The 60,948-nt window shown below is 37.0% G+C and overlaps 2 protein-coding genes across 2 annotated transcripts; one reads left to right on the forward strand and one right to left on the reverse strand.

Annotated features, from left to right (window-relative positions):
• The first annotated feature begins 2,328 nt into the window (after window positions 1-2,328).
• Window positions 2,329-12,981, forward strand: LOC129264643 (cytochrome P450 2U1-like). The gene is made up of 5 exons (XM_064102368.1): window positions 2,329-2,348; window positions 6,775-7,031; window positions 8,557-9,458; window positions 10,288-10,534; window positions 11,929-12,981. The coding sequence occupies exons 2-5, from the start codon at window positions 7,004-7,006 to the stop codon at window positions 12,111-12,113; spliced, it is 1,362 nt and encodes a 453-aa protein (XP_063958438.1). The 5' UTR covers window positions 2,329-2,348; window positions 6,775-7,003; the 3' UTR covers window positions 12,114-12,981.
• Window positions 12,982-18,880: 5,899 nt separating this feature from the next.
• On the reverse strand, window positions 18,881-54,699 carry LOC129265332 (uncharacterized). Its single transcript, XM_064102369.1, has 17 exons — window positions 54,050-54,699; window positions 49,797-49,957; window positions 48,111-48,287; window positions 44,214-44,431; window positions 43,335-43,417; window positions 42,251-42,438; window positions 41,522-41,740; window positions 39,615-39,725; window positions 38,112-38,270; window positions 37,071-37,320; window positions 30,204-30,387; window positions 28,862-29,037; window positions 23,132-23,340; window positions 22,461-22,603; window positions 21,726-21,909; window positions 20,780-20,941; window positions 18,881-20,096 (listed from the first exon to the last, which is right to left on the reverse strand). Exons 1-17 carry the CDS (start codon window positions 54,219-54,221, stop codon window positions 19,860-19,862), a joined length of 3,033 nt encoding a protein of 1,010 aa, XP_063958439.1. The 5' UTR covers window positions 54,222-54,699; the 3' UTR covers window positions 18,881-19,859.
• Window positions 54,700-60,948: the final 6,249 nt, after the last annotated feature.

The following is a 60,948-nucleotide window of genomic DNA, read 5'->3' on the forward strand; positions in this document are numbered from 1 at the left end:
TTAGGACATAATATCGGGGGATATAACAAGCCCTTTGGCTAAGGATTTTTCCCGGGATTGTTTGTCCTGATTGTGACCATTATTGCATAAAAGTTTAGCAAGCTTATAATAGACGCCATCCACCTTTCTTCCAGTTCTTTATATTTTTCAATCCTCGGCAACCCGGTCTTGTTATTAAGTTATTCTCTTTTTTCTCGTCCCTTTTCTCTATATTTTGATTTCTACCTTCATTTCCCGTTGCTTTCTGCCTCTTTCTTCCATTTTCCCACCATTCTTGCCCGTGCCATTGAGTCATATCATTTGATTTAATATCCCTCTCTTGCTAATCATGCTAATGTATTAGTATTTCAGGATATTTGTACTTCCTCACGTGTTCTTCTTTCTTTTCCCGCTTTCCTTCCATTTTCCCTATTTATGTTCTTTCTTTCTTTCCCTTTCTTTTCATTTTTTCCCTTTCTCTTTCCCCTTTCCTCTTTTTCTTTCTTTCCTTCCCTTTCCCTTCCTCTCTTTCCCCCTTTTCTCTTTTCCCGGTTTTTTTATTTTCCCGGTGAAATCCGCCAGGGGGCAGCTTGCCCCCCCCCCCCCCGCCTGTTACGCCACTGAAAGAATTGTTTCTAAAACAAAACTTAAATAACATAATTAACATAATTATATATATATATCAGAAATCGGGAAAAACTTAGCCCCCCAAATTTCTGTTTACTCATACGCCATCTCAGTCTTGAAAGTTCCCTTCACCCCCAAAATGAAGTCTTGAGAGACCTCTGTTTATCATCACTGAGTAATAATACCGCTGTTCAAGTGCAATTCTGAATTATGACCCTCTCGGGACGGAGGCATTCGAAAAACAATTCGTAGTCAATGACCATGAACAACGTCTGGAAGGCTGTATCAATGAAATATCCAGCGCATGTATGATATTTTATTTTCATGGGGGTTGCTATCGTTTATCTTGATTATGTCTCAAAGTTCTCGTCAGCATCATTTTAACCCTAAGCACATTCAGGGCGAAACGGCTTTCATGGGAATTTATCAACTTTTAGAAGACCTATTTTAATCAGAAAGTGCGCAACAATAATTTACCAGAGACTGCCAATTTTCACTTTCTCAGCAAGGGCTTTTTGAAAGGCCTTTTCGTGTTTTGTCGAAACACTCCGAACACTTTGGAAATCTTGTTTATAAGTTGTTTTCATGAGGCAATAATCATGGCGTTTCTATATTTAGTGTTTGTTGAAATCGTCAATCATCTATCCTCCATTTTTCTTTTTCTGGCCATGATCAGTTTTATGGCTTTTGGAAGTTTCGTCAAGAACAGGTAATTATCTGTACTGTTAACGGAGTTTGTAAAGATGCACGCTTTTGAAAATATATTCAAACGTAGTAATGAAATGCTTTTTATCAACCTATCTATGTTCAATATGCTATGTAAATGCTTCAAACTATAACCCATTTATATATTTCTTTATTTTTTTTTACATTGTACAATATTATAATCCATTCTAGGTTTAAAATGAAATTAAAAAAAACACAAAACAAACGCCTAAGTGGTTTCATCCCAAGTTTTGTGTAGACCAATAAAATTAATAATATTAATATGATGTCGTTATTCATCACGTTTTGATATTTAGACAGATTCATGGTGTCATTATAAAGTAACAATAAATACTGATTTTCCCGGCCGAAACTGATTAAAAAATAAACTTACCCCTATGAAAAGAGGGCTTATGGGGTTTGGGTATAGGGCGGCTGTTGTAATCATCTTTGAAGTCATCAATTCAAATTATGAATCGATATTAGTATTTTGAATAATACTGTAGGATGGTTATTTTGTCATTTTTCTATTCTGTTCATTTTCTTTAACTTGTGCTTTCTTCAGCTGTTTTACATTTCTGTTCCGTCTAGACTTTAGTTCATTTGCATTTCTTTTCAGCACTGCCCTTGCAGTCTGAACTTAGGTTATTTGAGTTTGATTTTATTCAGATTTCATTCATCCTTCTCCACATTGGATTCTTTTCCTCTGATTTTCTTTTGTCATCTTCATTCTTCTCTATGCAGGCGTTCCACTCATTCCATCCCTCACCTGACTCCTTAGTTTCTAATGCCATTATTACATAATCACCCCGACGTCTTTTATCGCCTTCATCTTATTCCTTATTGGTTTATATTATGAATTGGATTACTACATTTTAGTTGGGCTCTCCTATTTTCTTTAATTTCATTGGTTAGATTTAAGTAAATTTAAATAGTGTTATGTTTCTATAGCTACAAATTTGATGTGGGCCGGGAAGGCCTATTGTATAAGAATAGAAGTGATTTTTAAACACTCACACACAGAGAGACAACGAGACGTAACCAGATTTCTCTTCATTTCTCCTTTGGTTTGATGACTGATAGACAAGACCAATATGGGGAGAACTTGAGTTCAAGGAGCATTTTGGGGTAAAAGTTGGGAACCGGTCTATTTCACCTAATTTGAATGTGCTGAATCTAATAAGACCGGTTCCCAAGCCAATTTTTCATGTTTTGACCACCTAATTTGCATAAACAAAATGGCTGCCAAATTGACAATTTATAATCTTATTTCTACAATATTCTTTTATAATATTCGCTTTCATCGATATGGATACTGCAAAATCCTGCATACTTAACATACACCATTTGGGAAAATTTGTTATTTCTGTTTGCAGCTAATTAATTCTGCAAATTTATGCATATTTTGCAATATTATGCTATAATTTGATAATTCCACCTAAAATGTTTATTATTTTGGGTACAAATAGCATTTGTATCATTATGATAATTGTTTGGCCCTTAAATATAATACTCAAGTCAATTTCTATATGTATTTTATTGTTTTTTTATATTTCTTTTGTGTTCTTGTATTTTCTGCCATTTGCTTTGTAAATGTTTGATATGAGATCTTTAAAAACTAATATCAATGGCAGACAGATATTAAGCTTCGATGATTGAATCATTTGATAAACTTCTTTTGCCACAACTGTTAATTGTACTCAGGAACAAATACACACACATGCTCCCACACCCACACCTGTATATAGAAAGTAATATACTTGCAAGGTATAGTAGACATGCCCATTATAAAAACATTGATGCTGATCCTATAATCATAACGATTACCAAATTCAATGAACCCTAAAGAATAGAAGAGTTTAGAAGTTGGAAAACCTGTAATCATGCTGAACTTAAATTTCTTGAAATACATGTAGATATATTAAAATGTTTTATAACAGATCAAATAATCAATTTAACGTATGATTTACACAGTGTAGTTTATCAATCGGATATAAGTATCAGTACATTGTTCCTTGTAGCAAAATTATATCTTTGATTCAGCTCCATCAGAACTGCAATCATGCCAGTTAACCAAAGAACAATTTATTGTAATAAATGCAAAGGGTCTGTATTACTGGATCACTTACTAGTTTTTTTGGTCACTACCGATTTTTTTTATTTATTTGGCAACGATACATTTTCCCCAAGTCAACCATCAAAGTGATAACTGAAAACCACAGCTTTTATCCAATCCTTGCCTTGGAAGATTCTTTGACGAACGATACTGAATACAGAAGAGGAAATGATAAAAACATGGGGCTAAACACAGACTAGCTCCATGCTTAAAACATGGGCAAAACAAGGTTTCCAGCCCAGTCACTGCCCACTGCAGAACAAATTTTCACAGTGTGTCCCATGGTTAAAAAGTGCTAGAGATGCCTGTTGAAGGTAAACCAGCATGGAGATAGTTGCAGAAGTCCAGTCTAGAGGTTATCCGGTCATGGATATTTTCTACACCACATCATGTAAGTCTGATCTCAGCAATTCTGTGGAGCAGGTAATGTGTAGATTGGCAGACATGTGATGTGTGTTTCTTCATGCTCATTGTTATATCAAAGACTACGCCAAGAAATCTAGCCTTGCATACTGGAGATATATAGCTTCCTCACCTATTAAGACTGGAGTTGTAATCATAATAATTACGCATGACAGAACAAGATACTTCGCTTCTTATTGTTAAGCCTCAGGAAGTTGACCTTCATCCAACATCGAATCCTCAATGGCAACACCAACAACAGCAGCTGCACGAACCTCTGTATATTTACCTTTTTGATCAAAAGTGAGGTATACAGTTGGATGTCATCAGCATAGAAGTGTATACCAAGACCATGTTGCCACATTACAGAGCCAAGAGGAGTGATGTACAGTTTGAAGAACAAGGGACAAGGACAGACTCCCAAGGAACTCCATATCAAAGGGTAGTCACAGGAGACTGCATGCCAGTGATGAATACAGCTTCATACAGCTCTGTTGGCAAGGTAAGAGGAAACCTGCCATTGGAGTGCAGAATCATCAATTAAAAAACAGACTGTCAGTCTCCCGAGAAGTATGACATGTTCACTGGTATCAAAACCGGTTGACAAGTTAAACATAACTTAGGCAACAGCTTTCCTCATAGAAAGAGAAATCCTGGCTCTACAATCGAAGAAATTCTCGACCTAGACTTTGATGGTGATATCTCAGACTCGCATGCAGCCTATCAGAGCTGGGTAAGCTATTGGATGCTGTTGGGTTAAGTACCGACCAAAAGAAGTGGATTAATAATCACCTACAGGAACGCCAAACATGCCAGGAACCCACCATCCTCTGAAAGATATCTTCGTTATCAATTTGAAATAGTCTATCTTATGAAGATATGAAGATGTGTGAATATTAGAAGTTCGATAAATGGCCTAGAAGACATTACACAATTCCTGCGGTATTGTAAAGGTGCACTCCGAGCATTTGAACACCTGAAACAAGATCTGGTTAGACAGCATATTCTCTCTCAAGACAAAAGTTTAGGTTTTCTCTATGGATCTGTGACATGAGAATCGGACATATCTCAAGAACACAAACACGATGACTTTGATACGAACTGCCTCGCAAAATACTTGTACTAAATTGGTTTGATTTCAACAATTAGAGATGACTTTTATAATATGAGGCTGCCCTATCAATCAAGCCATCTACATGTAATGGAACACCTAATCGATGATAACTGACATTGATCATTTAACACCCCGAAGGTAAAGGTGTATATCAAGCTGGGGGAAGCTGGATGCATCTAAGTTGGATGAAGCGGCAATCCTTGATAGGACAGGTGCAGTACTGCATTGGAAAAGATATATTTTGGAGATGCACATGTAATCCGTTAATGAAGACCAATGATAAAAATTGTTATTAAAAGGATATGCAGTGACTTATTCGTTGTGGAACTTTAGAACATCACAATCTGGCTTTTAAAACACGGAAAACGGTCTAATTGATAGGCAAAATGAGAAATTAGATGGATTATATGTGGGTTCAGTTCTGAGAATTTTTGTTCAATATTGGGACAATTTGACGAGCGTAATGGGGAAAAACACAGGACATCTCATTTTCAGCAGACGGTTTTCACTTCATTTTGCTGTAGAAAAACACACTTAATATATATACATGTATGTGTGATCAGATTCTGTTGGTCGGAAACATAACTACTCCAAAGGATATTAAATGCAACTGATTGACTATAAGGAGTTGAGAATTACAGTACTGTTATGATTAAAATTTAATAATTCGTCATCTAACATTGTAAATATAAATGAATTGATTGATATCATAATTCAAGATACCATTTTATAATAAAAATATAAGCAATTAATAGTGACATTCGCTTGAATACAGATAGGTTCATGAAATTCGTTGGATCTCCACCAGTGTGCTTTTAAATGGGAAGGCCCTCCGTGCAGGAGTTTACCTTTGTATGCAGATGTGCGTGTGGGAGTGGGTGCACCTGTTTATGCCCATGGATATATGCGAATAAAAAAGTGATTACATTATTAAATCATTGAAGCTAATTATTTTCTGCCATTGATAATCAATAATTTAACAGATCCCATAACAAAACATGTACAAAACAAAAGGTACAAAATACAAAGAAATACATAAGAAAAAGAAAATACATTACTATTCACTGTGATATTATATTCTAAGGGCAGTACAATTATTTATAATGATGTAAATGCTATTTGTACCAAAAATATAAACATTTGAGCTGAAATTATCAAATTATAGCATAATGATCCAAAATATGCATAAATTTGCATAATTAATTAGCCGCAAACAAAAATAACAAGTTTTCCAGAAAGGTACACGTATGTATGCAGGATTTTGCAGTATTCATGTCTGTGAAAGCGAATATAATTAAAGAACATTGTCGAAATAATATTCTGAATTGTCAATTTGGCAGCCATTTTGTTTATGCAAATTAGGTGGTCAAAACATGAGAAATTAGCTTGGGAACCGATTTTATCAGATTCAGCATATTTGAATTGTGTGAAATAGTCCGGTTTCCAACTTTTACCCCAAAATGCTTCTCAAAGTTTATATAGGCCTCTTTTTCCAGAATGGGTCTAGTCTATGATGATTGAGTTTGCTGATTTAGAACTTATATTAGTTTCTACCCCTGAACTTATTTCTCAACCCTACAATACAAATGTTTCATCAATTTATCGGAAAGGGTTAAGCAACTCAGTCATGTATAACATACATCGTTGCTCTATTCAAAGTAGAAATGCATACAGAAGTTGCCGCGTAAAGATCAGTTTGCACACTCTAAAATTTTAAGATGTACTTTCGAACATTTATTAAAATTATGATAACTGCAGTGTGAAAACTATATTTTACGCCTCTCCCCTCCTGGTCCACCAACTGAAACATTTATATCGGTTCAAATTCCAGAGGGTCCAGGCGTTTCCCCGCGGGACCTCGCGGCGTGCCGATCTTAGGATACCTCCCATTCTTGGACTGCCGTCGACTCCATCGTAGCCTGTCGGTCTTTGGTCGTCGCCATGGCAACGTTTTCTCGCTGAAGATTGGCGCGCAGACGGTCGTGGTTCTGAATTGCGCCGATGTCATCAGGGAGTGCTTCGTTGGGAAAGCGGCGAGTTTTGATGGACGACCAGTGTGGATGTTGAACAAGGTTAATAAAGGAAGAGGTGAGGGATTGTCATTTCTTATCATCAGCATCATCAGGCCAACTCATTCGTTCCTTTATAATTCTCTATCCAAATTAAGGGCAGAGCCAGAGTAATGTTTCATTGAAGTTGTCAGAACTAGTTTGTGGTAAATTTGTCAGCTCTGACAAGTTACGAGAATCCTTGGTTTCACCCGGGTTTCACCGATTGTCTGAAGAGTACTGTGGTCAGTTTCATAAAACTAGTTGAAATAACAAATTTGTATTTACAATTTAAAGCAACTTAAATCCTTCAATTTGATTGGCTGAAAGCAAAATGTGCATTTGTTGTCATAAGTCTTTATGAAACGGAACCATGGTTTCTGTCTGTTACTAAAGCAAATGTCAAATAATAAGTTTTTCCGCGCTGACAAACTTTATGAAACGATGTCCTTTGTTAAGAGTACAAAATATGACTCCATTATGACTTCAAAATTGTGTTTTTCTTCTTTGCAACCAATTTACAAATTGATGGATCACCAGTGTTTTATTTTTCAAATAGAAATACTGTTCTTTATTGTCATGAAAGTGAATGGGTACGTGATTTCCTCGTTCCCTTTTCAATGAATATACATTAATTGTCGTTTCTACATCTCCCGTCGTGCGTGATTTGTTTCATATTCGTTTTACTAAATTTGTACAAAGTAAGAAGGCCATATTCTCACTTTCTCAATTATTTCACAGTTCTACATCTTTAGGGGGATCCAAATTTGGTTATGAAGCAATTAATGTCAAAGAAATAATTCTCGAAAATACTAACTATATATAAAAAAAATATGAAAGGAAGTAAAAGACGGCATTTCAGAAATTTTGTGTATTTTAACAAAAGGATGAACTTTCTACCTTCGACAACAATGAAATTAATCATTTTCATTTATTTGAGCCCTTATATAGATGACGCTTTTAGCTTTTTACAAGTTCAAATTTAATATCTGCTTCTCTGTTTTTCTTTTGAAATTATCGTTACATTTGGGTTGCAATCCCCTTTAAGGCATTTAGTTCATTATATGAAATAAACTAAATGTATACCTGTGTTCACTATTAACATTGTATGATGTTCGTAAAAAAAAATCAGAAGGGCTGATTTTTTGGTCTGTGAAATGAACAACATGAACTATATGCCTCTCGATGTTTCATATAATTTTTTCCCTACCACATCTCTCACAATCTTACCCTTTAATCATTCCTCAATTTATTCATACACATTTCTCTCGGTATAATCAGGCATCATTGGCCGAATTTTCCACAGAACTTGAATACTTCATTATTTTTTTTAGATATTTGATTTATAGGTTCATTACAAAAGGGAATGGTTGAATGAGAAAAATCAAAGTTTTAATCCCATCAATCTGAAATATCTGTATAGAATTGAATACTATCTGTTAACAAGGCTAATGTGATTAGCATGTTATTCAATTATACAAATTATCTTTTATCATGGTATTGGTTGCATATGAATTAAATAAAATATAGAAGGCAGTGATTTTAATTTCTATTCCATTATGCAGGTATAGCCAATGAGCAACCTTCCAAGAAATGGCAAGCCTATCGCAAGGCATGGTCAAAGGTCACTCGAGGCTTGACCTCACATGACCTCAACATGGAGGCAAAGATATCACGTGACATCAACTCCATCATAGCCACTTTAAAGTCCAGTCAAGGACGGCCAATAGATGTCTCCAAGGTGGTACACATGGCTCTTTGTAACATTATCTGCTCTCTGTGCTTCGGGAAGAGCTTCTCCTATGATGATCCCGACTTTCAGAAACTACTCAAGATGGCAGACCAGTTCTTCCGTTATCTTTCTAGTGCCAGTGCCGTTAATTTCTTCCCAATTCTCTGGTATTTGCCACTGAAGGCCAACAGGGCTGTGACTGAGGGTTATGAAGGGATCTTTGCCTTCGTGAAGAAACTCGTAGAGGAAAAACAGGATGGACAATGGAAGAGTGAAGCCCATGGGTTTATTGACGTGTGCTTGGATGAAGCAAAGTCTAAGAACTGCGGTGGTCTTAGAAAGAAATCAAACAAAATGTCCGCAGATATACAAGACAAAAATAATGATCGAAGAGGACTCAAAAGAACTGTAGTAAATGGAGAATGTGATTTCATATCTAACAAAGATTTCCAAGTACGTGACAACATGGCCCATGAAGAAATAGACAAGAAAGAGAAAGATGCCCTTGAAACACCTGATGAGTATAATCAACAAGCCATCTGTGAAGACGTAACATATGTAGCAACGGATATGTTCATAGGAGGGGCGGAAACAACGCATGCTGGTGTGATGTGGGGCCTTGTCTTCATGGTTCTCTACCCAGACATTCAGGCTAAGGTCCAGAAAGAACTTGATGATGTGGCGGGGGACAGTCTGCCAGTCTGGAGCGATAGACATCGTCTACCATACACACAGGTGAATTATCTACTGCAAAAATTTTAACCTGTTGGACCTGGCTGGTTCTGGTACAAATGCTATTGGGATTACAGGATGAAGTAATCTGCAAAATGCAATCAAAATCAACATAAGTTTCAGTTCAAGAAACACACCCTTAGATTATGTGAAACTGATCATGATCATTGCCAATTCTCTACATCTGTTTTTTTTTCTCTAAAGCACTTGAAAACATTGTTGCTCTTGAAGGTGTTCCACCAATCTTGAAACTTGATTTCAGAATTGATTTCAGTTAATGAAACCATCTTTTGTAAAAAGCATAAAAGTCTAGTTAAACCCCCATTCTACAGAGAGGATGACTAATTGAAAGGCCAGGAAAACTTGCTGGATCGTTAATTTTCAATGATTCTGAAGTTCTGAGGTTTTTCACAATTGCTGACTAACCTTTCACGGTTTTCATGGTCTCCAAATCTTTTGAAATGTTTTAGAACAGTCTTTCAGAAGTCTTTTAGAGGTCTCTCAATAAACTTTCTTGATAGTCTTTCCATAATCTCTCAGTTTTGGCGAATGTCACTGAAAAAGATAACTGAAAGATCATCATGAGACAATGATAAGGCATAACTGAAAGATCATCTGATTTACAAAAGATTACTGAAAAATGTTGAAAGACCATTAAAAGATCACTGCATTACTAGTGTAAGTTCAACTAGAAAATAAATAAAAATAAATATGACATCATTTATGTGGTAAATATTCATAACCCTTATAAGTTATTAATTAAGGAAATATATTCCATTATATTCACAAAAAACAATTGGTAATAACATCAGTCTTTCATTCCTCAATAAAGGCCTGTCTGCAGGAGATCCTACGCCTTGGCAATGTCATCCCCATCGCAATCCCTCATGTGACCACCAGTGATGTCACATTATCTAATGGATGTCATCTTCCTAGAGGAACAACTGTCTTGTCCAACCTCTACTCATGTCACATGGATCCTACAGCGTGGAAAACCCCAGAAGAATTTCAACCAGAGAGGTTCCTTGACTGCGAGGGAAAACTGAAACGATTTGACCACTTCATGCCATTTTCATTAGGTAATGTTGTAGTCGTAGAAGTAGTAGGAGTAGTAGTAGAATATATTCAGAGGCGTCGATCCTGGGGGGGCAGGGGGGGGCGATTGCCCCACCAATGAAAATATTGGGTGGGCAAACATACCGTTTTGCCCCCCCAATAATTCTGCTTGTGCAAAAATAAAATAAGATTGTATAATGTTACACAGAAATCAGCAAGCAAGATTGATCTACACAACTCGTTCTTTGTTTAAAATCGTGCTCAAATTGTCTACTTTTTCAGATTAAATTTAAAAATTTTAAGCTCGCGCTTTGCGCTTGCATCATTTCTGTAGCAAAAACCCATACTTTTCATGATTAAATAGGTGAATAGAATGTCCCGTTTTCAGTTCTAAACCTCAAAAGCACTCCCGCTTCGATTTGCAATAATCTATTGTTGGATATATATCTTGTTCTTTATTAAAAACGTCCATTAAACTGTCATTTTTTTCAGATCTAAATATCAAAATTTTCAGCTCTATTGTTTTTGATACCCATCTTAATTATTGGTACCAAAAATTCTTAGAATATCAGTCAGTATTTAAAGAAATTTCAGCTCGCTCTTAAGTTACTATACAAACAGTCCTAAACAGGTACCTTTTTCTGGTTTTTAGGTCCGTATACTATAAAATTTCGGCTCGCGCTTTGCGCTCGCATTGATTTGTTGATTAATTTGTTGGTCAGATGTATCTCTCTTTCTCATGAGTCATATATATATATATATATAGGCCTATGTATGTGTGGGTTTGTTTGTTTTGTGTGATCGTGCGCCTTTGGAACGTTGATTCATGATTTTTGCCCCCCCAATCTTAAAAATGGATCGACGCCCCTGAATATATATATATATATATATATACGTAATATAATCAGCCACAGGGACCATTTTGCACAAAAAAGTAATAGACAAGGGAGCTTCAGTATTTTACCACATTCTGAAAATGAAGAATACAAAAATTGATAGCACTGAAACAATAAGACACATGTTATAAAGATTTGTTAATTAAAAATAAAACACTTTCATTTAAGAAATAGATGTGTCATGGCCAAGTGGCCTTAAGAACCTATGCACAAGAATGTCTGGAATTCAGCAAATGGCTGATGAGCAATGCATTTCATCTACATTGTTTATTCACATCTTATGAATGGTGATGTCAAAAATTGGTCTGATGTAATTAGTATATATGATAAGCACAGGTCTGTAAACACAGAAAAAAACAGGGCAAGATTTTTTTTTAAGTTGAAGAATAAATTTTGTTTGCATCTGTGAATTTTAGGGTTTTGTGAAGAGCATACTAACTTTTGTTGTACACTGTTTCTATATCTCTGTGTGCATTCAATATTTTGGTTCAGCTTCACACGCCTTTTTTCATCATTCTCAGGTCGTCGCATGTGCCTTGGGGAACAGTTAGCTCACATGGAGCTTTACCTTGCATTCACACATATTCTTATCATGTTTGATGTCAGCCTTGCTCCGAACGAACGCCAACCAAGTCTTGACGGCCGCCCTGGGATAACACACAGTCCATACCATTTCAAAATATGTGCAGTGTCAAGAAAATCTTGAATTTGAAAAGATAATGACAGGAAGACTAGTAGACAATGAAATAAGATGGAAAAAGGAATATGTTCAATTTATTTTTAAAAATATATTGTATTTTTCTCCCAATACATACAATATTTTGTGATTACACACAAAAGGCCATGTACATGGTTCTAACATACATATAAGTAGGTTAAAATATGAATACAAATATGATATATGAATTGTAATGGCACTTTTTTATGAACTAATGGTAGCTAAAACTGTCATATGGTTTCTTTTTGTGTTTCAATCTGATTTCTCTCGAATAATATGAATGAATTTAAGAAAATGAGAGTATTTTTCTTCCGATACATATCTTTGTTTCTTATGGTTTTAACATACGCATAAGAAGGTTACACAATGAGTAAAAACTTCAAAATTGACATCAACATGTGTTTATTAATTATGGGTATTGCATATCTGTCTAAGCTGTTTTGTTCAGTTTCACTGGACTTCTTGGCCTGTGACATAAATCTCAGTAATCGATTTTACAGTTGATTTGTACGATTGATTGCACATAATGACCAATATTATCAAGCATAAAAAATCAGGCCTGCAATCAAAAGGTGGGCATGATGTAATGGGACCCTGGGCTCAATAACAAGAGAGTAATGATTGATAACAGAACATGCTGTGGCCAATCAAGATCTATGACTAGTAATCGATTAGAAATGTTTCATTTTGGCACATGATCACAGACCTTTTGTGAGACTTGGCCATGGTTTCACGCTGTAATGATCACCAAACCATAAAATGTTATCATTCCAAGAGTATAATGGGGGAGCCTATCATGAAATGACTTGATGGACCTTTTATCCAACATTTATCTTAGGAACTTTGCTCCTCAGCCAATATAAATATATATAAATGAATATAATATATATAAATAAATATAATATATAAATATATATATATATATATACATAAATATATATATATATATATATTTTTATATTTATATATATTTTTATATTTATATATATATATGTATTATTAATAAGTATAGAAAAAAAATTAATAATGATCAATTTCAATATGAGGTATGGTATTGCATTTCGGCCTTATAGACGGGTCAATATACAACCAAAAATAGCCTTACCCGTAACAAATTGCAACAAATGATTTTTCAACGGCATTTTGTATTATTTGACCTCAGGAATAACATACTAAAAATCTACCAAAATCTGCATCCGGGAAAGTGGTCATTTTCAAGATGGCGTCCAAGATGGCTTCCAAAAATGGAGTCGAAAATTGCTGTTGCTACTTAAAAAAAAACCGACATAGTTTGCTCAATGTCCCTATACCATGGTTAAATGGGTCAAATAATACATTGGGACAAGTTACAAGGAAAGTCAGTGGTCTGGTATGTGCAAAAATCCTCGATGGATTCTAAAAATTTATTCTGAAATGGCTGCTAATACTTAAAGCGGACAAAGCTCATTTCATTTTGGCCTGGGATATGTGATTTTGATGTCTAAACCACTGGTTTCAAGGGTCAAATAATATATTAGGATAAGTTACAAGGACAATCAATGGTCTGGTATCTCCAAAAATCGAAGATGGCGTCCAAAAATTGGTCTTAAAAATATGCTGCTGATACTTAAGGCGGACAAAGCTCCTTATCGGCCTGGAAATGTGATTTTGGTGTCTAAACCACTAGTTCCAAGGATCAATTGATAAATTAGGGCAAGTTACAAGGACAGTCAGTGACCTGGTCGGTCAAAAAATCTAAGTTGGCTTCCAAAAATTGATTCTAAATTTGACTGCTGCTACCGTAAAGCGGACATAGCTTATTTCATATCGGCATGGGAGATGCGATTTTGGTGTCTAAACCACTGGTTTAAGGGCCAAAATAATACATTAGGACATGTTTTAAGGCCAGTCAGTGGTCTGGTATGACCAAAAATACAATGTGGCTTCCAAAACTTGATTCTAAAATGGCTGTTATTACTTAAAAGTGGCATAGCTCATTTTAAATCCGCCTGTGAGATATGATTTCGGTGTCTAAACTATGGTTTCAAGGGTCAAATTATATATTAGGACAAGACAATGGCAGTCAGTGGTCTAGTATGTCCAAAATTACAAGATGGCTTCCAAAAATGGTGTAAAAATGTCTGATGTTACTTATAAAAGGACATAGTTTGTTTAATATCTGTCTGGGGAATATGAGTTTGGTGTTAAAAGCATGGTTTAAAAGGGTCAAGTAATACACTAGGGTAAGTTACAAGACCAGTCAGTTGTCTGTATGTTAAAAAATCCAAGATTACTTTTAAAAAATGGGGTGTAAATTGACTGTTGCTACTTAAAAGTATACATAGTTTATTATAAATACACCTTGGAGGTATGATTTTGCTGTCTATACTAGAGTTTACAGGGTCAAGCAATACATTGGGATAAGTTGAAAGGACAGTCAGGTGTCAGGTATGTCCAAAAATCAAAGATGACTTTAAAAATGGGGGTCTTAAATGACTGCTGTTACTTAAAAGTGGATGTAGAACATTATAAATACACCTTGGGGATATTATTTTGGTGTCCACACTAGGGTTTCAAGGGCCAAACAATCCTTTGGGACTGGTTACCATGATATGCAGCTATCCATTTTGCCTTAAAATCCAAGTTGGCTTAAAAAATGGGTTCTAAAGTGACTACTGTTACATAAAATATCTACCTGTTAGAAATAATCTTGGTGCCTACACTTAAATGCATGGGGACAAGTTATCATATTGTTTCATGAGTTGGTAACGGCACCCATTTTGATGAAATTTTAGAATCCATCATGGATTCTTTGACAAAATGGAGTACTAACCATCCTTGTTACTTGTCCGAATGTATTTTTTTGACCCTTCATACCACAATTTGGACACCAACATTATTTCTTGCAAATGAATATTGTAGAACTCTGACCACTATTGAATATGAGTTGTTTTAGATTCCTTTTTTGAATACCCTCTTGTGTTTTAGGCGAACTGGACAACTCCATATCAATGTAACCAGTCCAAACGTATTATTTTAACCATGAAACCACAGTGTGGACACCGAAATCATATCTCCTAGGTGCATTTTATATGAACTATGTCCATTTTTAAAGTAACAGCAGTCATTTTAGACTCCGATTTTTGGAAGCTTTCTTAGATTTTCGACATACTGGACCACTGACTGTCCTTGTAACTAATTTTCTGCCTTTTAGTAAACTTGTTAAGAGGTTGAACGCTGCATTTGTGAGTGCAAATGTCCCACTTGGCACAAATGTTCCTTGAGTCAAAAGAAAAAGATTCATCCAAAGAGACACGCTGTATCTATGCAAATAAGCAAGTAATTTGCATAAATTTGCATATTATGTCGATATAGTAAAAACGAGTATTTCAGAATATATATTTAACCAGAACTGCCCTAAAATTGGAAATAAAGACTTAGGGTCACAAAAGAAAGAAAATTGTCATAAAATAATTGGGATATCCTTGTTTATTATTACCTAATTTACATAAATTATGCAAATTATAATTTAAAACAGTATTTTTTCATGAATCCTGAACTGTTAAAAAAAACCAGCAACTAAACCACAATGTCAACATTCTACATGAAAGACAATATATTAGCGAAAACATTGATATGCTTCATGACAGTATTAGTGTCTTAATTTGCTTAGAAAGAGGGCAAATATGTCAAAATGTATGACGTGATATTGCGCTAAAACGAGACCAAAACAACCTCTATGTCACAGTCACACTCACGAATAGGACAATAAAGCGATCAATGGTATGTCATTCGAGATAACACAATCCCAACACAATAGCTCCCATCGGCTTCTCGTATCGCTTTTGTTGGTGTGTCTGCCACACCGTAATCTATGATACATATGGACAAAATGCATTTCGGTATCGGTGAAACACTATTAATTTTGTTTTATTTGTTTCTAATTTGTTTCTCTTGGAAAATTTACAGGAGACATTGCTTTGCAGGTTACTGCTTTAATGAAACTCTGGCACATGAATCATGACGAATGTATCCTACCTCAATCCATATTTTAACTTTATTAAAATATATATCTTTTGGAGACCCCGAAGTGGCAAAACTGCATCCCCCCGGCATTCCCGCCACTTTACAAAACCAGTTTGACTTGTATAATCGACTTGGAAAAGATGTATGAGACATCAGTCAACATGTTTCCTATAGAAAGTTTTTTTTTTATTTAAGCCTACGCCAACGGGAGCCCTCCGAATTTACCCCATCCTCTCTCCGTATTTCGACTTTAAATAAAAAAAATATCGTGTTTTAAAGCCATCGGCAAGGCAAATTGCGTTTTTTGGTATGATAAAGCAACTTTTATATCTATATTTTTATATTTACATTCATCATTATTGATATTATTATAATTATTAAAAGCCACACAGCCCTTTATTGATTCTACCCTACGTTAAATTTAAATATTTTTGGAGCCCAGTCGGAAGAAAGATGCATTTCTACTACACACAGTAAAGCCTCTTTGCGTTCTCCTATTGAAAAAAAAACATAGAAGTCATTGTTTTATATCTCATAGAATAAGTTCGTGTACGTGACGGTGGCCTGTCGAAGTTGCCCTACCGTTTATTTTGTTTTGACAATATTTATTTAGTATATCGTCTAAATGAAGCCCTCATCTGGAAAAGGGCACTTATTAAAGGCAGCATCTACATTATATAGAGGGGGCCCTGGCACTGGGAAGAGGGGGCTGAAGCTTGTTAAATTTCTTGGACCAAAATTTTACATTGAACCTTTTTCGCTTTTCAAATTTACATCAAGAAATTTAACAAGCAAATAAACAAAAAGGATTGCACTACAAAATGAAGTTTTTTTTGGTAACGTTTCTTTTTTTTTTCGTTTTGTCACATCTGCCGGAATTCCAGGGGGTGCTGCCTATGGAGAATAACACACGCAGCAGACCCCCCCCCCCCTTCCGGAAAATCTTGCGGGTGCTTCAACCCCCGCTTCCAAGTACCAGGGCCTCCTCTATATAATGTAGATGCTGCCTTTAATAAGTGCCCTTTTCCAGATGAGGGCTTCATTTAGACGATATTCTAAATATATATTGTCAAAACAAAATAAAGGGTTGGGCAACTTCGACAGGCCATCTTCATGTACGAACTTATTTTATGCGATATAAAACAATGCCTTCTATGGTTTTTTTTCAAGAGGAGAAAGTAAAGAGGCTTTACTGTGTGTAGTAGAAATGTATCTTTCTTCCGAATGGGCTCTAAAAATATTAAAATTTAACATAAGAGTGGAATCAATAAAGGGGTTTGAGTATTTGTGTATAGCTTACGTGTGGCTTTTCTTCAATGTACCACAGCTATTCTACATGTCAATTGTAGAGTATTTTCTCATCAATCTATTCCAAGATATCAATACAAACAAAAGTAATTTTTTAAGAGATCTAAAGACAAACTATTTTTGAATACATAAATCCAAAGGGGAAAGAGTATCCTAGGCATGCTCCTGTTGGATTATAGCCTTTACTGTGCTAGAGCATTATTACAAACTGCAGAACAATAATAATGATAATAATGATAACAATAATAATAATATTATTATTAATAATAATATTAATATAGATAAATATGAAATACAAATATAAAAGTTGCTTTATTATACAAAAAACGCAATTTGCCTTGCCGGTGGCTTTAAAACACGATATTTTTTTATTTAGTGTCGAAATACAGAGAGGGGATGGGGTAAATTCGGAGGGCTTCCGTGGACGTAGGTTTAAATAAAAAAAAAAAAAACTATCTTCAGGAAACATGTTAACTGATGTCTCATACATCTGTCTTTTCCAAGTCGATAATACAAGTCAAACTGGTTTTGTAAAGTAGCAGGAATGCCGCGGGGAATGCAGTTTTGCCACTTCGGGGTCTCCAAAAGATATATAATTTAACAAAGTTAAAATATGGATTGAGTTGGGGTACATTCGTCATGATTCATGTGCCAGAGTTTCATTAAAGCAGTAACCTGCAAAGCAATGTCTCCTGTAAATTTTCCAAGAGAAACAAATTAGAACCAAATAAAACAAAATTAATAGTGTTTTACCAATACCAAAATACATTTTGTCCGTATATACCATAGATTACCGTGTGGCAGACACACCAACAAAAGCGATACCAGAAGCCGATGGAAGCTATTGTGTTATCTCGAATGACATACCATTGATCGCTTTATTGTCCTATTCATGAGTGTGACTGTGACATATAGGTTGTTTTGGTCTCGTTTTAGCGCAATATCACGTCATACATTTTGACATATTTGTCCTCTTTCTAAGCAAATTAAGACACTAATACTGTCATGAAGCATATCGATGTTTTCGCTAATATATTCTCTTTCATGTAGAATGTTGACATTGTGTATTGATTGCTGTTATTTATGAAACAGTTCAGGATTCATGAAAAAATACTTTGTTATAAATTATAATTTGTATAATTCATGTAATTTAGGTAATAATAAACAAGGATATCCCAATCATTTTATGTCAATTTTCTTCCCTTTCTTACCCTAAGTCTTTATTTCAAATTTTAGGGCAGTTCTGGTTAAATATATATTCTTAAATACTTGTTTCCACTATATCGACCTAATATGCAAATTTATGCAAATTACTTGCTTATTTGCATATATACAGCGTGTCTCTTTGGATGAATCCTTTTCTTTTGACTCAAGGAACATTTGTGCCAAGTGGGACATTTGTACTAAAAAATGCAGCGTTCACCCCTTTTTTTGCAGTTAACAAGTCTACTATTTTGAAACCATGATATAGGCAACAAAATCATATGCCCTTGACGAATAAAACTGTGAACTATGTCCATTTTTAAATACCATCGCGGCTAATTGATACTATTTTTAAGCCACCGTGGACTTTTGGACATACTTGACCACCAATCGTCCTTGTAACTTATCCCAATTTATTATTTGACCAATTTAACCATGGTATAGGCACAAAAAAATCATATCCCCGGATATTGAACAAACTATGTTGTTTTTTTAAGTAGCAACCGCATTTTTTACTCCATTTTTGGAAGCCATCTTGGATTTTTTTAACATACCGGACTACTGACTGTCCTTGTAACTTGTCCCGACGTACTACTTCATCATTAAAACAATCGAACGGAAACCAAATTAAAGCCACTTGTGGATTTTTTAGATTACGGCAGCCATTTTGGGCGCCATCTTGGATTTTCCTGGTACCCTGGAGTGCTAATATTCACTCTAATTTGTATAAATAAATTCTTTTACCCATTGGACCATGGAATTTGAACCAAAATAGGATTCTAGGGTGGATAATGAGTGAGTTATGTCCATTTTTAGTAAATGGCGGGCGTCCAAAAATGGCGGCCATCTTGCACACCATCTTGAAAATAACCACTTTCCCGGATGCGGATTTTGGTAGATTTTTAGTATGTTATTCCTGAGGTCAAATAGTACAAAATACAGTTGAAAAATCATTTGTTGCAATTTGTTCCGGGTCAAACCATATATTGACCCGTCTATTATATAAAACATTTCATGATGTAAAAAAAAAATTGTCAAATTCCTTAATACCAATCAATTCTGAAATGTATATTTTGGTATATAAAACTTTACTAAAAAGATATTTCAGGTACAATTCACAATCATTATACACTAATAGTATAGTATATTGCTCTCCTACTTGAAAGATACATGATGTTATTCAAAAGAAGTATTTTAGATTTTTTTATTAATGGAAATTTATGGTATGGGAGGAATAGGGGTAGGTGGCATGTAATCGGCTATGGGAACAAAATCAACATCGTAATTGAATGCTCTGGGCCCGACAACATCCAGGACCTTTGGTGATCGTAGAGCAGGGGGGCTGGGGAGTGCGATGACGGCTACACGGAGACCATACTGTACCGCCTCTGTTGTGATTGGATGACCTTTATCAGCATCAGTGATGACGATGATGTCTGGTGTCATGGCAACAATCTGTACAGATAACATGAATTTAATTGGATTTCAGTAAGTCCGTTCACCAAGTGATTTACGTTTCTAGATGTCTTTTATCTGATAACCTAGTTACAAGGCATTCCTTTAACCCAATTTTAATTAAAACACCACTTTAATTAGAATCCAGTTTAGTGAATAAATTAGCTGCTGCTATGTCTGAAAAGCTTTATAAAACAATCACGTCCTAAATATCACACAAAACTGTGTCAGTAAACATATTGACTGTGAAACATATTTTAAAGAATACAATTGGTTAATTGATGAATGTTGAAGGTGATTCTTTGAAACTTTATAGTGCATAAAAATTGTTTTGCAAACTGTATATTACAATACTAAACCTTGGATTAGCTGATGAAATTGTGAATTATTTGCACATGGTAGTATGTCAATGTATCATTACCCATTGTTGAAGCATTGATGGATAAGATTAGTAAGTGCATGCTTTTCATATACAACATATGCAGTGCATAATTAAAACTTGTCTCAAGCATTTCACTTATCACTCCAATTTTGTTTGTCAATTTAATGTCGTGTGGAAAATTGCCGTCTTTTTAAACGAGCTATTTCCTCTTAAAACAAAGTGATACATAGATTTTTAGAACAAATGCTGAGCTCTCAAGCACCAAATTTCCAAGATTTCCTTCTAAGAAAGTAACACACACCTTCTCTTGGAGCACATTATCAACCGTTTTCCGTTCCTTGGCAACCAGATTTTCATTTTGGAAAGAGATGAGAAAGGAAACTCCTGAGTATTCCCCAGAACCTTCAACGAGTACGTCCCCTTTGTCGAATCCACCTGTTGTCTCACGATTCACATTGGTTATCTGTGTGCGTAGAGAGAAAATATGGTAGGCAGTTAATTACTGCTGGTGATGAGGTAATGGGGCAAACTGTAGTTTCACTGCGTCAGACACATCGCTTATGCTTAGCATAACAAAGAGGTGATAGTTTCTCACCACAATTGCAATAGATGACAAAGCTTGTGATGGCCAATCACATTTGCATTTTTTGCATACATTTGTCTGGCTCACATGCAGTTTACAAATAAATATATGCGCAATAAATTGAATAATACATACTGTGCACAGATGGATAAATGCATTGCAAAATATGTGGCTTCAACTTTATGACATCGCAATAGTTCTTATTAGTAAGTATTTTGATTAAATTTGGCTTGATAAAGTAAAATACTCGGATGTGCTATGAATATGGTACAATTTTAAGCATTTTGCTTAGCAAAGTAAAATTCTTAGTAAAATACTTAATTAATCAACACTGTCAAATTAATACCAACAGGGGAAGGGGGGTGTTTCAAAAAGATTTAAGTGCAGTATAAAAGACATCATCGCATGATCAGATCATGCCATGAGGGTGCGCACTTGTGCGTATTAATCAATAAGACTGCGCGTTGCACATTATGTACGTGTCGGCATTTAAGTGCAACCCTAAGTCATACTTAAATATTTGTGAAACACCCCCCGGGGCTCCAAACCCAATCAGCAATCATCTGCTGAAAATAAGTTTGGTGGACCCTTTGTAACTTATTTGTGAGGAATGGTACTTTCTCATGAGAACTATCAACAAAGTGACTGAGAAAACTTTCCTTACCTTGCCAGAGACAAGAAGCACTCCATTGCCCGCCTGCACGACGGCCTGGATAGGATCTGAACTAGAGATTTGGGATGTCATCACGACACGACCAAGATGCCAAGCACGACTGTAAGAATATGGTATAGTTGTGGCTGATATATCCTTCGCACTCAGTGGTGCTAAGACTACCCCTCCAGAACATCTGTATGAAATAATGAAAAAAAAAATATTTATGGCATAATATTTACTCACTACAGAAAATTTCCAGAAGCAGAAAAATCAATTGATGAACATCAAGGGTAAAAACCATATATTAAAACGTATTTTCTTGAAATAATTTTGTATTTCAGAGGCTTCTTACCAACAAGTCTATAAATTCTGGTGTGATTTGAAAAATGAGCTACACTAATTACAACTATTTGAGAAGAAACCCAGCAGACTGTTGACTAGACTAGGCCTAGAAGATCTGCAAAAAACCTTCTCCCTTTCAAAGGACTAGGGACAGTGTTTGATTCAATACCCAAGTTGGAAACATATCAGAGTCTTCATTTGTTTGTAATAGCTTTTTGTACATTGTCAGCCTGACCTATACGGAACTGTAATGTGTTAATTTTGGTTTGACTTACTAATTGTGCTTTCTCTTGCAATGAGAAACCTTGATATCTCATCATTGAATGCCTTTCTGCATTAAGTGAATATAAATTCTTTGAATGACTACAGCTAATAAAATATTGAATTTCAGTATGGTCTTACCCCATTTGCGTGCCGACAACGGTACGAAAGCAGTTTTCAACCTGAACTGAGTTTGCTGCCTCTGCTATCACTGACTGCTGACTACCGTCACTAACCAAGACAGCAGGATACAAGGGCTTCTTGTGAATCGTGGGAAGGAACATCTAACAAAACAAAGCAACAAACACAAGAAATAACACTATAACATGACAAAAGATGCTGCATGGATTTTAATCGGGAACTGCTAGTTGTATTAACAAAGTCACATTTGATGCTGAAGCTTGAATCAACAGCTTGATTTTGATTCTGTACACCAACACCCTTTGCACCCACACCTCGCTAGCCACACCGACACCACATCACCACGCACAACCACAGGTACATTAACACTCACATCAACACATACAACACCAACACCTATATTCAAAACCTACAACCACATTCACACCAATAATAACACTAACACCAGCACCAAAATTGAAATACTAGTCATACTTGTAATTCTGGGAAAGCTCTCCCAATGCCATCAGCCACAGCAACGCCACACACACACCAATACATACATTAACACCGACACGTACATGAAAACCAACACCTATATCAACACCCACAACCAATAATAACACTAACCTAACACCCAGTGCCTACACCAATACTGACATCCGTACCATACTTGAAATGCCTAATCATACCTGCAATTCTGGGAAAGCTCTCCCCATGCCATCACAGTCTAAGATAGGCACATCTAGGTCGGCACCAGTAATGAGAGGTTCAATCGAGTTCAAGCCACCGATCTCCGCAGCTAATATTGCACAAATCTTGTCAGATGTAGAGTTTGAAGAACACAGAGTGTAGTCCTTCACAAAGACAAGCCCATCGTTTAAACTGCTTTCAGCATTTTCTGTCATAACAATATTTGTAGATTGAAAATGAAGAAATATGTGATTAATTGTAGATTAAAGTGATCATTTCACTTTGTTCTGATTAAAAAAATTCTCCTTTTGGTTCCTGAAAATGGGCTAAACATGAGGCTTATAGTGTAAAAATACCAACCCAAAAGTTTCAAAGTATTATATTTACAGGATCAATTTTAAAACCTTGGAGATGTAAACCAAAGTTTGAAATAATTGGGAGTTGGTTTCAATGACTATGTGTATACAGGGAATCTGTGCACAACACATTAATTCTAGATGAACACAGCATGACCTACATACAGTGTGTACAAGGTATACACTGAATGTACAGTGCAGCTAATAGTGTGTGTATAGGAGATACACACAACAGAAGGCAGTCAAAATAGCCAACGGACTTTTTGAATTGGAGAAAACTGGTCATAAGCTGAACCCGTCTACTAGACGGTTCTCAAAATCAGGCTAATAAATTGCTACTTGTATCTAAATTAGAGTTTTTCATCCTATATTGTGGTCTGTTTCAGGGTTTTTGAGGACAAATACAGGCACTCATACGCACGTTTCAACTCAGTTTGAATTTTTTTTAAATCAGCTGCTCACAAAGTCAAACGATCCCTTTAAGCTGATCAACATGAATAGTTGGATTAAAAGAGGAATCTTGTTTCAATTATGATTATTTTCAAATACAGTTTACAAACCATGTTATATGAGGTAGATAACTGCTATGGATAGTAGTTATAGCTTGAATGAGACTCAAAATCTATTTTTTTAAGGTTGATATCATACCCCTGCATGAATGAAATAAATATGTTCAATGAAACTTCATTAAGTACTGATTACTCAATTGCATTCACTTGCTATGGCTTCTATGAGAAAAGGACTTTCGAAATTCCATTATTCCCTTTCTGATTTTCATCATAGTCTCTTAATCCCCCCAATAAATAATCAATAGTGACATTTCATCAGAATTATGGAATATCACCTTTCAATGTTATGAAAGCAATAATCTGTACATCATTTTCAGAAGATGGAAATTCCACCTTGGAGTCAAATTGATGTTCAAATAAGAACAAGAGCGTCGCTAAGGGGAGCACGTAATACGCCCGCCTGTAACGCGGAAAATGGAGTTATTTGACCAATAAACAAGAACAGTGGAAGGTGGCGACTTCACCTTTAACCTTCTGACCTCAAAATCAATAGAATTCCTGGGATCCATGGTGGTATCATACATACCAAATTATATGAGAGTAGGTTAAGTTAAACTAAAGTTATCATGAGTAGAAGAAATTAACCAGTTGTCTCACGATGTAGCAAACGTAGTGTGAAAGCGACGTTTCGTCTGCAAGCTGCTAGACTTCGTCAGGCAATGAGCAGCTGCTGCGCACGGGTTATATAGCGTCGGGAGCTATTGTCTGGCTCCACTCGGGCGTGAGCCGCGCTGTGATTGGCCGAAGCCGCTGGCCAATCAGGGTCCGCGCTGGTGCTTGGTGCCCGCTGGAGCGTGCACCGTGCGCTGTGATTGGCCGATGCGGCCGGCCAATCAGCATCTGCGCTGGTGTCAGGCACCTGCTGGTGCGGGCGCCGTGCGCTCTGAACGGTGGATGCAGTATGCCGTCGGATGGCCGGTAACCATGCATCAGGGATCTCAATGCCGCTGTCCCTATTGATATTGCTCGGGTGCAAACGGATCTGAATCGCTTCCTTAACGCGCCGCGTATACCAATGCTTATCATGAGCAACGCAGCTGACCTCATCCCAGTTAGGTGGATGATCGGAGTCCCAAGCATGTTCTGCAACAGCCGAGCTATCAGTGCGTCTAAGCCGAACATCACGGCGATGTTCCTTCATGCGTTCCCCCACAGGTCTACCAGTCTCACCGATGTAGACTTTGTCGCAAGTCGAGCATGGGATCTTATAAACAACCCCATCGCGTCTGTCGGGGATCGGGCGGTCTTTCGGACGGACCAGCTGGCTGTGGATGCTGTCGGACTTGAATATAACTCGGATGCCATGCTTCTCCAAGCGCCGGCGGAGAAGATGCGCGATACCATCAACAAATGGGATTACTATAGCGGATTTAAATTGCGCAGGCTGTTCGGACGGAGCGCTCTTCTTCTTAGCAACGCGGTTAACGAAGGAGCGCGGGTAACCGTTAGAAATAAGAGCCGAGGTGATGTGTTGCTTCTCTGTAGCTGTGCAATTGGGCTTAGTAACGATGCGTGAAGCTCTGTCATAAAGACACTTCACTACACCGCGCTTAACGGACTTCGGGTGATGCGAATCATAAGCACCTCACCTTCCTAACCCGTTGCATCAAGAACACCGTTATCCCGAAAGATCTTAGAGTTCGCCCGCCAGTACCCACCAAGTCAGCACGCATCATCGCCGAGAGGACCTCCCGCCTTTTCCTTCGTGAAAGAATCCGCCTCACCCGCATGACTCTTAACTCTATCCGCGCCGAGATTGAGTCCAGTACTACCCTTGTCCGTTCCGCGCTCGCCGAAGAGCACTACAACAGTGCTCTCGAGCTTTTCGACGATATCTACCGCTACGAATTTGAGAAGTGCAAGTCCCGACAACAGGATAAGTATCGCAAGATTAGTACAGAGGGTAAGGATAGTTCCGTATGTGCCGATACTAGCTCTCGGGTCGTCAATTTGTCTAAATGCAAATTGACTTCTGATGAGAGTGCGCTGCTCGCCAAGGGACTTAACTTTTCAGTAGCCCCGAAGCGTGTTCCCGCTACCGAGATTGTTGCGAAGGTGGAATCCTCCATTCGTTCACTTGATGCCGAGACCATCGGCTCCGTAAGAAGAGAGATAAATGCTATCCTCTCCTCCGCCGAACCGCCTAAACCTAACATTACTCCCGGCATGCGCAAAGCCTTGAAATCGCTCAAGGAAGACGAGTCTATTATGATTTTGCCAGCAGACAAAGGCCGTGCCAGTGTTATTCTGGACACCGATGTCTACCGCGCCAAGATGTCCGAGTTAATTGAATCCGGCCCCTATCGCGCTATCGGGAAGGACCCGACCGATCGCCTCTCCCGCAAGCTTACCACTATTCTTCGCGGCTTTCACAAGAATGGTGACATCGATGATTCTACCTACCGTAAGCTTAAACCGTCGCAGAAGCAACCGCCCAGGATCTATGGACTACCTAAAATCCATAAAGCTGACATTCCGCTCCGTCCGATTGTATCATGTGTGAGTTCGTTTGCTTACAACACGTCTAAGTATCTCGCTGATATTCTTGCTCCCTTAGTCGGGTCCAATGGACATGCTGTCCATAACTCTGCATCGTTTGTTGATTTCCTGCGCAGCGAAACCATACAGGAACACGAGGTCATGGTTTCATTTGATGTGGTGTCATTGTTTACCAATGTACCCATCGACGCCGCATGCAAGGTCGCACTTAGCAGACTCGAACGCGATGAGAGTCTACCCGAGCGCACACAGTTATCTCCGGCCCAGGTAACTGAGCTTTTGAGTTTTGTTTTACAATCTACGTATTTTATGTTTGCCGGCAATTTCTACGAACAGCAAGAAGGAGCAGCCATGGGCAGCCCTGTTTCCGCAGTAATCGCTAACTTGTTCATGGAAGCTTTTGAGGAACGCGCGCTGAGTATTTGCCCACCCGACTGCGCCCCTAGAGTTTGGAAGCGATACGTAGATGACACGTTTATTATCACGCATAGATCCGCCGCCGATGACCTTTTGAGCCACATGAATTCGCAGCAGCCATCCATCCGTTTCACCATGGAGATGGAGTGCAACGAGCGCATTGCCTTTCTAGACACTATGGTGCACCGTGACACCAGCGGCCGATTGTACACCACCATATACAGGAAGCCCACGCACACCGATCAGTACATTGCTTATGATTCGCATCACCCGAAGTCCGTTAAGCGTGGTGTAGTGAAGTGTCTTTATGACAGAGCTTCACGCATCGTTACTAAGCCCCATTGCACAGCTACAGAGAAGCAACACATCACCTCGGCTCTTATTTCTAACGGTTACCCGCGCTCCTTCGTTAACCGCGTTGCTAAGAAGAAGAGCGCTCCGTCCGAACAGCCTGCGCAATTTAAATCCGCTATAGTAATCCCATTTGTTGATGGTATCGCGCATCTTCTCCGCCGGCGCTTGGAGAAGCATGGCATCCGAGTTATATTCAAGTCCGACAGCATCCGCAGCCAGCTGGTCCGTCCGAAAGACCGCCCGATCCCCGACAGACGCGATGGGGTTGTTTATAAGATCCCATGCTCGACTTGCGACAAAGTCTACATCGGTGAGACTGGTAGACCTGTGGGGGAACGCATGAAGGAACATCGCCGTGATGTTCGGCTTAGACGCACTGATAGCTCGGCTGTTGCAGAACATGCTTGGGACTCCGATCATCCACCTAACTGGGATGAGGTCAGCTGCGTTGCTCATGATAAGCATTGGTATACGCGGCGCGTTAAGGAAGCGATTCAGATCCGTTTGCACCCGAGCAATATCAATAGGGACAGCGGCATTGAGATCCCTGATGCATGGTTACCGGCCATCCGACGGCATACTGCATCCACCGTTCAGAGCGCACGGCGCCCGCACCAGCAGGTGCCTGACACCAGCGCAGATGCTGATTGGCCGGCCGCATCGGCCAATCACAGCGCACGGTGCACGCTCCAGCGGGCACCAAGCACCAGCGCGGACCCTGATTGGCCAGCGGCTTCGGCCAATCACAGCGCGGCTCACGCCCGAGTGGAGCCAGACAATAGCTCCCGACGCTATATAACCCGTGCGCAGCAGCGTCTTTGCTCATTGCCTGACGAAGTCTAGCAGCTTGCAGACGAAACGTCGCTTTCACACTACGTTTGCTACATCGTGAGACAACTGGTTAATTTCTTCTACTCAATCCTTCACCACGATGAACCTCTTCCACATCATAAAGTTATCATGTTAACAAGGACTGCAGGAGGGTACGATGAAAACATGTCAGTGTGACCTTGACCTTTGACTTTTTGACCTCAAAATCACTAGGCTTCCTGGGATCCATGCTAGTATACACTCCAAATTATATGAGCCTAGGTTAAGTTAAACTGAAGTTATCGCATTTACAAGGAAAAGTGAACGGACGGACGGACGGACACCGAGTGTGATACCATAAAACGTCCCGACCCGTCGCTGGGCGGGCGTATAAAAATGAAATAAGTAGAACAAGTTAATGAGGGTGTGATGAAAATATTTTTTGTGTGAATTTCCATCAAAGCCATTAATTTATTAAACATTGAAATTACCTCATCAACATTTAGCCCCTTTTTAGTGCCTCGGCAATGTCTAAGCCTCCGAGACACGACACATTTTTCTTGGGGACAGAGAATGAGATCAAAACATTACCATCCAAGACCGTGATAAGATGCAAGTCACACAATCACCGTCTTGCCTTGGAAATAAAAAAAAGTACTCAAGACACCCAAAACTATATGATTTCACTAATGCGTTGAGGTGAACCTTCAAGGAAAGTAAATACCTAGAGGTGCTGCTTGATGGTGGACATCATCTGGGTTTGCAGACAATATATCCTGTAGGCAGGTGAGACCCCTAGGTATCTCTGTGCCAGAGACTAACTTCTCGATCAGTACAGCTGGAGCACCCATGAAAGCTACAGAAGGAACCTTTCCTTGCAGAGCTGGAGTTGTACCTAATCTGAAAGAACACAAAGTATTCTGCTATCATAAAAGGATCAGTGGGGGGGGGGGCTAAATAAAATTTTATGCAATAACTTCACAATATTTTTTATTTGGAGGCCCAAAACACATTTCCTTATATATCTCATGTATATTATGGGAACTTTTTCATAATTGGGTTAATGGGCTCATACATATTTAATCATGTTCGATGGTTCCAGATTTAAAGCAAAGTTTCATTGTGATAAATCACAGAAAATGTGGCTTCCAATGAAACTTTGTGTAAGGCATTCGGTTTTAGAGGGAATAATGTTGCCAAACATTTTTCCTATCTTCCTCATCAGATTACTTGACAAGTTTTGATAATATAGATTACTTCTGCAAATGGAGAATACACAAAATATACATATATACAAGAAAGTTTGCTATTGGCACAGAATCTGCATGATATGACATATATTCCTCTTCTTTTATTATCATTAAACACTTATAAATCAGCAGATATCTGACAGAAAATTCAAGTAATTTTTATGACAAGCTGGATGCCAACAAGTTTACTTGCAGCTAGGTGATAAATGCCCCCTTCCCCCCACGTTTCAGAGATGATCCAGCAAAAGTTGTCAAAAGACAACATACACATAAATTCCATAGAAATATCTTTTTTCTGGCTTCTTAACCAATCAAATTATATGCTCCAGATATCCCAGACTTAGGGTGAATAAAAAAATAGATGTACACGTAAAATCAAGTCATACCTTATGTTTGTACATTTAAAGTTTTTTCGGATCACAAAGTATCTATTTTTCTGCAATATGCTAGATGGATTTATTCATATCTTTATAGGAGGGCTGTGCTCATCAATACTACATGAAACATGAAATAAGGGTCAACGTAGTATAATGATGAATAATAAGCAGCCACATACAGCACCTAAGCATTGACCAGATATTTGACTTAATAAATTTTGAAAATGACTCTTGTAACATTCAAAATTTAGCATTTAATATGTGTTTACCCCTACTCATTCACGACTTGACCAAGCAATATCATTTTTACATGAAAAAAGTTAGGGTAGAAACATGTGTCATCATAATGATAAAAATGATCATAATCTTACATGTATTTGATATTTGAAAGAAATAACTTCTCGACAAATTAGGTGTAAATTGAGTGAGTTGTTCTTACCTCTCCGGGGCAATGATCCTGATTCTCTTGCCACTCCTCAGTTGTTTAAGAGCCCTCAGTTTGCCCATATAGGGGCTTCCACCTCCCCCAGATCCAAGTAACCCAGCTCCAATAGTGATGTACTCAATGTCTCGTTCACTGATGATCCATTCACCCGTCGATGGATCAATGTGGGGTTGATATTCTAGTGGAGAATGAGAATGAAAGTGAGTGAATGTTGTGAAAGTGAAAGAGAGAATGATCATGATAGGGAAAGAGAGATCGAGAATGAGAAGGAGGGTGAGGATAAAAGTGAGATTGAGGGCAAGAGTGGGCATTAGAATTATAATGAGTGTTGTGAAAGTGAAAGAGATTGCGAGAGGGAGAGATTGAGTGTGAGAATGAGGGTGAAGATGACAGTAATATTGAGGGTGAGAGTGGGAATTAGAATTATAATGAGTGAGAGTTGTGAAAGTGAGAGTGAGGGCAAGGGTGAGACTGAGATTGAAGGTGGGGTGATTGCAATTAAACCACAGTATACTCAACTCCATGTATTAATCACAGTGAAACTGCTACTCACAGCCCCGGCTATACCTTGTCCATTTTTGGAAAAAAAGTGATCGATCCCAAAACATCTCATGATAATGAATGTTGGTGGCACATGTATAATGAAATGCACATAGGGTGAGGGTAAGAGAGGTTAAGAATAAGAGTGGGATTTCGATTGAAGGTGAGGGGGAGATTGCAATTAAGGGTGAGGGTTTGACTGAGAATGAGGATGGTATGAGAGTGAAAGTGAGATGTAGAAGTAGTAGATACAGAAGTGGTAGATGTAGATGTAGTAGATGATGAAGAAGTACTGTATAAGCTGTTATTTTTCGCGTACAGAATTTTTCGCAAATCGAGGGGTCCCGACATTTTCGCAGGTTTTTGAATTCGTGATCGGAAGGTGTACCAAGCACTTTCACATCATTTCAGAAGCAAAAATAGTGCAAAACATTTGCAAAATTATGCTCCTCAAACCCCATGCTGACGTGTCCTTTGTACAAAAATATGTTCCTGTAAAAACAGTTACAAAGTGTGAAAAAAGTGGCTTGAATTTCACTTTTTTTTGTACCTTTAAATCTGAAAATTCATCATGTCACAGTTTGATCTGTAAGAGTAATCTTTGGAAGTTGTGTTTTGTTAGATTCATATTTAAAAAGTTGGTTTCAGTGCAAAAATGTTGAATTTTGTGAACAAAATCTCACACCTTCAAAAGCTCTGGTCATGTGACTTATGAATATTAATGAGTATGCATGCAAATAGCTGCCAATATAAGTGTGTATAGAGATGACAATAAAATCAAATTTTTTTATGGTAAATACTTTATAATATTGCAGTGAATAAATAAATATTGATAAACACATGTCAGGAAATAATTTAGACTCTGATTTTGTTGAGAAATAAAAAAGTGAAATTCTAGCTAACTTTTTGAATTACTAACCATACTTTTTCAACCTCATTTTTGTACATATATAGGTGCTTACTTATCTCCACAACTGAGCATTGTGGCGTGCGCCTGTAATCCAAGCTATGTGGGAAAGTTACAAATTGATGCAGTGGTTCGAGCCCTGGTCACGTCTTTCGGATGGTGACGTTAAAGGTCGGTCCCAGACCACGTATGTTCACGGCCTCAACTCAGTGGAGCGCGCCATTGAAAGGCCTTTTCGCCTAGCAATATTGTTAGCGACGTTTGTTAGCATTACTTTGCTCACTCTCCAAAATGTCTGCGACATTAAAATTCTAAACAAGTGGAATGCCTCTGGCCGTCTCACCTGCATCACGCGATTCAATATAGCAGCAGTGCTGATTTTGAAAACTACTATAACTCGCACAAGATGTTCAGTGATACTTGGTGAATCTTATTTCCACGTTTTATGAACTAGACCAATACACTTATAGAGATATGATGGCTGTAATTCAACAAATACCCCAATTTGGCCAAAGTTCATTGACCCTAAATGACCTTTGACCTTGATCATGTGACCTGAAACTTGCACAGGATGTTTAGTAATACTTGATTACTATTATGTCCAAGTTTCATGAATCAGATCCATAAACTTTCAAAGTTATGATGGTAATTCAACAGATACCCCCAATTCGGCCAAAGTTCATTGACCCTAAATGACCTTTGACCTTGGTCATGTGATGTGAAACTCATGCAGGATGTTCAGTGATACTTGATTAACCTTATGTATAATTTTCATGAACTAGGTCCATATATTTTCTAAGTTATGCTGTCATTTCAAAAACTTAACCTCAGGTTAAGATTTGGTGTTGACGCCACCGCCGCCGTCGCCGTCGGAAAAGCGGCGCCTATAGTCTCACTCTGCTATGCAGGTGAGACAAAAACAATGGATTTGTTGAATTTTAGTGAGGCTATGAATGTTTATCATTTACATTGACTATCAGTGTACCAACATATACCGAATTTACAAGCAAGTGTGGGTAAGACTTTGAATTATCAGTCATTTCGATGCAATCCCAAAATTGATGAAAATATAACAGAAATTTGATATAGCATTGCAAAATCCTTATTTTCATATCCCCTTAAATTTTAATTATTTGCAAAAGCATCTTAGTACGTTTCCTAGAATTTTTCACAACTGATAACGGTGGTGGCTTATTGATTCTAGTTTTTTTTAAGAAATGGCAGGCACTTGAAATCAGGTAAATTGTTGTTATATTTTTAAAAGAAAATCGTTAGATTCGAACAACTTACTAATAGTTCTCCAAAAGAAGGGTTATATTCTATTATCTGTGTGTAAATGATACATGACGACAAATTTTACGAGTATATCATTGCATGTTGGATAACCTTTTCCACGATGAGTTTCGTAATTGAGAGAAAAATCAAGTTCATTCCTAGCACGCGAGCCGCAGAATGATAAATTTTAGCGTGCGCACACGGGCTGATCGCCGTGTTTGCGGGGACGGATATCTAGTCCCATACTGGTGTAAGGTGGTATTTTCCACGTACCTTTTCCCCTTGTAATGACCACTTCGCACTTTAATACTTAATTTTGACACTTAATCTGTGAAATTAATGGTTTAACGATTTTGGAAAATGTTCGGAATATACCTAACACATAAATGATTTCATTTTCTAGAATTATTATTTCTTTCCTGAATTACCAAAAGGCAAATTTAGGTCAAGATTGCATATTCACATTGACTGTTTAGCATAGCGCATGCATATCTATTACAATTTCTATTATGTGTGTCTATATTATATAAATTGTCCTGATGTAAATATATGTTATAGAATCATATTGGATACAAAAATCATGACGGGTGTCATGGTCTGAGTTTTCTTTGTGTATAACAAACAAAATACTGCATGATTCCAATTTTATTTGAACATGTCATCGTATGCAACGGCAATTTCAATCAGTTTATAATTTTCTTTTGCTTAGTCAGCGTTTATTTTTCAATGTGCAGAATTGGTTCGCAAGCGGTTTTTACACCATAGAGCTTGCCAAAGAGCTCATTCCTGGCACTTCGACTAAAGATGGATATGATTATTTTGTTTCTCATGGTTATCCATTTTTAAAAACAATATTTATTTACTGCAGCCAACGAGTTCCTGACTAAAAACTACTTTTTCGCAAATGAATAATAGTTGTAGCTGTAAAATTACTTTGTCTTAATTCCTTTCCTCTTAATTTAATATTTTAGTATTTCATTTACATAACCTAAATGAAGGAGGATTCGGAACGATTATTGTCTGATGATTATGGGTGTGAAAGGACCCCTCCCCAAAAATAATAATGAGTAAGAATAAATAAATAAATGAATAAATAAATGAAATGAAATTAAATAAAAATAAAAGTCAGTAATCTTTAACAGGATAGTTCGAAAGCTTATTTTCAGTGGGGTCCTCAACACGTATAGAATTGTAATTATAAAAGGTAAAATCTGTTTACACTATAAATATGAATATGAATTACTATTAAAAATAAATAAGATCTTGAGATGGTATGTACAAGAAATATATAAAAAAGAGAACGAAGAAGAAAGTTGAAGGTATAATGTTGTCTCAAGCGGATCGGGAGAAGGGGGTGCTCCTTTCCCTCTCTTTTCCAATACACCGGGTGAGTTATGTATATCTCAATATTGATTTTATAACAAACTACTTAAAATCCCCATTTAATGACAGATTATAAAAAAATTCGGCTTACGATTTGTGCTTGCATTGATTGTTGAAAATATATTAAATCGTGCATCATAATTACAAAAGTGCTTTAAATTTCCATTTTTCAAGCCATAATATTAACAGATTTCGCTCTCTCATTAGGCTTATTAGACTAATAAATAAGATATTAATTTAGTAATCACTATGTCCTTGTTTTCAGAATGGAATATTGACAAGTTCTATTTCGTGCTTAGGAAGAGAAATAGGAAGACAGTCATCATTTTCATTTGATGACATAATGTTCTTAGGATGTCCCGGTCCTAGGTCAAAACTCAAAGGAATAATATTGAAACATATCGGCTTTTTTAAGACTGTGATCCAAATCCACCTCACAATTGTCCTACAAAGTGCTTGAAATACAGAGATTAAATTGTCCCTTTTTCAGATCGGAATATCAAATACTTTAAGCTCGCGCTTTTTGCGCTCGCTTTATTGATTTTCATGATGTAAAGGGTATTTAGAATGCCCAGATTCTAGGTCGCGCATGTTTATTCAGATACGCAGCTTGTTCACTATTTAAATCATCCAAATATCAAACATTTTCTGCTCGCGCTTTGTGCTCGCATTATAAGATTTCCAATTATCATTTTCATGATTTACACAAAATGATCAGAGTGTCCCATTTTCGGGTGTAAATCTCGATTTTTTTCCGCACGCGCTTCGCGCTCGCATCAATTGTTTAGTCATTTACTTATTATTATCACGATTACAAAAAGTGCTTAGAATTTCCATACTTCGTCTAGAAATGTCAAAATTTTCAGCCCACGCTTTTCGCTCGCATTATTTGATTGTTGAAAAATGTAAGGTCTTCATGGCTAACTGCAAGCAGCTGTTTTTGATCAGATCAAAACATATATTAAAATTTTCTGTTCCCGCTTCGCGCTCGCAGTAATTATTATGTAGTTGCGGTGGATACACATCTGTCTTATAGGATCACAAACATTGCCCAGAATATTTAGATTTTAGGACAAAATACTTTGCACTCGCACTAATCAAATAAGGCTTATGAGATTATTATATATTTATGTTGATTTATAAGAATAAAGCTTAGACTATTATAATAAAAGACTACCCCTTCAAAGATACAAACAAAAATCAACTTCGAGTGGCCGATCGGGAAAATGTGGCTAAAAAAATTTGGCTCCCCCCCCCATATTGGCAAAGGCTGGATCCGCCCCTGTCTACTGATAGCTCTTGAAGGGGGGGGGGGATGAGTTACCCCTGAATATTATTGTTGAATATTCAGCTCAATATATTGCTTTGACCCCCATCCCTTCACACATGTTTTGTATATCCCCGTCTACTAACAGCTCTGGGGGGACCATTTTTTTTTAACTCAACATAATTATTGCTCTCACACCCCCCCCCCCCCCCGATCAGATGAATTACGCCACTTGACGTGCGTGATTTCAATTGCAATATAGCCCCAAGATCCACTGACTATTTATTTAGCTTACACATTAAAAAAAAACTGGAGAGTTGTCAAACTCAACACAAATATACAATAAAATAACAACAAAATAACATACTATAGAAAGAAAGTATTAAAAAAATTGAGAACTTAGTACAATAAAGATAATAAAATGTTGAAATTTTTTACCCCCGTCTCCCACACTCGATCTATTACGTATTAGACAATGATATGAAATTATGCTGATCTGCCTTTATTTGCGCACGATATTCTTAACTAAAGTCATGATATGACCATTGATATAATGGATTATAAATTTTCATAGTTTGATCACACCATATCCACTTTAAATCCCTGGAAATTCCAGCAACAATACATGTTGTCATGGTACGACACACATTTTCTTTATTGAAAAGTATCACGACACCAACTGTGCAAAGGCCTTTAATGGCGAACTCCGCTGGGTTGATACATAGCCTATGGGTGATGAACATACGTGAGACGTAAATAATCATATCTGATTGATACACGTCTGACAAAACTCAAATACACACACACACACTCAATATTTTCACCACACAGGATGTTTGCAATAGCAAAACTTTGCTGTTGGGAAAATTGGTACCAATTTATAAATGTGTCAATATTTTTGCGCATTGTTAAATTTGCGGCCGATCGGAAATTCGCGAGATCCGCGAAAATAACCCCCCCCCCCCCGTAAAAATAACAGCTTATACAGTAGTACATTTAAAAGTAGTAGATAGAGAAGGAGATGTAGAAGTAGTAGATATTGAAGGAGTAGATTGAGAAGTAGTAGATGTAGTAGTAGATGTAGAAGGAGATGTTGAAGAAGTAGTAGATGTAGTAGTAGATGTAGAAGGAGTAGATGTTGAAGAAGTAGTAGATCTAGAAGTAGTAGATATAAGAGTAGATGTAGAAATAGTAGATGTTAGAAGTAGTAGATGTAGAAGTGATGTAGATGTAAAAGTGGTAGATATAAAAGGAGTAGATACAGAAGTAGAAGATGTAGATGTATAAGAAGTAGACGCAGTAGTAGATGTAGTGGATACAGAAGGTGTAGATGTAGAAATAGTATATATAGATGTGGTAGATATATAAGAAATAGATGTAGAATGAGTAGATAAAGAAACAGTAGATTTTTATTCTGAATATAATGTAGAGTAGGCCTGATAGTACATACAACATAGATATATGATAAGATAAATAGCAGAGCATTTACCTATTTCATCAGTGCTTCTTTTCACAGTTGTCTGCTCTGCATCTTGCCTTGTCATTTCTGATTGGTCACTTCCTATGTCACATGACTGTTTTGAGGGAGGTGCTTCTGCCTTGATTGACACTTCCTCTGTTTGGTACGAGCTGTTGATGGACTCCAGACTGGAAATTGCTAAACTTCCCACAGCTTTGACTTTAATTCTTATAACATGGCCTGGGAGATAGGCTAGCCCTACGGACTGCCGTTCTGTGATCTGTGAATGAAAGGATGAGATATTAAAATCAGATCCTGAATTATAAAACGATATATAATAAACCAAAGGGTAACTGCATTGAGCATTGTATATCAAATGTTAGAAATAAACTCATAGTAGAGTCAGAGTATGTTGAATTCAGTTCAAATGTTGTTATCTGTAAATTACCAGTAACTCATTTTAAGGATCCGAGCTTTGAAATAAAAAGTTTTATTTATGAGGAAATATTGTGTAACTTTCTTTAATTATGCTGAATGTTCCAGTCATCACATTAGTCGAAAATGGAGTCATGGTTTTACTTATGCCTGCAAAATAAACATGAAATGCACATTAACCATGGGTTTAATTAACAAGAGATTTTTCATAAACACCCGTAATTAGCATCATTAAATTTTGCTGTGATTCCCATTTGCTGATGTGTAAAAAGTTGATCTGAATTAGTGCAGGTACCATACAGTGTATGTACATACTGGAAATTGAGAGTAGATATAATGAACTTTTTAAAACATATTTTCATTAGACCCTGAACTTCAATTATTTTGCATCCTATTCAACAGTACTATATAGTTTCTTTAGTCTCAATTCTTACCCTTTCCCCATATACATTTGCTATTTGTTGATTTTGAAACTCTAAAGGGGATTAGCAAACAAGTTTGAAAATGAAACTCATCTTCAAGTTCATGTATAATCCGACCATTACCAACCCCACCCTTCCCAGGGTATCAGTCAATAAAATTACAAAACACAATCATAACCAGTTTCAAAGCAACACTTTGTCAATTAATGCTTACTTCTAAAGTGGTCTCGTCAGCGCCATTTGCCACAGCAGCATGTCTTGCCCTTGCTTCTGCTGTCCTGATGGCATCTTCACGAGAGACCTCTGCAACGTTTACCAGGTAGTCTACCGTCCCACTGACTTGACTTAGAGATGCTCCAACAGCATTCGCAGACTGTAAAATAAAACACATGCGGACATACAATTCTTGATTCCTGACTCACTACATTAAAAACATGATAATAATGATGAAGTATGTCTGGATTAACATGAACAATAGATGTGAACAACAGGTTTTGAGACTTTATTAAAAAAAAAAGATCTCAATAACCTCTTTATCAATTATAATATTGACACAAAGAATTGAGTGCTTCATCTATTTGTTTGACAGGAAAATGCCTCTAGAGAAATAGTGATATTATGGGGTGGATACAAGAATCCAAATAATATAGATAAATGCATGTGTTAACATAATTCCACAACCAATAAGGGGACATGTTATGAAGCTGTTTTTAATCCTTTTTAACTGGGCTATTTCAGACCAGGATATACTGGGGGGGTTCAATCAGATCTTGGCCACGGATTGAGCAATTGCCGCGAAAATGTAAACTACAAGACTGTATAGTAAAATCTTCAAAAAATTAATTCTTTATATTTTTTAATCAATCTATTATGCAAATAAGCGTATAAAATTTGCCCTAAGATTGTTTTTTGTGGATATTTTTGCCTTTAACTCAATTTATATATCTAGTAAAATGCTAATTTTTGGTGAGAGTATCAATTTTTACATTTCTAACAAATATCTACAAAAAATTGCAAAAATATAATTAATTTCTTATGTATTTTATTGTTTTTTAAATTTTATGTATTTCTTAGTTTAATGAACTTTAAAAGGGACCATTTTGAGATCATAAATAGCATTAAAAAATCCATTTAAACCAAAAAACTAAAAAATAATCATACAAATATGATTTTTGGTTGGAAAACACAATTTGCATTGACTTTGTACACGGAATCACGTTTTTGAGCAATTCTGGGTCTGACATGCACTTACAAAATGTTGCGCAATTACCGAACGCGTACCCAGGCGTTGCAAATTTGGGCTCAAAAGATGCGCAAGACTTGAAAGTAAAAAGTCAGCCAGCGGCACAGTCAAAAATATTCGTGCGACGGCATAGTGACAAAATTTGTTGAGGGGGGGTCAATTTGACCCCCCCAATTTAATAACGGTTAAATCAAATGCCGCTTAAGAATACCTGAAGTATGAATAGTGATATTCAAATTTTCTGGGAAAAAAAAGATGAATGAAGAATACATTTTTTTTCCTGAACAAGTAGATAATCATGGCTACAAATATGATTCCAAAAAAAGTAGAAGTAATGACTTTCATGCTACATTTCAACTTAAGAATAAGTTATAGAAATAATAATTTGAATTTTATAGAAATAATAATTGGATAAATTAATATTTTCTAAATTTCAAATAATCTTTCTAGAAATTAAAACAAAAAAATACAAACCTGATAATGGGGTGGTTTAATGAGACAAGAAGCTCCTTGAAGACCACGATTCTCATCAATAAGTATACTACCTCCTCCAACCACAATTACTGGTACATCACCACTGCTGATCTAATGTGATAGAAAAACAATATCAGGCATAGAAAGGATATTCTGAGATTTTTATTTTAACTTACCATTCCATTTGGTTATCTATCAACCATAATAGCAGGGCCCGCTGAGAGAACAGTTTTCGGAACTGAAGTGACTATCCTGGGTAAATATACCGTTATTAATATTATTTGTTTCGGCGTCACCTGTGCCTGGGAGGCGAAAAGCGAACTGAATCACTATGACTCGCTGGTCTCTCCTCCCGATATAACTGATTGGGGGGAGTGCAGGTGGACCACTACACCGGGGTTACCCCCGACTATTCCCCCTATTCTTCCTCTTATTATTATTATCAACCATGCAAAATAAAAAAACCCATTTGATGCTACATCGACAGCCAGTGAAAATATATTTCTTTTCGTGAAATTATGGAAATAAAAGCCATACCTTTACACAAACAGAATTTGGCTATTCCTTGCTCACCTTTTCAAATGACATTTCAGTGGGTACATAATCACCTAAAAGAAGAAGTTTTCACCAATATGCGTGAGTTATCAACCATAATTGTGATTAGGTTATAAACATTAATCATTCTCAGTTACTTTCATCCTTCTATCTTCTTCAATATTGAAGACATCTGTCTCTTTTCTGAACTATCATACCCAGTGATACATCATTAAAACAAGTGGAGCGCCTCTGGCAGTCTTGCCTGCATTACGCGATTCAATATAGCAGCAGTGCTGACTTTGAAAACGACTATATCTAGAATAATCTTTCACAAAAAACACCATTCATATGATGATAAAATACTATGTTCATTGACCCTAAATGACATTTGACCTTGATCTTGTGACTGAAGACTTGTGCAAGACAATTAGTGATACTTTATCCTTACGTCTACATTTCATGAACTAAATCCATAAACTTTCAAAATTATGACGGCGATTCAACAAATACTCCCAACACGGCCAAAGTTCATTGACCTTGGTCATGTGACCTGAAACACAAGCAGGATGTTCACTGAAGCTTGATTTCTCTTAGTTCCAAGTTTTAGGAACTAGATCCATATACAGTACTTTCAGAGTAATGACATTTAAAATACTCAACCTTGATTAAGATTTCGTTTTCATTCCCCCAACTCAATCTAAGTTCATTGACCCTATTGACCTTTGAGCTTGGTCATGTAATCTGAAACTCACAAAGGATGTTCATGTCCAAGTTTCATGAACCAGAACAATTAACTTTCAAAGTTATGATGGAAATCAACAAATACCCCCAACATGACCAAAGTTCATTGACTCTAAATGACCATTGACCTTTGTCATGTGAACTGAAACTCAGGCATGACATTCAGTAATACTTGATTACCCTAACGTCTAAGTTTTATGAACTAGGTCCATATTCTTTTATAGTTATGATGACATTTCAAAAACTTAACCTTCAGTTAAGATTTTGATGTTGATTCCCCCAACATGGTCTAAGTTCATTGACCCTAAATGACCTTTGAACTTGGTCATGTGATCTCAAACTCTGGCATGATGTTTAGTAATACTTGACAACTATTATGTCCAAGTTTCATGAACTAGGCCCATATACTTTTTTTAAGTTAAGATAACATTTGGTTAAGATTTGATGTTGACGCCGCCGTCGGAAAAGCGGCGCCTATTATACTCTATGCAGACGAGACAAAAATGAACAAGGAAAAGCCAATTCCAGCACCAATTAAGAATCACACTATTCCATCTACAATAAGATCTCAGTTAAAGTCAATTTCCATAAAAGAGTGAACTATTAACAAATAAATATTAATTACATACCTTGATTTGATCAATGACCTCTTCGACCATTTTGTGCATTTTGTCAACAGCACTGTCTACAGTGTTCTTGGGAATGTGAGCAACCTTGGCAGTATCTCCTACTTCAGCAAGTCCAGCTGCTACGGCGATATCTGTGGCAGTGAGTGTGTTCCCACCAAAAGTAAGACCCTCACTAAGAAGACGATAACCAACACTTCTTGGACCAACAGCAATGTTTTCCTATGAAGAAAAGTGGTTTATGTGTACATGGAACTGTAAATTAGTACACAAATAGCTACTGAACAGACCTATATGGGAATGGTTGTTTCTGTTGTAACTCCCATAGAAACTGGGCAGAACAGCTTTGTGCTGGTAAACGCCAAGCTGGTATATAAACTTTTACATAGTAAATATTTTACGTTGAAGTTAATCACACATAGTGGCTGACCTTCTAGACGACATATATTAATTTCTGGTCTTTTTATCAAAATGGAGACAATGGCGGAGTGGGGATTCAAACTCACAACCTAGCAATTATGAGTCTAGTGCTCTAGCCACTGGACCACATGCTACAGCCTTGAAATATATTGAAATATATATGGATCAGATCAGAGAGATGATGAAAACAAACATTTAATAGTAAAATAATTAATTTTATAGGATTCATCCTAACAATCATGAAGACTCGGCAGGCCTTCAAGTAGGCCCCTCCCAAGGTTTGTCATATATATATCCTCTGACTATACTCACCAAATGATCTCCTTGCACCAGTGAGCCACCGCCGAGTCCGATGCTCTGCACATCGGGCATCCTGAAGTTTGTTGAGACCCCAGCAATGTGGCTCCTGCTCGAAGACTCCCTTGGAAAACCATTCATCAGGTAGCCAACATCGGTCGAGGTTCCACCAATGTCAATGACAATGGCATTGTCTTTCACTCCTGTGGAATCATATTAGAATACATGACAGATTAAACTTCATCTACAGATATAAAATTAAGAGATCGAGTTAATTTGGGGGGAAGTGTGAAGCCCCAACCCAAAATATATCTCAAGACCTCTTACCTGTCTAAACTGAAATACTAGTAAGTATTTCATTCAGCTGTAATAGGTTCATCCTCATTTAAATCTGAAAATCAATGAAGTATGACCAAAAAAAATTGCCAAAACTCAGAGATTACCCTTTCTAAAAGTACTATTATTCATAGACCGAGTCTGACTCTGTTGAACTAATTTAAAGTGTTGAGCAATACCAGCCTCAAACACAGATTAATCTTCTGTCTAAAATTCTACCTATGAAAAAGGTTTTCCTCACATTTATTTGGCAGCAAGTCACATCACAAAGGTATGTTTAATTCTTTCATAAATATACCTCTCCATTGATGCTCAGAACAGTAAAATATAAATGTATATTCTCTTGTGGCAGGTTATCTTTTAGAATGTCTTGTTTTTCTTGTTCTGAGAAATAATAGGATTCTCACCAACAAAACATTGGTAATGTCACGCAGAAATAAATGCTCAAGAGAGAAAGAGAGAGAGAGAGAGATTACCAGAAGAAAAAGTTTCTTTCTATAGAGTACTGAAGCGATGACGTCAGTTGCCATGGTGTCATGGCGGCCTAGTTCTAAACAAATGAACCCGCCGAATGAAAGCATGTGTTTCTCATAGGAGAAAATGGCTGATTGCAACCTATTTTTCAGACGAGCCAATGTGTACAGACGACCATCAGCTGCGACTCTGTTTAGAACCAGCCGGCCATGACACCATGGCATCTGACATCACACTTCAGTACTCTATATATTATTCAGGAAACTTTCAAACTTTTTTCTGTGCATACCTGACAAATGTGCTGCTCCTCTCATACTGTTTGTTGGACCAGATGAGAATGTACGCACTGGTAGATCAAGTGCCAATTCAGAACTGAATGAAAAGAAAATTAAATATGATAATTTGGGAATGCAGTGCGAGAAGTACACTACTTGTATCATTTTTCATGATCACACTATCAATCAATATGTCATCGTCATCATAATAATTCTCCTTATTACTATTGACATCATTAACTTCATCATCAACATCATATCATCACCATTATCATTATTACCACCACCATCACCATCATCATAATAATCATCGTTACCATCATCATCATCATCACCATCAACAATGTTACCATTATCATCATCATCATCACGATCAGCATCTTCATCACCATCATCATCATCACCATCAACATCGTAACCATCACCATCATCACTATCATCATCATCATCTTCATCATCACCATCATCATCATCATCAACATCAGCATCTTCATCATCATCATCATCATCATTATCACAATCAGCATCTTCATCACCATCAACATAGTTACCATCATCATCAATATCATCATCATCATCATCATCACCACCATCATCATCTTCATCACCATCATCATCACCATCATCATCTTCATCATCATTACCATCAGCATCAGCATCATCATCATCATCATCTTCATCTTCATCCCCATCATCATCATCATCATCATCATCATCACCATCAGCATCTTCATCATCATTACCATCATAAACATCATTACCATCACAACTACCATCACCACCACTCGTCCTCATGATCACCATATATCTCATAAAGATCCTGGCTCTGACAAAAATCAACAAAACCAAGTGATTTTGTAAAACGGAATATGTCATCTTTAAACCAAACCCACCTGATGATGGTGCCATCATTTTGCGTCATGAAGAACGGACATTGAATGTTCAATTCCTGCAGAGCCTGACTGAATGCACGGACTGTTTGCCTGCACAGCGGCTTCAGTGACTCATTCAAGATGGTGGCGTTCTCCCTTTCAAGCAATCCCATTTGTCCTATCTCATGAGAGAGAGTCACGCTTGCCTCTTTGTAATGTTCTCTTATAAAAGCCCTAACCTGAAAATTCAAAATATTTTTGAAAACGTTGCACAAAATAACTTTTTGACATGTATAAAAATACAGCTCACAATAAAATGCATACAGTAATTTCCAAATAAATAATATTGAGCATGACACATTAATTTGAAAATGAAGATGGATCACAGAACACCATTATTCTTAATAGGTAAAGGTAAACTTTCATTTATACACTACCCTTCCGTAAGCTTAATTCTCGCCCGAGTCAAACCAATTTTTTTGACCAGATCTTAAAAAAACCTACAGTTATGCTCAAAAGTTAGTGATCCCAACCACAAAATACACTCCTTCATGCTGAGTGTTGAAGAAGATGACACTACAATGTTCGGCGAGCCCAGAGAAACAAACTTTATTGAACGTATTATCTTATCACCTAGGACAATTAAATATCTAAAACATGGCAGAATTTTGACACTTTAAATAAAGTTCATTTAGTGGTGGGGTTCACAAACTTTTGAGCACCATGGTAGAACATCTTCTAAGTCAGAATTCTCCCAAGTCGAACAGGTTTCTGTGGTCCCAAAATAGTACTTATACCCCATTTAGATCTACGGAAAATCTAGAGTGCCTCCGGAGGCTACCGCAAGTCGTTAGATCTAAACTGTCTCGGCACAAAGCACAAATCTGAGGGAAAATACACTCTAGACAGTCTAGAACAATCGCAAGAAAACATGGCATGATCCACTGTTGGACTGTAGATCTAAACGGTCGCGGCGTAAATGTGGCATAGAAAACCAAAGTCCACATGGTCTTGATCGTTGTGCAGCATGCACTTTCTCCCTTGACTGACATTGACCAAAGGAAAACAAAAACAAAGAAGAGAAGAAAAATGAAAAATGAATCGAGACGTAATTATAAACAAAGAATACATGAGAAAATCGATTAAGGAGATGAAAGAAGAAATTAAACAAAGAAATACATGATAAATTATAGAAAAAAAAACAGAAGGAGAAAACAAAGAAATATATAACATTTTGTAGAAAAAGGAAAGAAGAATTAAAACAATACAAAATAATTGATAGAACAAAGAAATAAAGAAAATCTGAACAAAGAAATACACAAGAATTAATAGAACAAATGATAAAAGAAGAGTTAAAACATTGAAATACACAGAACTGAATGAAGAAAAAATAATAAAAAACAAAGAAATACATAAGATTTGAAAGAAAAGAGAATGAAAGAAGAATTAAAACACATCTAGAAATACATAAAAAAATCAAAAAGAAAAAAGGAGAGAACAAAATATGAAACATGAGAATTGATAGATGATGAAAGAATAAAAACAAGATAATATATAAGAGTCGATAGAAGAAGAGAAATACACAAGAATTAATATAACAAATGATAAAAGAAGAGTTAAAACATCAAAATACACACATAAAAACAAGATAATATATAAGAATCGATAGAAGAAAAGTAATACACAAGAATTAATAGAACAAATGATAAAAGAAGAGTTAATACATTAAAATACACAGAACTGAATGAAGAAAAAATAAAATCAAAAAGAAAAAAGAAGGAGAGAACAAAATATGAAACATGAGAATTGATAGATGATGAAAGAATAAAAACAAGATAATATATAAGAATCGATAGAAGAAAAGATAAGAGAAAAATCAAAACAAAGAAATATATAAGAATCCATAGAAGAATAGATGAAAGAAAAAATAAAACAAAGAAATACATAATAATTAATAGAAGAAAATATGATAGAAAATTCAAAACAATGAAATACATAATTGATTGATGAAAGGAGAAGAGATGAATTGAAAAATAGAAATACATAAGATTTGATAGAAAAGAGAGTGAAAGAAGAATGAAACATAATTATTATAGAAATACAAAAGAATCTGAAAACGGAAGGAGCGAACAAAATATACATGGGAATTAATAAAAGATGAAAATATTAAAATAAGGAGATACATAAAAAATTATAGAAAAAAAGAAGATAACAATAAAACCAGAAAAATACATAGGAGTTGTTGGAAAAGATGAAAAAATAGAAATGTTTCAAAATTGATTGAGCGCGCTTTTCCTCCTCACTGGAAAGGTACTATCACAGCCCATCTCGCGATTACCACAGACGTTTGTTCTAATGTAAATGGCTCTCGCATGTGTACCTCGTGTTTTGAAAAGGAATTTCATGCCGTGTTCGTTCCAGACGATAGTCTAGTGTGACACTAGAGAGAAACAGATCTAAACGGGGTATTAGACGAAGTAACCTGATAAAACTGCAAGTGGTTCACTTTCACTAGTATACCATGAATATGCAAATTTCAGTCTAAATGCATACAATGTATGAAAGCTGAGGGGGTGGCATACCCAACATAGGAATGCCACTAAACCTAAATGTTAATCAGAAAAACCGTCATAAATCAATCATAATTTTTTTTTTAATCAATCACTGGGTTTTGTGTTACAGGACCCTGTTTTTTTAATTATGGCACATAAGCTTAAATGATGGATTTGGTTTTTTTAATTAATCAACACCTAAGAGTAATAGGCTAGAACCAAGTTTCATAAACCATAAAATATCAACTAATAATGTAATGGGTTTTTTATGCCAAATTTCATCAGCTGATATGAGTTGAATGCATCGATGGATGCGGGAAATGGTCTGTTAGACTGTCTGATTGAAAAGAAACAGCCTGGAAACAATGAAGCATTTAATAAAGTACTACATGCTTACTCCCTGCAGAATAATGCAGTACAGACTTCTCATAAAAAGTAAAATTTTCTAAAATTTAGTGACAGATGAACTTTTTATTTTATTAGTAAAATTAGTTGGAATATAAATTCTAATCATACTTTGGTAAAGCTTTAACCACACAGGGACTATGTCTAAGGTGAAGGAGGGGATGGGGTAATATTTGACCTCAAATCAAATTCATAATCTGGAAAACAAAAAAAAATCAAACTCCTCAATGTGCAAATGCATGTACTCACAACCCTGCTTGTATTGGAGGACATCAGACAATTTATGCCAGTGTGGGGCAGAATACAGCCTATGTTTTAAGCCCAATAAACTTGACTTTCTTTAATACAAGACACTCAGCTAGCAAATGCCAAAAATGCTTATAACATTTTCATTGTTGTGATTTGTATCTTACATGTTTTTGATACTGTAGGTGTGATATACAAACTGCCACATTAGCTTTTTGTATTGGATGGGATCTTTGAAAACATTGAGAAATGTCAATCCAAATAAAAGACACAGCTTTCATCAATAGGGTTGATTACAATGTTCAAACTAACACTTTTGTCTTCTCTGTAAGCAGGGGAAGTGAACCACCTGCTACTTTATTAATGTTTTTAAACAGTGTTTGTCCTAGACACTCAAAGTACCATTTAAATGCTAATAAGTTGTACTTTCTAGTGATGTAATAAATATTAATTCTCACTGATTTTCACAAACAGACCAGGGGCCACGGAATGAATCTGAAAGTAAATGAAGGGGGGGGGGCTGAACATGCAATATATCACAATTTGATGGTCATATGCACATATTCAGACACGGTTATTGAAAAATGTGAAAAAAAGGCAAGGCTGAAGCCCCAAGCCCGCTGTTCCGCTGCCCATGCAGATACATGTTTGGTAATTAGGTTTTATTTAAGTGGGAGAATAAGAAAAAAACATTAAAAGGCCTATTCATGTTTACCTGGAGTTCTTGGTCGCTATTGACAGGAGCAAAGACACAGCTTACTACGATGTTGGTGATACCTCTTTCTCTTAGTTCATTCAAGCATGACAGTACCTCGTCCAAGTCAAGACTAGTAATGGTCTGGCCATCATAGTTAAAGCCACCATTCAAGAAGTAATGAGAATCATACACTGCCTGAGATGCAGGAGAAATGATACCAAAGTGATTAACCCACTGCCTCTCAGAACATAATTTCCTCTGTATGAAGTCTTTGAGAATGAGAAAACAGCTTAACAGACACTGATAAAGTAATGGCGCAAGTAGCACAACACTGGTAATTATCCAGAAGCCTACATCGCCATTTTAATTCACCTGTGCATTATTTGTTTTATCGAATGGGTCAACAATAAAACCCAATTTTGAAGAATTGCAAGAAGCACGGCTGCTTTGAAACATCTTCAATAACTATGGTAGCACAACTGAAAACTACCATCTTCTGTTATGTATTTGGGATAAAATCAATCTTCCATGACCAGGGCCAAAAAACGCAAAGGTTAACGATTAATCGCTAAATGAAACTGCTTATAATAATAATAATAATAATGAAACGTTTTTGTATAGCACAAAATACATAAGCAAAGTTGCATGTCTCTAAGCGCTTTTTACAAAAGGAGTGGAGATGGAGGGGAGAGCACTGGGTTCTTACATTGTTTACAAAATGGTGAATAAATGTGTTTTCAAGCTATTTCTAAACTTTTCGTATGGTTGTATATTTCTAAGATATTTTGGCAGATTATTCCATTAAATAGCAGCTGCATGTGAAAATGATCTTTCCCCATATGACTTTGTCACAGTATGTGGGACCTGTACTAATGACTTTTTACTTGAACGTAGCATTCTGTCAGGTTTATATGGTGTTAACAATTCAATGAGATACAATGGAGCAAACTGATGGAAACATTGGTAGGCGAATAGAAGTACTTTGTAGTGTATGCGGGATTGGATAGGTAGCCAATGTAAGTTTTTTAAGACTGGGGAAATTGGTTCATGTTTCTTTGTTCGTGTTACGAGTCGCGCTGCTCAATTTTAAACGAGCTGTAATCTTTGAATTTGACGAGACGAAAGACCAAAAAGCAAGCTATTACAAAAATCCAAATGGCACATAACAAAAGCAAGAATTAGGCGCTCAGTAGTTGTCTTATTCAAAAAGGTGCGAATTTTGCCTATTTTATGCAGTCCATAAGATGCTGACCTACATTTTTGTGAAACAAAATGTTCAAAGGTGAATTTAACGTCAAAAGTAACCCCTAAGTTTTTACATGTTTTGGTTGCGTGAACAAGAGTGCCATCGAGATCTAGTGTCAGTATTGGGTTACTTACTCTATAGCGAGAAGAATCATGAAGAAATTCACACTTGATATTATTGAGTTTCAAACCATTTAGTTGAGACCACTCTTTGACTGATCGTACACAATTTGCCTATCAAGATCATTGTTGCATGCACATTTTGCTCAGTAGACTGACTAAGAACCAATCAAGACAGTTCTTTCAAATTAGCAATTAATCACTAACCTTTGTGTACAGGGCCCATATGTCTCTATGGGGTCCTCATGCAAAACAAAATAGTAAAAGAATGCCTCCTCCATCATCCCCTTGCAATTATACCTGCATGCTAATAATCCTGCTTAAAAAAAAAGTCATTACCTGCTTGAGGTCATCTGGGAATTCAACACATGGTTCAAGAGCATGTGAGGCTGTCCCACACAGTCTTAAAATGGCAACACGAGTCAGGTGACGCCGTTGCAATACTGCGTTCACAAAGTGAGTGGTCCCAATGTTCACCTGGCGGAAGTTTGTTGGACTACCTGTTTCAAATTGTCAGAAAAAGCATTGTGGATGTTTTAACACAGACCAAAGTTAAGATTTTTCAGTACTACTTGGGATAATTATATTTAAAAAGTGTAGTAGTCACTGAGTGCATTTTTACCCAGTTATAATTGAAATATTGTACTTTTCCAGCAGTTAGGATTTAAAATGAAATCTAACACCCACTTCCGGTAATTTTTGTTATTGTCACTTTAAAATAGAAGTTTGAGCATTTGCTTTACATATTTAGTAATGGGATATTAGAGGGCCACTGACAAAGATTATAACCTGAAACTTTCTGTCCATTCCATGCTTGAGAAGGTGTTTAACTCATTGAGTGCTTCGTGCACGCTACGTATCCTACTATAACATATGCCACACTCGTGCTCGCTCGCCTACTATTGATTGCTTTGTGCTTGCATTGTTTTCTACCCTCGCCTGCTTCGTGCATGACTGCGCACATTCGGAATTACAATCATTGTTACGCCGTTTTGCATTGTATTGCGCATCGCATGCATGCCGTAATTAGCACTATTGTGTGCAGTGCGAACTCTGCTTTCTGACAGATCAACTTACTCACGCGGTTTACATTCAACCTTTTTCGAGTATTTCTACATTTTTTACAAGATATGGCTCCGCCTCCGAGAGGGAAGAGACCAAGGTTTTTTGATCCATACAAAACACTCCACAAAATGGAATTACTTGATACAACTCATATTTTAGCGGTAAAGATAATAACCAATCCATATAATGAGGACACCATTATAAGAAGTATGAAATTTCCTACAACTTTACTACACAATATTTTGTGGATAAACTAATTGTTAGAGAGTTACAAGCAATTGTAATCATGACTATTGAAAGGAGTGAATACGACTCGCGATCCCAAAATCAATGTGGCACAGGGGGGTTTTGTGGCTGGCACAGAGGATTAGCATCGGATTAGCACTGTGGCGTTGGATTAGTAGTGTGTATGGCATGTTAAGAGTTAATATAAACAAGACAAAAATATGAAGATACTTCATTTTGTTCGGGCACCCGATCAATCATGTAAAATCAAGAAATTTGTCCAATAAAACACATTTTTAGTTTATATCTTTCACACCTCAACTGTTTCGGGGCACATGCATTAAAATAATTTAGTGATGAAATGAAATAGTGGCATGCATTTTCAAAGGGATTTAACGACAGGGTTTAAAGTATTTGCAAAGGCTGATTTACTTGCATATTTTAATGTTTCCATCATGCAGGCCCATCAGACTCATGGGATAAATATTCTGAAGCATTAAATGTGCTAAAAATAGCAGGATATGATCTTGTATGTTTTTATCAGCTAATTTATAAGAGACATGTTCAAATGATCCTTTATTTTTTTTTAACTGAGAGGGTACTAGATATACAATTCAAAATTTTGATTTTCATGCAGAATCAACAATATAGGGCCTACAGGAATAACCGTCATTTCTGGGGATTTATTTAACAATTTCCGACATTTTGCTATGTGAGAGAAGCCAACGTGGTTCAGTGGAACAACCGAATACAGAGACTGAAGCTTTTGGTCCAAATCACCAATGGGTGCATTTCTGCCGCCGTGCACAGGATAACCACTGTCACGACACATGCACCACTTTCAGGGGAATTCTTTTTTAATTAGTAATAGACGAGAGATTTTATATCAGATAAGCTTTTGATATGAAACTTACCAAACCATATGAAGCCAATTTAATTTCCTCTTTGTCTATCTGGTAATTTATATCAATGATTTTTCTTGATGTCGAAGAAGGCATGGATTTAATTCACCTGATCCGGAATACGCATAGAGAGGGCGGGTGATATTATTTAATAAACTTGCTTGTTTACGTCGGATCAGCTGTACTGCTGATTGCGTTCTAGGCGCTCAGCATTTTTTTTTCCTGTCGTTTTTTCGCTGTTCAGCGGTATTTTATGATGTAGCGCCATCAGCCCCGACGCCTTGAATCGAGACTGTTAGAAAAATTTGCATTTCGATTGTTGTTTGCGTAATTTCCACCGCAGTATTAAGGATCTTCGGACGGAGTATCTTGGCCAAGTTTGGAGGTAAGCGTTTAAAATCACTTTTATAAATCATTTTGACTATATTTTCAAAATTAAGTTAGTTGATTAGATTGAAATTTATGTAGTGAATAAATGTAGAAGGTTTTGGCATGTTTTATTCACTCACATTCGTGTGATGAATGAAAACGTCAAAATTCATACTCAAATGACATGCGTTGTGTCAGGTTAGTATAGCTAACCTCGCATGCTTGTGTGAGTAGCCTGGAGGCGTCTGGGGAGTGAAAGTAATATACTGTACGTATGGTCACTCCCCTAACGCCTGGCATTGTGATGTATAGAGTCCTACGTACTGAGGGAAAAGGCAACTATAAAAATGCGCCAAACTGCTAGTTATGTTTAGAATCTGAGGTCACGACTGCTGTACATGGGTAACAATATTGGTTGGCAACATTTGGCAAAAAATGCGTAGTAATGGTTACAAATGACGAATAAATTATATGAAGTAATAAAAGTAGAAGAGAGTTTACAAAATGTCCCGCTTCAACCACTGAACTAGAAATACGTGGAAGTCGTGTACACCCAAGCAAAACATCGCCGGCGAACTCGATAAGTCACGTGACCGCCGCCATTTTGCTAGGTCAATTGTTCGAGAACGCGCCGTAGAAGGCAAGATGCAATATGTTTTCTCTATGTATTTCTAGTTCAGTGGTTGAAGCGGGACATTTTAGCACTTTTTAATCTAGCACCGCTCATGATTTTGCCGCCCTCTATACGCGTCACGTAACTAGGTTGCAATTACAAAGGATCAAAGATGGCGATGTCAACAAGTGTAAGTAAACTCTCTTCTACTTTTATTACTTCATATAATTTATTCGTCATTTTGTAACCATTACTACGCATTTTTTGCCAAACGTTGCCAACCAATATTGTTACCCATGTACAGCAGTCGTGACCTCAGATTCTAAACATAACTAGCAGTTTGGCGCATTTTTATAGTTGCCTTTTCCCTCGGTACGTAGGACTCTATACATCACAATGCCAGGCGTTAGGGGAGTGACCATACGTACAGTATATTACTTTCACTCCCCAGACGCCTCCAGGCTATGTGTGAGTGGGTCCAAATCAACATCTGAAAATTAAAGATTCCACTGCCACTATACAGTCTACACTTAAGACTGGAATATAGTGACACTGTTTACACGGCCAGGGATGGTATTACTTAAAGGTCAAGTTCACCTCAGAAAGATGTTGATTTGAATCAATAGAGAAAAATCAGACAAGCATAATGCTGAAAATTTAATCAGAATTGGATGTAAATTATACTAGTAGGCCTATAATATATCTAACATATTTTTAGTTAAAGCCCTGGTTTTAATTTTTGAGATACACCTACTCGACTTTAAATCCCTGTAGATACCCTAAAAAAAAAAAAAATTAATATATATATATAAAAAAATTAATAAATAGAAAAGAAAAAGAGAAAAAGAAAAAAAAAAGAATAAGAAATATTTGAATTTTACTTTATATTTTTTTTTCAAAGAAAACAACGTGAATAATACAATATTTATGATGGCGAAAATAGTCAAATTGACTGGTTGCCAAATAAAAAGAAGAACCCCCCCACTCACTATTTCTTTTGTTTTTTAAAGTTCAAATTATACATTATTTCAATTTTTGCCGATTTGACAATAAGGACCAACTTGACTGAACCATAAAAACTTAAGCAATGGTAATTCAACATGTTCAGGGAGAAATAAAACTTTGTTTCACAGGACAATGAGGAGAAAATAAGAATATTTCATATTTCATATAACAAAATACAAAAGAAATAGTGAGTGATGTCATCACTTCCCTCAGTTGCATATCGACCGGAATGTGCATATAACTGTTTTGTGAAATTAAGCAAAACTTTAAAATGTCATAACTTTCTTATTTTACATCCGATTTTGATGAAATTTTCAGTGTTATGCTTTTTTGGATATTTCTCTGTTTATTCAAATCAACTTTTTGTTGGGGTGGACTTGTCCTTTAAACACTGATCTTGTGTTAACATTCACCTTGTTCCTGGAGTACTCTGAAAAGGCTCTGTATGGAGTGTTTGACTCCCCCAGTCACATCTTGGGTGGTTGGTTCCTTCACCACGCCCATAACACGGCCCTCGCAAAGGCACACGGCGTCTGTGTAGGTTCCTCCCACGTCCACGCCTACTATGAGATTCGAATCTACCATGTTGGGAGACTAAACAGCTCCTGGATCTGGAGGATGGAGTCCTTATGTGATGAATTCAAAGTCTGCAAAGTCTGGCAACGCTGCAGCATCGAAATATTAATGAACGAAATTTGCTGCAATATTGGATGGCAAAATAGCCGTGTCCGAAGTTCTTGTTTTAGCTTACACGGCGCGTATCATTCAGCGTGAATAGGGTACCGGTATAGACGACTTGGTATTGCATGCCCTTTATAGGCTAACGTTCAGCTGCGCTGCATGCTGATCGTGAATTTTAGCGTTATTTCACATGCACCACTGTGTTTTCCCCAAATAACCATACAAATAAGTTAACTGAATTTGCAGGTATCAATATACTCTAGGTCAAAGTCTATTAGTTATTTTATGATTTTGCAATAAGCAATTTTCAGCTTATTTTGAACGAAATTTTAACATGCTTGATTAAGTTTTGGAGCGGACACCATTTTAACCTGAACCGCAGGCAGCAGGCTGATCCCGGGGGGGCCACTTACATTGACGAGTGGATACCATGCGCGACCAAAAAAACACGTAAAAAGGATGTCTTTTTCAAGATAAGGCACGTTACGTACGTAACGTGATAAGGGTGTCAAAAACACAAAAATATTGAAAAAAGGGTATCTATTTCGCTCGGAAAAATATACGTGTTTAGGGTCAAATATGCGGAGATGATAAAACAAAATCAAAATGTTTTATAAAGGATGTCTTTTTTGCCCCAACACTACGTGTTTAGAGTCCGATTTGCGCGAGGTGTAGAAATAATGGTGTGTAAAGGTAAAACCGACGACCGACGGACCCGTGACATAACAATAAAATATCGCTGTACTTGTTTAGGGGTTCATTTCAGGGAATACTTGCCAAGAGTACCGTTTTGTTTCCAATACTTGTTAAGGGGTGCATTTTCAGAATATGGAAAATACATCGCTGTACTTAATTGTTTAGGGGCTCAATTCTGTGAATACTTGCCAATAGTATTTATTTTCAATACTTGTTAAGGGTAGGGTTTCACACGCCAATACTTGTTAAGGGGTGCATTTTCAGAATATGGAAAATACGTGTTTAGGGTGCTTTTCAAGACCCCGTGGTCGCGCATGGTATCCACTCGTCAATGGAAGTGGCCCCTCCGGGCAGGCTATACAAGAATAGGGGGAAACCCTTATTTGCATGACGTGACTAATTTAAACAATTGACTGAAAACGGTCCATCGGACCAATCACTCCACGCATGGACCCCAATGGACCCTACCAAGGGTCCATGATCCATGTAAGAAGTTTTTTTTAATTTAGTTACAACGATCTACAAATCAATTCAACTTTCCATGGGCGGAAATCTGTCCCCAAAGGTAGGGGCGACCAGGGCCTGGAAAATTTGACAAGCAAAAAAAAAAGAGGGTTTTCACCCAAAATATAAGGTCATTTAGTCCAAAATACATGTCATACATACATGTACATGTATTATTTCGATTGTGAAGTGATGTATTCTTCGATCACCATCATAAAAGACCAAAAATAGTAGGGGGAATTAACATTTGATATTGTGTCCCCCTACTATTTTTGGTAGGGGGACACGTCCCCCTGCCCCCTGGGATTTCCACCCATGTTCCCATTTCTAAAGAAGTACACACAAATACACCGAGGCACCGCAGTGGACTAGTCTGCTATGCAGACTCTGAATGGCTCGTGAAGTGGGATCTACAGCTGGTTTGCGAAGCAAACCAGCCTGAAAGGGCGAGCGAAGCGAGCCATTTCAGAGTCTGCTTCTTCTTTGGAAATCTTGTTCCCACGGTCAAAATAAGTCCCACCCACCCAAAATTTCAGAGAGCTTTCATTGGATAACTTCATCTGTCTGTAAACCAAATTTTAGGACCCCTGAGGAGTATAGATAATCCCTACTTCAACCACAGAGCCATGAGCAGGGTTATTATGTAATACACTCGCTCAGGCCATCAGACAGTGTTTACATATGACATTCCACTGAGCAGCTGCATGTATGGCCAAAACCATGCTCCATGGCCCATGGTAGTGGTATTATCAAACACTTTTCATCATATCAAACATATTCAATTCAATTCAATCTTTATTTCGCAAATAGGATAAAAATACAAGGAAACATAAAATAATGTGATTAGATAATAAAAATAAATTGCGTGGCTTCCCATGAAGGTAATTAATAAGAAACAGCTCTGCAGCTCTAGTAGACATATAGTCTGTTATGCAGACTCCTTGAATCAGCTGTGATACACACACTGCAGATGTGGGTCTACAGTTGTAGACTATAGCAGTGGACCGCAGGGGCCGCGGAACGGTTTTCAAAGTGGGGGGGCTGAGCCAAAAGTGGGGGGGGGGCTGACCATGCTAAAAATCACAATCATATGGTCAATTTTACGTTTTTGTACACGGTTTTGGGAAAAAGTGGGGGGGGGGGCTGAAGCCCCCCCAGCCCCCCCGGTTCCGCGGCCCCTGGACCGTACTGCGCTGTACTTTATTTTGATGGCGACATGTGATGCCGCCAGTTTTATAGGAAGGGTGAAAAGAGTGATTTGATAGATGGTTGGGATCGCTTTCAGTATTATCGAACCTGGATGTTATTATGCACATGACGGAAAATCAATGCCACATTGTATACTGAAATTTAGCTTAATGTTGTCTGTTAACAGTTTCAATTATTTTCTCACTCTGTACGCATATCAATATTGGCATTTAATATTCATTATATAGAACTGTGTTTTTGTAATCTGTTTTTTTAATTGTGTGGGTGAGCTTGTGCGTGTGTGTAATAATATAATACCTGTATATGCCATTTTATTTATGTATTCTTCGTAAATATTGAGTTTGTTATGGAGTATAGGACTCAAGGACAGCAGTTTGTATATTGAGGTAACCCTGATTAAATAAAACTGATAAAAAATAAATAGATAAGTTCACATTCATTCTGAAAAGCGATTGTCCGTGATCAATATGTTGCCCGTATTGGAGTCTCCTATATACCAATGCTCTGCAAAACTCTTTGAGTACTGTATTTCAATAAAACAAGTGAAATGCATCTGGCAGTATCGCCTGCATTACCCGACTCAATACAGCAACAATGTTGACTATGAAAAGAATTAACACGAATGATTAGTAACAAAAATTGACACTAATAAACTTTTTACTTGATCATTTCAAAACTTTATCTTGGTTAAGATTTAAATGTTGACGACGCCGCCATTGCCACCGTCGAAAAAGCGGCGCCTATAGTCTCGATCCGCTATGCAGATGAGACAAAAAACGAACTTAATTATCAAGTCTCGAAACGTACGAGAACTCGATCAGCGCTTTGATAATTAAGCAATTTCATTAGTCTAATAGTTTTTTGGTTTCACAAACAGTGCACCGATCTGGAAATGCCAATATGGCCATGTTTCATGATGTAATGATAATGACTGAAAATTGCTAGTACCTCTAAAACAAATGTATTCCATTGAACCAATCAAACGACAGCTTTTTACTTGCAACTGATACGTGATGGCATATTTTATGCAAAATGATTTTGCGAGTAGTTATAAGCAAAGTTCCTCATCAGAGACTATCATTGACGCAAATTCAAAGAAGTTCATAGTTATTTCACGACAGACATATTCCACAAAAATACCATCGTCTTTCAGAGAAGGGATTGTATACATCTCGTATCTTCTTACTTCATTATCGGTTGGTACTTTAAAATGCATTTTCATATGAATTTAAGCCTAAATAACTTTGATAATGATGCAAATGCTACTCTCGGGAGCGGAGGGCATTTGACTACATTTGATACCATTCGTCTGGTTGGTCTATACCGATTTGTGTCTTGATCGAAGTGACAGTGAATATATTCTTTATCGTACTTTTCGCAAGTGATCGCGACCTTGATATCAATGAGAATGATAAGCTTCTGTACAAACTCATTGCAATTCATGATATCATATCGTCTGCTGTCCAAAAAACCTTCTTCTTTACTTTAATGTTTGGGAAATACTTTCATGTGAATATATCTGGTTGTTTGTTATTGGCAACCACGTACGTCCTTTGTTACCAACTTTCTGCCTGGCAAGTCTGTGCAATTATCCTGAATAAGTTCATGTTCATCAAGAATCCGTTGAGATACTACAACATGGTCACTAAACGTCGGATGATAGTTTTTCTGTTGATTGGTGGGATGCTGTCTTTGAACGTCTTCATTCTGTTACCTATCAAAGATTTCCCTTGGACAAGTATCAGCAAGTGTACTGTCTTTGGGGTGATTAAACCGACAAAGCTATCAACATCACAGTTCCTGTTTTACACCTTGGGAATACTTCTTCCTGGATTCTCTCTACCCATCGTCATAGTAGCTTTCCTGAACACCCGGTTATTTGCTCTAGCTATAAAGCAAGCTAGATCTAACCGTCGTGTCGATGTGATGGCCCTTGCTAACCCTCGACAAAGTGAGGGAGAAACTCGAGCAGAGAAAGAACGAAATCGTGCTAAACTCAGAGGATACTTAAACATTTTTTATGTTGTCAATCTAGTTCTAGTAGCACTATTTGGAGCTATTTTTTGCGTTTTATTCCTGTTCATACAACCAGATTTTCTCAACTATGACCATGTTGTATATAGACGTAGCGTTACTGTTTAGTGATGTTAGGTATGTATTTTGGTGGAGTAAAGTGAGCGTTCTTGCTCTCAGTGATGTCAAATTACGAAGAGTAGTCATGAAGCGTTTATCAGTAATATGCTGTAAATGTAAACATGGTAATCATTAACATAAGGTGATTAAATTGCCCTTGCCACAATTGCTCCGGGTTGTATAAATTAAGGGTTATGGTTAGGGTTTGCAACATGGTTTTATGTTGGATTAGAGTTAGGTTTGAGGGTATAGTTTTAGGGATTGTAGTTAGCCATTCGATTCGCGTATGGAATTTATTGCAGAGCAATTGTCGCCGGAGCAAATTTCATGGAACCCAAGTAAATGTACGACTGAGCTAAAAAGCCTAAAATTATATACGAACTACCCTTGCTTGGATACATTTTCAAATTTAAGTGACATAGTGATTGTTTTACAACGAATAAAGTCAACAGAGGGGAAATGAGAACTGTCACTCGGTCCTGGCCGCGGTATACAAGATAGTGGGTTTTTTCTACAGACGGATATGACAAATGAATATTGATGGACAGAAGAATTCTACAATAAATTGATAGTCCTCAACATTGAAATACCTTGAACAGACGGAAGGAGAGTTTTTATCTCGATAATAGACTACACATAGTAGGTGGCGAAACGGGTGACAGAAAATTATTATAATATGGAAGCGTCGTATATAGTGTAGCGGTTTGGACTCTCGTCTTGTAATCAGAGGGTCGTGTGTTCGAATCCCAACGCAGCCTAACGACTAGCGTCCTTTGCCAATGTGTCAATCCACACTTTGCCACTATCCACCCGGGTTTTAAATATGTACCCGGTATGGATGTGAAAGCCTATAATAGTAGGCGTAGCAATTGAGAATGACCGGGGTAATGATAATTGCAATGTAAATTGCTTAGAAATATATTGTATTCAGCATCAAATAAATGTTATCATGATATCATATCCGGTCCCTAAGATACATTTTAATCGGAGCCCCAAATGGCTCAATATAATATATTATATAGGCCCTCAATATAGGCTCTAGTCTAATATCTCGCTGATAATTGTTTGTAATCAAAGGAAGATATAAGTGCAGTCGACATGGGTGTCATGATGGTAGCATTCAACATTCCATGACAATTAGTCCGCTGAAATAGTATATGCTCAGCCGACAATTTATTACTCAAAATACGACAGATTCTCCGGAAATGATTTCTCCGCCGATATCTACTTCGCAGACTGTTCCACCGATTGCTTCGAGATATGCTCCACATGCGATTTCTCCACCAATATTTGCTTTGCTGGGTCGCCGCCGACCATGGCTCGCCAGTCGCCCCGACTGCCCTCCCCCTTTCATTCCTTTCACCCCTTGCCCTCCCCTTTCGGGGAGGGGGGGGGGGCAGGTATCAGGTGTTATCAATGTAATAAACAACAAACTGTTCTAGCGCATACAATAACAGAAAGAAAATCACTTATATTTTACATGAGAAATAATGATCAATATATCCCGCAATATATATTGGGTATATTGCTTCACACTGACCAAGTTTTGATAACGTACTAAACTTATTCAAAATATATTCGTATTCGAAATTGCAAAGTTGGACCCAGCATTATTTAATGGGGGGGGGGGGATAATACATATTATTTTCCCAAATCAACTAGTCGAAGAGCTACAGTTCTTTTTTTTAGCGGAGGGGTAATCCTGAACACCAAAGTGTAAGTTTATGTAAGCTTTATCTTGAAAAAAAAAAGACAAGGTATTTTATTAGCCTGAATAAATGATGATATTTCGTGTATGTATGATTAAAATTTATACAGAACAAGCTAAGGACTACTTTATAATCATGAACGTAATGTTTATCTCACTAGACAAAATAATGAAAGCTAGATTTCTGCGTCCTTTGCTTTCGGGTTAATTCGGCGCCCCTAAGTTTAAAATCAGATTGGTAATTTAGCTCTCCAATCATAAACATCAATAAGAACGCCAATTCGGCGCCTCCGTTAATATTAAGATGAAATTGGCGTTCATTGATTTACGTCTTTAAGTCAATATTTATAGTGTCCCTAATTTTAAACAATTTTGTAAAAG

The sequence above is a fragment of the Lytechinus pictus genome, chromosome 7, assembly GCF_037042905.1.
Source record: "Lytechinus pictus isolate F3 Inbred chromosome 7, Lp3.0, whole genome shotgun sequence".
NCBI classification, from domain to species: domain Eukaryota; kingdom Metazoa; phylum Echinodermata; class Echinoidea; order Temnopleuroida; family Toxopneustidae; genus Lytechinus; species Lytechinus pictus.

What these genes read in the sequence shown, in the direction of transcription:
- LOC129264643 (XM_064102368.1), top strand. Translation starts at nt 7,004, where the DNA reads ATGTTGAACAAGGTTAATAAAGGAAGAG. An exon ending in ATCGTCTACCATACACACAG is followed by an intron (nt 9,459 to 10,287) that starts GTGAATTATCTA and finishes TCCTCAATAAAG; the next exon opens with GCCTGTCTGCAGGAGATCCT. An exon ending in CTTCATGCCATTTTCATTAG is followed by an intron (nt 10,535 to 11,928) that starts GTAATGTTGTAG and finishes CATCATTCTCAG; the next exon opens with GTCGTCGCATGTGCCTTGGG.
- LOC129265332 (XM_064102369.1), bottom strand. Translation starts at nt 54,221, where the DNA reads ATGGTAGATTCGAATCTCATAGTAGGCGTGGACGTGGGAGGAACCTAC. An exon ending in CTGACGAGACCACTTTAGAA is followed by an intron (nt 37,321 to 38,111) that starts GTAAGCATTAAT and finishes TTTCATTCACAG; the next exon opens with ATCACAGAACGGCAGTCCGT. An exon ending in TGCTTCTTGTCTCTGGCAAG is followed by an intron (nt 20,942 to 21,725) that starts GTAAGGAAAGTT and finishes CTACGCACACAG; the next exon opens with ATAACCAATGTGAATCGTGA.